At 27.7% G+C, this 59,924-nt stretch overlaps 3 protein-coding genes across 4 annotated transcripts in view; 1 reads left to right on the forward strand and 2 right to left on the reverse strand.

Annotated features, from left to right (window-relative positions):
- The window catches only part of LOC100212974 (snRNA-activating protein complex subunit 3), a 35,441-nt gene extending 15,617 nt beyond the window's left edge, over positions 1-19,824 (reverse strand). Inside the window, exons 1-6 of one of the 2 annotated variants that reach the window (XM_065816362.1) lie at positions 19,254-19,824; positions 15,726-15,811; positions 15,432-15,492; positions 9,729-9,815; positions 8,661-8,699; positions 6,933-7,034 (exon numbers count right to left, since the gene is read on the reverse strand). In XM_065816362.1, coding sequence (XP_065672434.1) covers positions 6,933-7,034; positions 8,661-8,699; positions 9,729-9,815; positions 15,432-15,492; positions 15,726-15,811; positions 19,254-19,484 — 606 coding nt within the window. In that variant the 5' untranslated portion in view covers positions 19,485-19,824. The remainder of the gene's footprint in view (positions 1-6,932; positions 7,035-8,660; positions 8,700-9,728; positions 9,816-15,431; positions 15,493-15,725; positions 15,812-19,253) is intronic. The other variant, XM_065816363.1, reaches the window with a different exon arrangement.
- A 24,832-nt stretch (positions 19,825-44,656) lies between these two features.
- LOC100198693 (BTB/POZ domain-containing protein 2) lies at positions 44,657-46,495 on the reverse strand. Its single transcript, XM_065816560.1, has 2 exons — positions 45,508-46,495; positions 44,657-45,435 (listed from the first exon to the last, which is right to left on the reverse strand). Exons 1-2 carry the CDS (start codon positions 46,305-46,307, stop codon positions 44,781-44,783), a joined length of 1,455 nt encoding a protein of 484 aa, XP_065672632.1. The 5' UTR covers positions 46,308-46,495; the 3' UTR covers positions 44,657-44,780.
- Positions 46,496-46,793: 298 nt separating this feature from the next.
- On the forward strand, positions 46,794-57,464 carry LOC136089654 (uncharacterized). Its single transcript, XM_065815706.1, has 11 exons — positions 46,794-46,866; positions 47,441-47,608; positions 48,470-48,633; positions 51,750-51,860; positions 52,210-52,356; positions 52,434-52,746; positions 53,686-53,927; positions 54,294-54,469; positions 54,683-56,377; positions 56,598-56,726; positions 57,428-57,464. The coding sequence occupies exons 1-11, from the start codon at positions 46,794-46,796 to the stop codon at positions 57,462-57,464; spliced, it is 3,255 nt and encodes a 1,084-aa protein (XP_065671778.1).
- Positions 57,465-59,924: the final 2,460 nt, after the last annotated feature.

The following is a 59,924-nucleotide window of genomic DNA, read 5'->3' on the forward strand; positions in this document are numbered from 1 at the left end:
AAAATGTTTGTAGCTAAATAATTATATGGAAAATAATGATAAAATAAATTCTAATTCACTGTCAACAAAGCTGCAAGAAACCACTAATGTGTTGGCAGTAACTAGAAAACAAAGAATTGAGTAAAAGAGTAAGGAAATGGTTGACAGAAGACTTGAAAAGTTGTTGGTTATGAGTCAAGAAAACAAAAAAATGTGAGAGTTTCGAAAATGCAAGGAAAATAACTAGAGTAACAAAGTTTTTAGAGCATGCAGGGACAGATAAAGTAAAAAGATGTGACTTTGCTGAACGACAAGCAGGAATGAGTTTTGGTTAATGGAACTAGAGATAATAGTTGTTTTGAGCAGCGACCATTATAGCTTTTATAGAAAAGAGAAAGAGATGCAACTTTATGACAATAAGAGGGAGACTCTATAAAGCAGGTCCAACTACAATTGCAATGCGTTTTTAGACCTAAAAAAAAAAACTAGAAACATCATTAGAAGAACCAGCCTAAATATACAGTATTCCATACAGGGATGTATGGAATACTGACATATCTCTACAAACCTACTGATTTGTAGAGATCTCTTCTAAGATTTGTAGAGTTTGTTCTCTACAAATCTACAGATTTGTAGAAAACAGTACAAACCTACAGATTTGTAGAGAACAGTAAAAATCTACAGATTTGTAGAGAAATGACTCACTTGAGAACAATACAAATCTACAGTTTTGTATTGTTACAGTACAAATCTACAGTTTACAGAGAACAATATAAATCTACAGATTTGTAGAGAACTGACTCACAAGTAAGATAATGAAGAGCAAAACTAAGTGAAGCAACTGCAATTGGAAATTTAGCAGATGCTAACTTTGCAATTGATTATATGATTCCCATGAGAGGTCAGTAGCAAATGATAATCCAAGAAAAAAAAAAAAAAAAAAGGACTCAGTTGAAGGGTTGCCATTCATCAATATTGGAATGTCGACAGTATTGCAATAGTTGTTTACAGTAAATAAATAAGTTAAAACCACAAACTACTGCAAGCCCCAATCTGTTACAGATGTGAGGTCAGATTCACCATTGGCTGTCTGTTCAAAGCGATCAAGAAGATGAGATTTTGTTGTCAAGACAGGAGTATAAAGTTGAGTCATTAGCAAAAAGACCTACCTTAGATGTATGTTTGTCAGTAAGATCATTAATTTTTATTTAGGAATATTTAAACTATAGCTTATGTGACATTTATTTAGTTGTAAAAAAAAATTTAACCGCAACTATAAATTTTTTGTTAAAGAAACCTAATATTTTATATAAATTTTTTTTTTAATTAAAGGACTTTGAATTAAATATAATTTTAAAAATGTTTTAATTACGTTTTAAAAAAAAGAAAAACAGTTAAAAGTAGAATGTAAAATTTCGCGAAGCTTAAAAAATCTAGTTTCATTTTTTGAGAGCTACAAACTAGACAATGTCTTATCCTGAATCAGTCTGGTTTTAACATAATATTTCTTATTTGAAGAATGAATATGAAAAATATTATCTATTGATTGTGGGAATAAGTAAATTTTCTTTTTTTAAATGTTTTTTTATTCATTCATATTTTTTTTGTTGTATAAGAGATGCCATTGCTAAAATAGTTTGAATTTATATTACTAATATTTATGACTAATATAAACCACTATCAATGTGGTAGTGGTATAGTGATAAAGTGCTCGCCTCGTAAGCGAAAAGTATTAAATTTCATTTGATCATGTCTCTGGTTGCTCAGTTTGTTTCTCTGGACAGTGATCTTGTTAGTTAAGGTTTTGAAATATTTCGAAATTAATGAGTTAAGAGAGGATAATCACAATTTAAAATTAAAAAAAAAAAGTAGTCTTTTTGACTGTAGTCAAAGAGACTACTTTTGGCATTTTGGAAGGCATCCTTGGCATTAGGGAGGCAAATATATACATATATATATATACAGGCTTTGGCAGGGATGGAGGACTATAGCCCCCGCCCGCCTCCACACACGTGCAAATCAGTTTACACTGGTGAAATAAAGCCTGTGCAAAATACAAATTTTTGGTAAAAATAAAGTTAAATATTTTTTGTTTTTATTTAGTTATTTCTTATAAAAATAGTTTTATTTCTTTTAAAAACTTCTCAAATTATGTAATTTTGTAAAACTGTTTGCTTTACTAGTTAAAAAACAAAATAATTTTATTCATGATATGCTAAAAAAATTACGAAAAAAATAATTGTTGAATATTCTGATGTAAAAATAAAAAAGTTATTATAAACAGATATAACTGTTCCGTATTATTCTGTGAAGTGTTCAAAGATAAATAATTAGTATGTTAAAAAGCAGGCAAAATATGCACGTGTTGCAAAAGAATTAAACATAATAGTCTGGATTTTCAGTATTCTTTGGAAATTTGTAAACTTATACAATAAGAACTGTTAGATAATAAAGACAATTTCCTTTTTGTATAATCACACATTTTGCTTAATTGATTGATAAACTAGTTTGTCTTCAAGTTGTTTAAAGTAGCGCATATTTCCCTATTCACTTCCGCGTTAACTTCCTGTTGTTTTTTTTAAAAAGGCGGCAGTTTATTTAATGCTAATTAATTTTTATAGTATAAATTGAGTGTCTGATATAAAGTTATCAAGTTATTCAGGTTAGGTTATTCAGGTATTTTTCACAAAAATGGCGAACAGCTATTTTCGATCCAATAATTCAACCTGCTACAATAGTAAATGATGAAAAAGACAACCTTGATTACGATAGTTTAAGCAGTAAAAGTGAATGGGAAACACCTGAATCGGGTGAAAGTGAGGAAACTGCATTCGGTTTTGAAATTGAAGATATTTTGGGCTAATTTATTTAAAATAAATAATCATAAATAAATTATAACTATGCATATTCCTTTTGTATGATAAAAATAATACTATATGATTTCTTCATATTTTATTTTCGTTTTCATACTTGCACTATATTTAATACATTTAAATATATTTTACAGCAATAAACTTGAAATACAAAATAATACTGCATTTAATACCCTTTCATTGGTTCTATTCATAAAAAAATGTAAAAAAGATTTGTTTGTTTTTTAATTCATATAATGCTTTTTTTTATACGCCTATATTATATAAGAAAAATATATTTAAGAAGTACATATACAAGAACCTTAAAAAATCTATTTGTACTAAGTCTCTTAGAAATTAAAAATTAGATTACCTCAAATTTTAACTAACACATCACATCAACATGACATAATTTCTCCTTATTTCCGAAAAGAATATAAAATCAATTACGAGATCATAAAAAAGTATGATAGTAAATTGAACGGAAACGATAGATAATTAAAAAAGTATGATAGTAAATTGAATGGAAACAATAAATTTTAATCTAAACAGTTGAAAAACAATTGAATTGGTGAGAAGAAGAACAGTACTAGTCCATTTTTTGTTATTTGCACTTATTTTCATAATTTTATTTAACTTATATCGATCTCTCTATGTACTAAAAAAATAATACTAGTCCATCTTTCTTTCATTATTTTTTGCCATAAAGCAGATTTATAAACTATAACTGTTTAAAACTTAAACATTGATTATCTCGAAATGAAAATATATGACTAGTACTGTTCTTCTTTTTACCAATTCAATTGTAAAATAATAGAACTCTTTGATTCAAGGTTTATTTAAAAAAAGATTACAATATAATTGCCACTATACCTTTATAGCTTAGACTTATCATGGTTAAATTTTTAAAATTTAATTTAATTTACAAAGCACAAGAAAAATGAATCAATGAAAGAAGCGCAATAAAAAATGTTATATTTTATTCCATTATTTTAATAAGACATATTAATACACAAATATTAATAAATAAGATATATTAATACACAAATAGATCTTGCAAAATTGCTACATTCATTGCAAAAATTTTGAAGCAAACGCCAAGATGCTTGAATAAAGAAATGTGATGGTTGCAAAGTTTGTTTTTCTGCCATTTTTTGTGTTAACTTCAAAAAACTATTATCTCAACTTTCCAAGTATCCAACTATTCGAAGAATCCAATTATCAAAGTCTTTTTAAATGATTTGTCACTTTCCTACTTATTAACAAAGTGATTGTACAAATTTTTATATACGATGACATTTTCATTCACAAAGAAGAAGAAAGAACAAAGAAATGAATGAAATTTTATACTAATATAATGAAGATCGTTCGTTTTTATAAAATTTATGATGTATAACAGTTCTATACATTCTTGTTTTCTTAGAACGATTGATTATATTTTAACACTTAAATATTGTTTTTTATTTGTTATCTAATTAATTACTAAATAAAAATTAAATATAAAAAAATATTTAAAAAAAAATTAGGTTTTTTTTTTTTGCGAGTTGTTTTTTTGCCTTTTTATCACTAAAAAAACATTTATTATCACAATTAAAATTTTTACAATACCTGGCATGAAGAATCAACAAAATAAAATTTTATCAAAATTAAAGTTATAACATTTTTTTTTTTAATCCTGCTGAAGCCTCTATATATATATATATATATATATATATATATATATATATATATATATATATATATATATATATATATATATATATATATATATATATATATATATATATATATATATATATATATATATATATATATATATATATATATATATATATATATATATATATATAGGGAGTGCTGCTACATCCACCCTCAGTCGATGTAGCAGCACTCCCTTGCAAGTCAGGCTATAAGATAGTCGATGTAGCAGCACTCTGTTGCGAGTCAGGCTATTTGTCAGTCGATGTAGCAGCACTCCGTTGCGAGTCAGGCTATTTGTCAGTCGATGTAGCAGCACTCCATTGCGAGTCAGGCCAAATATTACTGGTTCAAAAGAAACTGTGGACCGCGTTGCAGTGATTGTAACTGGAAATGATTTGGAGAAATTGCTAGCGGTTCCAAAAATTGGAAGAGGAGTAGAACAAGCTAGCGGTTCCAAAAATTGGAAGAGGAGTGGAACAAGCAGCAGCTTGCTTAAAGATCTTGGATGATTGGAAAATTCGAGACAAATTTCAGGGTTTAGTCTTTGACACAACATCATCCAACACAGGTATTCACAAAGGAGCATGTGTTCTGATCGAGGAAGCAGTTGGTCGTGAGCTTGTAAGTATTGGTTGCTGCCACCATGTTTTGGAGGTTGTTCTGAGCAATGTCTTTACAGCTCTCTTTGGTGGAACAGGGGGACCTGAGGTTGACTTGTTCATACAGTTTCAAAAGAAGTGGCCATATATTCAGCAAGCGAGAATCTCTCCAGCTAAAGATGAGCTCTTTATTGGAGATATGGAAGTCCTTCGAAAGGAAATGGTAGCATTCTACACCAAAGCCATCGACCTAAAGCAACCTAGGGAGGATTATCTTGAACTATCTAGGTTATGTCTGGTCTTCCTTGGGGGAGGCTCTGCTGGTGCTGAGATAACATTTCGCGTTCCAGGAGCAATGCATCATGCTCAATGGATGTCAAAGGCAATCTATGCTCTGAAAATGGTACTATTTCAAGATCAGCTTACTCTAACTGTTCAAGAGAAAAAAGATCTAGTAGAGCTTGCATTGCTTGTGGCATTAATTTAATGACTTTTTTGGCACGAAGCTCCTCTGGCTGCAAATGCTCCGTTTAATGATACTCAAATGATGAAACAGTTCCAAAAGTATTCAAACCGCACAATCGCCGTTGCAGCTTTTACTGCATTTTCTCAACACCTTTGGTTCTTCTCAGAACATCTTATAGGTCAGGAATTTTTGATAGCTTGGTTGATCGGGATGTGAAGAGGGCCATGCTAGTTAACCTCCAACTGCCCAAAACAACTCTAGCACTGAAGAGAGTAGATTCCAAGAATACCGACTTCAACAGACTAGAGACATTTGTGACTATGAGAACCTATAGTTTATTCAAGTTATTGAGCAGTACATGTAGAGAAGAGGCCAAAAACTTCATTTCAAAAGATCCTAAATATTAGGAAGACAATGAATCATATCAGAATTTGGCAGAGTCCAAAGAATGAAAGTTGTTAACGACAGCGCGGAACGTGGAATAGCATTAATTCGACAGTATAAGGAATCGATTACAAAGGATGAAGAACAAAATCAGTTCCTACTTCAATTTGTTCAACATCACCGCCAGCTATACCCTAATTCATCCAAGGCAGCCATGTTGGGGAAAGATGACAAAATTGTTCATTAATAAATATACATTTTTCAACATATTCACAATATTCTTGCTTGATATTACATTTTTGTTTAAAAATTATGAAACATTGAAATACTTTAATGAAAATTGATCAGATGATCTATATTCATTAGATACTTTGCAAGCATTCATATTTACCTGATTTAAATTATTAGTTTCTTTAATTTTTAAATTTGATATTAAATAGTAGTGAAAACTTAAATTTTTTGATTTTTTATCATTGTGTTCAAAAAGTCAAAATTTATAGCAACCCCTAAATGTTATCAGATTTGCTTCAAATTTGGCTACAACATTGCAAATATTAATAGGAACAAAGGTAGCCTTGTGGAGAAATGAATTTCAATAATTTATAATTTTGGACCATCCTAATATATATATATATATATATATATATATATATATATATATATATATATATATATAAATATAAATATATATATATATATATATACATATATATATATATATATATATATATATATATATATATATATATATATATATATATATATATATATATATATATATATATATATATATATATATATATATATATATATATATATATATATAATGTTGTTACAACATTGAAAAATATATTAAGGCAAGATTATAAATTTGTAAAAAAATATATGTATAAAATATATATTAACATAATTAATACAAAAAAAAAATGATTTTTAAATTTTAAAACATACCTTCACAGGTTTAGCACAACTGAGATCAGGGTTTTTACTAAAGTCTCCATAAATAATGTTGTCTGAAGTGCATACTATAACATCCCTTAAAGCTGTTAATTTCTGACAAAAGAAAAAAAAAATCATTTAACAATAGTAAGAAGAAAACTAGAAATTAAAAAAAGTGACAATACAATAAAATGAAGGCAAAATAGTTATGTCTATCATAAAAGCAAAATAGCATAAGTTGATTTTTACCAATAATATATACTTTTCTTATAAGCTAACTTAATATTAAGTAGCCTAACATTAGGCATAATGATGTATATCCAACTGACCTATAACCTTCTAGACTAGATACACCCATTATCTAGAATGTCTTTTTTGAAAAAAGCATATAAGTAAAAAAAAAAAAAAAAAAATAAAAAAAAAAAAACAGATCAAAAAACTTTTTAAAGCAACAAAGGAAAGTCTAATAATCTATATCTCAAACATGGGTTTGATCTTATTACCTCTTCTAAGGAAAAGGCTGAACTATTTGCAAAGAACTTTTTATGAACTTTTTTTTTTTGAACTAAATCATATCTTAAACCTAATGACCATACTATTCCATTTACTAATTTCAAGACAGCTTAATTAAATATTAGACTTTCAAATCAGTTCTGCTTTGGTTGCAAAAGTTAAACTCACTGAAACTCCTTTACATCTTCTGGTCTTTATATCTTTTTTATTTGTGGTATTATAACCATCTCATTGTACTGCTAACTTGTTAATTGTTACAACAGAAAGGTTATAATGTGCATTAGATTGAAGTGGTGAGAGAAGGGCTATTGCTATCCAAGACTTTAAATAAAACTTAGCATGCTGGTTTACTTCATAAACTCGCTTCATATAGTGTGTCTGGAAAAGTTTTTGAAATTCATTTCTTTCTTTAAAAATTTTAAGGTTATTCTTTTCTAATCGCAGCATTAATGTTGTCCTTGATAAACAACACTCTCTTTCATTCCTAGCAACATCTGTGGCACTACATGATTCTATTCTTGACCAATCTTCATTATTAATAACTTTCATGACAACCCCACCTCTTAAGTGGCTCAATTTACTGACAATACAATTACTCTTGACAAAAAAGTCATTACTTAGAACAGGTAGATCTTGAATATCTCTCTTCAAATGACAGCTTGGAGCTGGTGAACTTTGACCTAAACAAAATTCTGTTTTTTTACTGCTAATATTATTGTTTTTGTTATTCCTAATTTTATGAATGCCAACATTTTTGCTGAGACCCCAACTTTATGTCTTTTCGGATTATCATTCACAACTGACTTCTCATGGAAACCATATACACAATACACTGCAAAGTTTGCATAGAAGTTAGATAAAATTACTTTCCTTTATTGGGCTCATCATTTTCTTAATCCTGATTCGATTCTCTATGTTGATTGTTGTCCAACTTACAAGTCCAACCTGCAAGTCCAACCTACAAGTCTAAGTCCTTAAAGTAGTAAAAAAATAGAAGAAAACTACTAGTAACTAAAAGAAACTAAAAAAATGAGGAATCTTAATGGTATTGATAGAAGAATTTTACATTGTTGCTAAATTGACACTTAAAGTTGCACATTAAGAAAAATGCTTAAAATTTTTTCAAGCATAAAAAAAATTGTAAATTTATTTGATAGTGACTATTGCTATTAAAACACAGCAAAATAAAACCTAAAAAAAAAAAAAAAAACTTTAAAAAAAAATTACTTGATTTGGAAGCACATAAAATTCTTGGAAAACTTTTCTCTAAAAAGAAAAAAAAAATTTTTTAACAAATATTTTTAAAAAATCAAGAACTTATAAAAAAAAATCAGGAACATATAAACTTATAAACTCTAATAAAAAAAATAATTGTAACAATCGATTTAATTTTGAAACAAAAAGATTTTAAATTTAATCAAAAATAGTTACATCAAATCAATTGTTTATGTTTCATGTTCAATCAAACTACAGCTCTGAGCATGAAAATAGCAGTACTAAAACATTTGTATTTTCATTATTACTCTCCTTCTGTATAATATAGAAAGACTTTTTATGTGTATATACAAGAATGGGATAGTGGTTCGTTCTTCATGGAGGTACAGGCTCAAGACAATATGTAAGAGGTCCAGCTAATACAGAATTCCAGAAAAAATATAAAGTCTGTGAAATAGGGTGGAGATAAAGTCAAGGCAAGGGGCTTCTCTTCATATAATGATATTGACCCTATTTAATGGACTAATGTTTAGACTAATGTTTTTATGGACCAACATATATATGTCAACATCCTTGATAATGCTGCCCATTTTAATGAAGATATGCTGCTAATGCTGCCCTAATCTAATGAAAATATGCATCCTTGTTGAATAGCTCGTTGTCTTGTTGGATCTTCCAACAAGACAACGAGCTATTCAACAAGGATAGTACGCAATACCCACAGAAAAATGTCAATCCTTAGTTGACTCAATCCATTGGCTTTGCAAAGCTGTTATAAAAAAACAAAGGTTTCAAAACAAAATGTTAAGAGCAAATATTATATTATACTTAATTTTTAATTTTTTAAATATTTAAGACTAGAAAAATTAGTATTTTTCTCCATTTTCAGATACCACTGCTATTTCAATGACTGCAACCTTTTAATATTACTGCTTTGTTTCTGAAATTTTTACAGTAATTAGTAAAATAAAATTGCTTAATGGTATTCAAAAAATTTCAGGTACTGCTGTTTTTATGCTCATAACTATAAATGCACAGACCAAACCATTTAAATACCAAAAAAAGACTATAAATCCAAACCTTTTGTGAATGATAAACTGAAACTGCTAATAAGACTTCATCATTTGGTATTTTTTCACAAGTTTCTGGTTCTTTAGGTAAGTCTTCCTGATAAAAATATATTTTCAAAAACTAATTTTTTAATGATTAAAAATTATTTTCAAAAACTAATTGTAAGTTTAAATAATTGTAAATTTTTAAAAAACCTAAATAACTTTGCGTCAAAATTATCATTATTATTATCAATCAAATATCATGATTTGGGATGGCCCATAAATTATGCAACGATAAATTTCACTAATAAATAAAACAAAACAAAAATTTTCCCTTGCAGAGTCGTAAGTTAAATAAAAAATCAAAATAGCTCATAAAGTTTAATGAAAATCGCCACCTAAGAGAAATTAAGATATCCTTCTTTTTTGAAAATAAATTTATTATGTAAATTGTGGACAACCCCTTTACAAATAAAGCTTAAACTCTTACTTTTTAAAAAATTTTTCATCAAAGTTTTCAGTTTTATTTATTTATTATTATTGCAAACTGTATGTATGTGTGTGTATATATATATATATATATATATATATATATATATATATATATATATATATATATATATATATATATATATATATATATATATATATATATATATACATACATATATATATATATGTATATATATATATATATATATATATATATATATATATATATATATATATATATATATATATATATATATATATTAATGATTTCTTCAGTATTATATAAATTTACAATTAAAAGGTAAATTTAACTCGAAAACTGAAAGGGGATAATACCTAATGAAAGCGGTCTTACTTATTTCCTAATTTTTACAGTCGATATATTGTCTTAAAAAATGAAACAAAATTTTAAAATCGACATTCAGCACAACCAATATTGTGACATTTTGAAGCCATACTAAGAGCACAAAGATTTTTTTGCACTTAAAAGCAAATCTGTTTCTTTCAATCAATTAGCTTCAATTGCAATTTTGTTAATGGCTTGATTCGCCAACACGTAACTCTTAAAGTTAGGAAGGACTATTCTTTTGTTAACTCTGAAAGATTTATCAATTTTAACCCAGCTAAAATCATAAATTAAAGATGATGGTGCTAATCCAACACATATCTTCCATGCTTAGATTCTAATAGCCATTTGATACTCTTGATCTAACGATAACAGATTCTATTTTTTTAGGATTGGTCTTGTATGTATCTTGTTGGGACCGATAATCCGTAAAGCTTTATTTTGTAAACATTTGAGTTGCATAACTTTTTTTGATTTACTATTTCCCCAAATTTCAACACCATACATTAAATGGCTTCTAATTAAAGCGTTGCATTAAAAAACTTTAGATTTACTAGACAATAGTTTATTGAACTTTCTGAGTAGGTAGATGACTTTACTTATCTTTTTTGATATTTGTACTATATGGTGATTTCATTTTGTTGTCCCAAAAAATACCAAGAATGCTAACTCTTTTTTCTTTATATTTTTCTCCACATTGGGTAACCTTAAGCCCTTGTAACATTATTTCTATACTTTTTGTGCTACCAAATATTGTTATTTTTATTTTTTCAGGATGAAGTGATAGTTCATTCGCTAAAAACCAATTACTAATTTTTTTTAATGCCCTGCAATATATTTCCTGAAACTGTTCGATAGAGTCAACCTTCGCAATCATTGTTGGATCATCAGCAAAAAAGATAGTGTCTAATTCTGTTGCACCTGGCAGGTCATAAATATAAATTTTGAAAAGTAATAGACCCATACGTGTTCCTTGACCAACACCTAACTTTACTACACTTTCTTTTGATGTAGAACTTCCAATAACAACTGACTGCTTCTGTTTGTTAAATATGAAGAGATCAATTTTAAAGTTTTTTTCACAAATATTTTAAACTTGCTGTAAATAATACTATGGGCACAGCTATCAAAAGCTTTTTTTACATCAAGTAAAATGACTGCAACAATTTTATTTTGGCTTCTATAGTCCGTTATCATATTGAGAACTTTTAATTTAGTATGTATTGCATTGCATCCCTTTTTGAAGCCAAATTGATTAATCGGAATAACTCCATTACCATCAAAAATTTTCTCAATTTGATATATAACAGCTTTTTCAAATATTTTTAATAATGCTGGCAATATACTTATTGGCTTGTAATTCTTCATAACAGTTATATTTCCTTTTTTATAAACAGGTTTTATCATAGCTAGGTTATTTTCATAGACAAATTCTTTTAATAATTTAAAATTACTACTAAGACTGCATATATTTATACAATAGCATTTTAAATGAATTGGTTTATGACTTTGTTTTTATCAACCATCATTAAGGCAGTTGTGGTTGTTTATATTATTAACTATTTTGTGACTATTTTAAAAAAAACTTGAACTAGTCATTTTTATCAATTATAACTTTGATGATTTTCTCATCTTTAATGATGAATCGAAAAGGGCTGAAATTCGGATTTATTGTTCAATTTACTTCTCTCTGTAATTAATAATTTTCTGCTTTCCATTGTGCGAAGGTAAGGTCATAAGTTGATAAAAACTTTGTTTTTTATTTGTCAATTTTACTCAATTTGCAAGCTTCTTTAATTACTTCAAAAAATGATTAGAATAGTTGTTAATCATTCATTCTTTCCAAGGTTTCTATAGAGAAAGCATTTAGAATACTAGGCTCTTGGTCATTTGTCTAAGGTTTATCATCAGTAAAAAGAATGCTAAACAAAACTTTAGAACTTTGGCTATTTATTTTTCCATTTTCTAGTTCAGCAACATGCTTTTTTAGATGTTCATTCCACTTTAGCAAATCATGTATTAATATTTCAAGTGTTTCAAATTTCTTGTCTTGAAGTTCTTTATAAGCATTAAAATCAAAAATTTGAACATTAACCATTATTAAATCATTTTTAAGTTTTTGTACAAATTTAAGTATAGCAAATAAAAAACATCTTCAGGCTGAAAAGCAGCAGTCGAATGATATATATATACATACATATATGTGTATATATATATATATATATATATATATATATATATATATATATATATATATATATATATATATATATATATATATATATATATATATATATATATATATGTATATATATATATGTATATATATATATATATACACAACCCTTGGAATAAGGAAAAATGAGACTTGATACCGACCTCAAACTGTTAGAGGTCGGTATCAGGTCAGCAAAAAAGGTCAGCAATTTTTTGCCAACCTCAAACACTTTTAGGTTGGCAGTTAGGTGAGCATTGCCGAATGCCGACTCTAATTCCATGGGCTGTATATATATACATATACATACATACATATATATATATATATATATATATATATATATATATATATATATATATCATATATATATATATATATATATATAGAACTCTTATATGTTGTCCTAAAGTTTTTTCCATATTTTGTTGACAAAAAGTAAAAACTAAAATGCAAGACCGGAATTTTTTTTTTTTATTAATTGATAGACTGCCTGCCCCAACCAAACCTTTCGAGTCAGGCTATTTGTCAGTCGATATAGCAGCACTCCCTTGCGAGTCAGGCTATTTGTCAGTCGATGTAGCAGCACTCCCTTGCGCGTCAAGCTATAAGATAATCGATGTAGCAACACTCCGCGCATGATTTACAGTAAAAAAAATTAAAATAAAAACATTTTATTAAAAAAAATAAAAATAAAAACATTGTTTATATTGTTAAAAACATTCAGAATGTTTTTAAAATATTCGTATGTGTTGTATGTGTTGGCGTAAGAATCACTTTTTTCCTTCCGTGTTTCCCAAACGCAACAAACTATAGAACTATATATATATATATATATATATATATATATATATATATATATATATATATATATATATATATATATATATATATATCATATATATATATATATCATATATATATAATATATCATTAATGATAAGTAAACACCTAACATCAATAATAACAGAAATATCAACAAAATAACAATTGTTAATGATACAATATAAATAAAATAATAATGACAATAAATGTTTTTGTTTATATGAAAACCAAAGTTGTATATAAAAACAAATATTTTATTTTAAAATAAAGTTAGGCTAATTAGTACTAATACTCATTATTAATTACACTATTTGTGAACAACCTTAAAATGTTAAAACTATTTATTGAATTTTTTTTTTTTTAAATCAAATATAAAAAAATCTAAAGTACCAACAGTTTGACTTGACATAAAAATTAACTCTTTACACAAAAAAAGGTTCCAAGTCTATCCCGAGCAAGTTACTTAAAAAAAATAGTAAAAGATGGCCTTGTTTCTTACTTAAAAGTTAAAAATCAAACACTTAAGTGGTTTCTATCAAATGAATAATTAACCTTATTGAAGCTTTAGACATAATATCAACTAAAATGACTAAAGGCTGTGGTGTAGTGGTGTAGTGGTATAATGCTCACTTTTTAAGCCAAAAGTTCTGAGTTTAATCCCTACCACATCTCTGGTAGTAACGTGTTTAACCTATTACTTTATGCACCTGCTCAGTTCAATAGGGTTTGTGTTTCAGAGCTAAAGAGTTGAGAGAAAGTTGTTACCAATATAACAAAAAAGTAGCCTGCTCAACTGTAATGGTCTCCTCAACCATCGGCCCTGGGGAGGTGAATTTATATTTAAAAGAAAGAAGGTATATAGATAGCATAACCTTCACTATTGAAATTATTTTCAGTATCAACTCTGTATACTTAGACATTGAAAAATACCCATTAATGCCTCAACATGATTTACTAATTTAAAAAGTAAGCATGTATGGAATAACAGATAAACTGCAACTATGGGTCAAATCTTTTCTATCTAATAGATTACAAAGAGGATTTATGCGCCAATGATCAAATCGAAACATTTGATACATCGATTGGATTATTGATGCATAACTCAATGAATACAACTTTTTTCGTACATGTAGTACAGGACAAATAAAATTGAAAGTGACGGAGTATAAAAATGTAACAAATCCTTATTTAAAAACACAATAATATTAGTTTAAGTTGGGTTAACTATAAAGGAGCCATTAACACAAAAATTACTGTGACAAAATAAAACATTGATACCATTTGTTTTATAAATGTGTTTTTATTATGTTTTAAATAGAAGCTTTTTATAAATAAAATAAAAGTGTAAATATTATGACTACTATAATAGCTAACTTTACTAAAACTTGTGAAGAAAAAATGTAAAAATCTATACAAAAGTATTTATAATTAGCATGTTTAGCCTGTTTAGCAAGTTTAGATTATTTAAAAAAAAATATAAACTGTGTTTACTAATGCTGTAAGACTTATTTCTTGGCACAAATCTGAATGGATTAGAGTTACAAGTAGTGTACCTCAATGTTTTGGAGACAGTAATATTTTTACTATACATAAATAAAAAATAATAATAACAACACCAAAATATAAATATAAATAACTATAACAAAATTACTATAAAGCTTATTGATGCAAAAACAAATTAATAAATATTAAAAAACAGCCTAATACTTTAAAACAATATTGAAAAAATCACTATAAGGACCAATACTTGGAAGATGCAAAGTATGAAAATATACAAACCAATTTGATTGGACTAAAATATTGCACATAACTTACTTACGTACAAAAATGAAATAAAAAATAAAAAACATTACCTCTATAAAGTTTGGAACATAGACCAATTCTTCAAACTTTGTTTTTAACTGCTTTGTAAGCCTTAAAGTAATTTATACTATGCAGTGCAATTTTATGTAAATACTATTATAACTTGTTGTTTATTACATTATTTAACATTTTTTAAACTTAATAAATAATTTTAACACTTTTAAAACTTAATTTTGTCTGAATACAACATTACCATTGCCTTATAAGTAAAGCCTGCCTAAAATAAGCAGTTGATTAGCTTATAAAAAATAAATAAACATTAGAAAAAAAAGACACGTTAATACCTAACAATTTGTAGTTCACTATTATCAGGAAAATCTTCGTAACCTCTCACTTTTTTAGAATCAAAATTTTCTTTCTCAAAGGCACACTATTTTAAAAAAAAAGTAAAATTTTTTCACCTTTGAAATTTTTTATCCTTAATTAACTATTTTAAACATATATACAATCTTTTAAAAAAAAGTTTTTAAAGAAACTTAGATATGCTCAATAAACATTTATTTTATATTGTTTTAAAAATTGTTTTATATTGTTTTAAATATTAAAAAATGTAAATTCAAGTGTAATTACTTAACTAATTCTTTTTAATTTGAAAAAAAAAAAAAAGTCTTTTTGTGATTTAATTATAATCATGATAACAATGATACCCAATCAAAAAAACAATGAAAACCAAACCATGGTTTATTTAAAAATAAATAAATTTTAGGAATAATTTAACACATTATTTATGATAAAAACATTTTTTTATTTAATATAATTAACAATTATAAGTCCAATTTTTTATTTCTGTAATTGTTATTAGACTATGCGACTAATCCAGCTTTTCAACTATACATAGTTTATCTCAATTAAATATAACATACTAACAAAAATGAAGAATTCAATAATTCAATTTAAAAAAAGCATTTAATAATTAATTTTGAATGATTTTATTATTCTTTTAAATATTTTTTTTTCTCAAAACATGTTTTTTAAACATAAAAGTGAACTGAATGTTTCAAAATTTAAATTTTTTGTTAGTTTAAATAGAATCTGCTGATGAAAATATTCTTTCATAAGGTCAACCCTTAGAATTAAAAAAATTGAGGTCGGCAATAATTTGCCGACCTTTATCGTGATGTTTAATCTTTTTTAAAGTGTGATACAAAATATCCAGGGTTGTCTACCGTTTCTTTGAAAGAATCCGATTAAGGAAATTCTTCTTTGAACTCAATATATTTGTCAATTTGGTGATCTCTTCTCTTGTCCATCCACTTTTAAACTCTCTCAGCTATTATAAGACTTGCATCATTTTTACTCAATTCAGTAACAATAGTTTCAACTGGTGCAAGAACTTCAACATAGTTTTTTAGTGATAAAATATCATTTTCTGAAATAGGGTTAAAGCTCAGTTTAATTAAAAATTTGTTAATACTATCATATAGAATTAAAAATCGTTCTACCATTACTTGTACTTACGTTCTACATTACTTCTACATTACAATTACTTAATTATTACGTTCTACATTACTTCTACATTACAATTACTTAATTATTGAACTCAATTACAATTACTTCAATTACTTAATTATTGAACTCAATTACAATTACTTCAATTACTTAATTACTTCTACATTACAATTACTTAATTATTCCACTCAAGGAACTCTTTTTGTTTTTATGTCTAACTTAAACTTTTTTTTTTTTGCATTATTTTATTTTGTTGCAGAATAGAATGCTTTGACCAAGACATAGAGATAATTATGATAATTATGCTTTGAAGCTGATTTAAACATTCTTAGAACTCCTCTTAATTTGATAATTAAATATTTTTGTGATGATTGGAGCATCCTTATTTGACATAAGTATAAACATATTAATGTTTGGTGTTTCCTCCATGTCAGGAAGTTAGTTCAAACACCAAAAAATGGTGGATCCGCCCCTGTATATTTAATGTCATAGCATATTCATTTTCTTCAACAAATTCTGAATTGTTAAAGTACTAATCTTGTGTGAAATCCTTTTCTAGTTCCTTTCCCATATCATCATAAACAAAATCTTTAATATACTCAAACACTTCATTAATTATATAATTTTTTGGTATATAAAAACAATCCATCACAGCGATGATGGATTGTTTTTATATACCGAAATACAGCGTGTGATTATAGCAAAGTTAATTTAAAATAATTACCATATTCCTACATTTTCACAATTTTACAATATCATTAGAGATACTGCATTGTTAGTTGAGACAATAATAACAAAGTCTACAAATAATCTTAGCTTAAAACAAACGTTCAACTATTTCATTTGCGTGCAAAATTATTTCTGTCAAGCATGCATTAAATCTGTCAAACTACATTTGCCTGCCAAATTCAGTTTGACAGATTTAATCACATTGCATTTAATTGTATTTGAGTCTATTTCATGTACAAGAGCTGTTCATGTGAAATAGTGTTATCTGTCTATTTGCAATGTAATTGCAAAATTAAGCTTTGTATTTTTAATTTTGCAAAATTTCCTCAAAGATCAGAACATTTTTCTTTAAAAAAGCTGTTGATACACTTTGTCAAAAGTTTTGGTCTCATTATAAAAATATATTATAGGTATATTTTTAAATAGAAGAGAACATCCTAGATTGATTTTGATCATGCATGCATAAAGACCTTGAACTTTGCAGTGTACTTAAGCAAGATTATCTTTAGCAGGTTTGTGAAGCACATCCCTAATTTGTGAAAAGCCATCTGCATTATTGGCAAATAATATAGTTTGCAAAACCAGCACGTTAAAAAACTGTTTTTTTAGGTAGAAATGCTATCTTCTCCTTTCAAAACTTTGCACCACATCTCATCTGGTCAAATAAACAGCTCTTCAATAAAGTTAAAAAAACTTAAAGCAATCGAACAACTCTCAGCTGCAGCCACTCCAACCAAATTTAAAGAATGTCCAGCACAAGGAGCCAAAATGCTAGATTGTTCTGTTCTTTAACTTTTGTTTGCACACAATTTTACATTCCATATATTGTTGAGGCATTGTCATATGGCTGCCACATCAATACTTAATGTCGATTTTGTGTGAAATTAGAAATTCCAAAAGGTCATCAAATATATCTTGTGCTGTATATCCCTGATTGTCATGAATGTTACAAATCTTTTAATAGACGATCTCCTTTCCTTAAGTTCCTTACGCAAAAACAAGTCATTTACCAATCAGTGTTGAGATGCTAACATAACAATTAAGAAATTAAATTCCATTTTTGCATATTGCAAGTAAAAGTATTTCATTGTATAAAGTAATACTTCTTAATAGTTTGTTTTAATTTCTTTGAACGTTAAAAAAGAAAAAAGTTGTGAACTAGCTTCTTTTCCTTTCCTCACCATCCAAAAATGTAACTTTCAATTTTTGAACTCTCTGTTGAGATTATGTTTAATACAACTACAAGTTAAAAATAAATTTGAAACAAAAAGACATAAAAAATAAATTGCTTTTATAGGAAACATTAAAAATAATAACGACCCTTCATTTCCACCATGAGAAATAAAAAAATGGTCACATTCAAAATTTTGATGTTGCTACCTAAATATTTGTTGAATACATGTATGGGATTTCACATGTCTCTCTAATCTCTCCTAATAATCAGAAAAGAGATTTGTATTTGAATTCAAAAGAAGATTTTTACAACAGCATAAGATTTTATTTATATATAACTAATATTTTATGCTGTTGCAGATGACTATTATATAAGCCTAACTGCTTAATATAACACCAATTCAAATATCTTTAACTTTATAAAATACAAACAGCAAAAAATACATTAAAAAAATATACACCTTTAAGTTTTCAATACTGCAAACATCTTCAAGCTCTTCTATGGTCTGTTGATTACAATTTAGAAGCTCTTCTAATTTTTTATTAGATTCTTCATTGGACAAAATAATTGCCGGAAAAAAATCTTCACATACAAGTTCTTTAAACTGATTTTTGAAATCAGATATAGATATTAAAGGAGATGAAAAATGTTCTGCTTCCAATATAGGATTGCTTCTAAAAAAGCCCTCCATTTTATTTTTAGTAAATTAATCCTTTTTAGAAAGAAAAAAAGTTTAAAAAAATAAAACACTTAAAGAAATGAAAAAACTTAAAACTATTTTTCTAATAATACTTAACTAAACGGGCCAAATGTGTCAATTTTGCTTAATTCCGATATAAGCAAATGAGCAACCATTTTAGAGCTTTACAAAAGCCACTAGAAACGATATATCCAATTAGAGAGAAATATAAACTCGTATTCTATTTTATATATTCTAATTTTAGTCTACCAGTAAATAGATAGAGCCTAGGTAATAATTTTGATATACAAGCAATATAAATCAACACAATCTTTAAAAAACGCATTTTTTTTTTTCAAAAAAAAACCTTAAATATTATTTTGCGCAGTTTTGACGGCAAATTATACAAAAAAATAACAGCAAAATTTTATTTGAAAAATTTCTTTTTTCTAATTTTAATTTTTATTAGGTATTATTATTTTATTTTAGGTATATATAAACTTATTTCACAAAGAAAGGAAGGGTATATAAAAAAAGAAGGAATATTTAAAAAAAGGCTAGTTTATGGTATCCAGGAAAGAGGTGCAGGGCCGCCGAGGGCCATCACGCCACCTGGGAAAGCATCCATGATTGGCGCTCTTATTTATCGAAATTTTCCTTTATTATAGATAAAGAACCTTTTTTTAAGGCACCTTCTTTCCATTTGGTACCCCTTGGATATCTGCCGCCCGGGACAAATTGTCCCTTTCTCTTCCCCCCCCCCCCACCTCTCGGCGGCCCTGCAGAGGTGTAGCTACTGTGGAACAGTTGGAGCAAACAGGATCGTCCCGAGGAAGGGGGCGTAGAGGCTGTCTAATGTTACTAGTTGGCAAATCGGAAACTGGAGTCGGCAAAACGGGATCTATAGTTAGCAGTCGGCAAATGTTGGTCAACGAAGACATTTTTTTTTTTTTTAAATCGTCAAAAGAAATTTTATGGGTCTTAGAAATAATAAAATTACTTCCAACTGCGACGCTATTTTAGCCCACCTTTTAATGAAACCTAATTACTTGCGTCCGGACATACAAAACGAACTAATTAATTTGATTGCTGATGAAGAAATGTCCATATTAAGAGCGAATTAAAGGAGGCCGCTTTCGTAACAATAATAACAGATACAACGCAAGATCTATCAAAAATCAATCAGCTAAGCACCATATTATATTTTTATAAAAAAAAGATGAAAATGAAAAGCCAGTAGAGCTACAAATAAAGAAAATTTTTTGTGGATTTACTCAGGTAACTGATTAAGGTCACAAAGATTAGAAGTAAAAGTCTTTAAACTCAAAAAATTTTACCAATCTATAAAAAGTAGTAGTGGTCAAGGTTATGACGGAACTAAAATATGATTGGTAGCTACCAAGGTTTACAAGCATGAATTAGACAACGAACAATTTTCAATAATTATTTTGATAATAGTACAAACTAAATTACAAGAACCCATAATTATAGTCTCAAAAACGAATCAAGAACGACGTGAAGGTATAGAGAAATCCTTCGAGATGCTTTCATCTTTCATAACCCAATTCCTTACTTTGAAGAATAATAGAGAGTTTGTTAAAAGCAATGCTATTGCGTTATCATCTCTGTGCAATATTGAATAACCTTTTCCCAAAAAAACTATTTGATGAATTACAATAGATGAACGCATTGAAAAAAGCGAACAACGTTTCAAAATTAAGGTGTGTTATAAAGTAATAGATATAATATAATAATGGATATATAAAGAACTTTCTTGGTTGTAGAAAACAACGTGTTGTTTTTTAGGCAATTTTTTCTCTGAATGGACGGATATTCTGAGTGGTGCTCCTCAAGGATCGGTCATAGGACCTCTACTATTTTTGCTATTCATAAATGATATGCCAGAACTTGTTAAAAATACTTGCAAACTTTTTGCGGATGATAGCCAATTGGTTGCAAAAATAAAGTCAGTTATGGATTTGGCGTATGTTCAGGAGGACATTGATATTTTAGGTGATTGGTCAAGATTTTGGCGCATGGAATTCAGTATAAATAAATGCAAAGTTCTAAAGTTTCACGGTGGTTACTCAGAATTTGAAATCCTCGTGACAATGTTTTACGCAAATGGTAGTCGAATTCCTCTTGAAGTTTTATCTGTCGAAAGGACATTGGGTATCTAGTTAATAATAAACTTAAATGGTCAGAAAAGATTAGTCAAGCTACTCTTAAAGCAAACTATGCACTTGGGATACTCAAAAGAACTTTTAAAAAATGGAACCCAAGTATGTTCATCAAGCTTTATAGAGCGTATGTGCGGCCGATATTAGAGTACTTTGCACCAGTTTGGAGCCTTTTCTTACAAAAGGACATTAAAAAGTAAGAATCAGTTCAAGGTAGGGCAACTAAACTTGCTCCGCAATTGCGCAACATGAACTACAAATCACGTCTGGCAAATCTTGGTCTCAGTTCATTAGCTGAACGTAGATTAAGAGGTAATCTGGTTCAATTTTTTAAAATCTGTAAAAACTTCAATAAAGTCAACTGGCATCAAAAATGTAGACGAGCAACTTCTTTCACATGTGATGGTTCTGCAGGTAGTCTTCGTAGTGCAAAGCATAAAATTGAACGAGAAGTTACCAAAAACAGTTAAAGACACAATTTCTTCAAAAATCGAGTCGTGCCAACATGGAATGCTTTGCCTGCTTCAATGGTTGCTGCTAATTTGGTCAACAAGTTTAAAAATAATTATGACAAATGGACTCGTTCTCTTCCGAGTTGGTCTACTATAGCCGGTTGTCGTTAGACACTTGGGTCATTGAAGTTAAACTTTTATTGTAGAATATTACTACAATAATAATAATAATAATAATAATAATAATAATAATAATAATAATAATAATAATAACAATAATAACAATAATAATAATAATAATAATAATAATAATAATGATTAATCAGTTAACCCTTATATTTGAATCCATTTGACAATTATGTACAGTATTTAAGTGCCTTCCAACTACTTATCTTGAGGCGTTATCTGGTAAAGATGTTCTGAACGAATTAGAAGTGTCACAACTGATATTTTTATGCATTGACATTTGCTTCTTTAAGCCAAATTGCTGTTCTACTTTTAATTTGCACCGCAGTCCACATTATTGCAGCAAGCCTCATTATTTTAATTTTACCTTTAACGAGAGCTTCAGCAGAACGAAGTTTTTCGGAGCTGAAATTAATAAAAACATATTTAAGAAGCAGCATATCACAACATCCTCTTAGCTATTCGGCTACAATATTGATTGAAAAATCAAAAACTTATTTGTAATAAATTGATTAACTTATTTTCAAAGGAAAAGACAAGAAAAAAACAACATTAAACTATCAACTAACAATGTGCTAGAAATAAAAAATGCCTATAAATTTTGAATAAACTTATTTTGTAATAAATTGTTATTAAGTAGATTAAAATCATAAAACTTATATATAAATGGAGAAGTGAAACAACAATTGTTTGGTCCAGATTAGAAGAATGTAAACATATACGAAAACACCAATTTTTTCCAAAGAAATACATGCAACTTTGAATGATATTTTGAATCAGAATTGCTAACCTAATCCTTTAATTTATTTTCCTACTGGATTATTAGCATCAGAAATGCCAATGAACCATTTTGATATCTTTAAATTGAACATTTAGAGCATATAAGGCTTTTCTGTTCCATATTGTATATAACCTCTATGGTTTATACTTTTTTTACTTTTTCAACTAACTTTAAGAAAAGAGGGGGCGCAGCAATTTTACTTGCTTCAAACGCTAAATATGTAGCTACGCCATTCAGAAGCTCTCAAAATATAAAAAAGCTCATTTCCGCTACTGGAAAGAAAATTAAGACTTTTAGGATAGAGAAACAATCATAATATGATTGTTATTCAAAATGCAAAATATATGTTATATACAATTATTAATTAATAAAAAAATAATTATATTAGTACTGATCCTCATCTTCAGTTTTAAATAATTGTTAATTAACAAAAAAAATTTTAAAATGTTATTATATACAAAATATTATTTTGAACGCGACAACAGCGACAACAGCGACAATGCCGGAGTCATTGACTCAAGGCTGTAAAGCAATAAGTTCCAAGTCATTAAAGTTCATGAATTTTTTTCTTATAGCAGATCATAAGTAAACCAACATGTTTGGAGCTTCTGGACACCAAAGACCAGAAAAAAAATAAAGATGAACCAGTAGTCCTTTTCGGATTCTGCATCCCTAAAAAAAAGACCCAACCCCAATAAAAAAATACATGTAAACTCAAATTTGGTACATTTATCAAGAAATGTCTACAGTCACGATAAAAAAGTTCCATCAATTAGGTCACAGTGAGTCCATATTTGGGCATAAAACGGTGCACATTGAGTAATAATTCAAGTTTAATAAAAAAAAAATGCACTTCTAAATGCTTCTAATAGTTGTATAAAAACCATATTTTGAAAACTATTTCTTTTTAAGTTATATTTAAAAGTTTATTTATTTAATCTTGGCTTTTATATTGCTTTAATTATAAGCTATTTATTATTTATTAAAAGCCTATGCAGTAAAGTATAAAGTTATATGCAGTACAACACTATGCGGAACAAAATAAATGGAGTAAAACAATGCGCAGGAAATTGTATATTAAATTAAATCATCAAATAACTTGCTATCTATATTCTCATTGATAACTTCAAACAAGTTTTTCCTCTAGTAAGTAAAAACGTTATAGATTTTATAATAACTCTAAAATCATGCTCACTAAAGCAATCGAATGATTTATGCAGCACTTATTATATATAATAATAATGTATATATAAATAGTACAATAGTATTATTTATATATACGTTTTCATCATTGCATCCCTCTCCATGACAACCACCGCAAGAATCCATGCATACGTTTACAGCGATTTTTTTCACATTGATTTTTGAGAAACTTTTACATTACAACTAAAATATAAAAGTTTTTCAATTTTAAAGATAATTTAAGTCGTATAAAATCATATTTTGAAAACTAATTCTAAATATTATATTATAATAGTTTATTAGTATCATGATCAACATTGTAAACTAAAAAAAAATTCTTGGCTCCTGGGTCCCGTAACCATGAAAAACAGTTTTTCTGTTACCTTTAACAACAGCTGTCATGAATAAAAATCTCTCGTTTAAATCAATATTTTTAATGTGGATGTCATTCCTTTCAAAAAGATTTTGAAATTTAAGATTTTTTTTAGATTTTGAAAACTTTTTTTCAGTCTTTTTATTGTTTTAGTTTCCATGGTAACAGCACAAAAATAGCCTTTATACTTTTTTATAATTTTTATGCAAGTTACTCACCATAGAGTTCTTTTATATGTCTAATATAAGTTTTAATTCCTTTAAACGATTTTAATGGTTAATGTAGTTTTTGCATAAATTTAGCATACATTTTTGCAGAAATTTAGGCTTTTTTTTATTTTTTGTTAATATTCACCTCTAGGCGAAATTAGATTCCTGTCAGCATAAGCTGCAATCATTATAGATATTGACAACTTTAAACTACTTTTGAGACTTATTTCCTTTTTGGATCATCAGAGAGGTTTGTTTTAATGTTTCATTGACTATTATTTCAGTCGTCAGACTATATTTTCAGTTTTTTAATTATGATGTCCAGATTTTCCCATTATATACATTTAAACTTCAGAACTAGTTCTTTTTAGATTTGAAAATGATATACGTGGCGTTTGAAAATGATATACGTGGCGTTTGAAAATGATATACGTGGCGTTTAAAAAAACCAATTATAAAATTATTATTTTGCTTTTTTTTTCTTTCATTAATTCATTATTTGGTTAACATTTTATCTTGGTTTTTTCATATTTTATCTTGGTTTTTTCATATTTTATCTTGGTTTTTTATTATTTTCGCATAAAAGTGTATTATTATTATTTCACTACAGGCATTGTACTTTTATCAAAAGATAAACATTTATTGCAAAGAGCTTCATGAAAAGATCCTCATGATCTTCTGGAAGTACTGTTGTTAATAATACAAAAATATGCCTGGTTAATGTAAGGTTTTTAAACGGCAAATATATAAATTAAAAATTAAAAATAATAATAATACAAATCCTATTATTTTTTATTTTTTTCAAATGGTTGATTAATTTATACAAAATAAAAATCATTAAATGTCGATTAACATGAAATGTCGGCATATGCTTTATTTTCCCGTGGATCGCTGAAAATTTAACCTTATAAAACTATATAAAGTTTTTCTTTTGAATTTATTTTTGCAGGACAATTTTCGGTTGGAAATATAGTTGCATCAGTTAATGTGTTTAGGTAGCTCGTTTCGACAACTCTAACGATAATTTCGTATAGAGTACCCACCACAATTTGCTTTGTTGCAAAAAGAATCTTGCCGATAACTTCTCTAAAATAAAGATAAAATAGCTTTTTTTCTTTATTATAACTTTTTATAGCATGTTATCATAACAACAAGATATTCACTTCTTTAAAAATTCCGTCCATGACACAAAACTAATTAAACATACCGATATCGCGAATTGTTATCGATAAGTTCTTTAATTGCTTTAATTAAACCAGAAGTGAAAGCGCCATTATTAGTTAAAGTTCTTGGATTGCTTCTTCTGAAAGTTCAACCTTACTACCTACAATGGGAACTCCTTTTACCATTGATAACCCAAGCAGAGCTATTAAAACAAAAACAGAATTCATTTTGAATGTCACTACTTGTTAAAATTTAAGATTTTATAAAGAAATCTGTGGCGTCGAACTAAGTTAAAGATTAAACTAAAATTATCATTTAAACTGATAATGCGCAGGTCGAGACAAAACTATCAAAAATATAAATAGATAATGCGTAGGTCGAGACAAGATTAATACTACATTAGTGTAATTGTTATTATTCAGCTCAAAAATTATTGCTTTGATTAAAACCAATTATTTAAATCAGTCACTTTTACATGTTTCGTAATAAGTTAAATTTTATTAAGTTTACAAAATTGCGGGTAAAATCCGTAAAAGAATGCCTTAAAAAATTATTTTCTTTATAAATCATTAATTAAAAAAAAAAAGTTGTAATATTTTAAGCTAATTGGCAAAGCTTGTATCGGCAACGGCATATAGCTTTTATTCCGACACAAAAGCAATTGTTTGTGAGCATAAGCAAAACTTTATTCACACATTTTTGAGCAATTGCTATTTTTTTTATTGCAATTGCAGCGAGCATTTGCTTTTAGCTTTTACTTTTACTTAGAGCAATTGCTTGTGAGCAATGCTCTTTTTTATTCACCCGGCCTATTGGCTCGGTTAAAAATTTGAATTCTTTGGGCAATGCGGTGGCATACAACAATTGAGCCATTACTCCGGGTGTTTATTAATATTTTGAAGGCATTTTTCAAATATTTGTATGTTTTATTGCTAAGAATTTATTTTATTGCTAAGAAAGCAACTCTTACGTTTTTCTCAATTCTCTATTTACCCGATCATTAAATTCAGTATATTATTACTTTCGTAACAAAATCTGCATTATTTTTAAATTGCGATTTTATGAACTTTAATGATAAAAATCTGAAGATTATTGCTGCGGCGAGTGTTAAATCACCTGTTGTCATTACAAAAGAATTTTAGGTTTTAGAATTTAGAATTTTTTTTTAATAAAGTTGATTTTATAGAGAAATAAATAAAGCTTAACTAGAGCTTTTGAATGTCCAACTTTTACGAAGAACACAGCTTCTTGGTTATAGAACAATCAAGACTTTTACTCTGCCAACCATATCATTTTTATTATTAAAGTTGAACAAAAATAATTCTTAAAAATTATTGAATAAAAAATAATTACTTAATTTGGTTTAAAGGGTGTTTATCAAACATAAATCAGTACATACAATATGAAACAGTTAAAATAACATAAAAAGTAATTGCAAGTGGTGTTCCTCAAGGCTCGAATTAGTACCATTATTTTATTTGTGATTTTTCTTTCTTTATAAATGATTTACTTTTTACCTCAAACTTAAATACTATTATATTTGCGGATCACTTCAACCTGTTTGTTTTTTCATAAGAATATTTAAACCCACTTTAATATAGTCAATGAAGAGTTAGACAAAATAAAAAAATGGTTTGTATGTAACAAACTCTCGCTTGGTAATAAAATAACAGTTTACTTAATTTCGTATACCAGCTTAAACAAAAAGTCTTCTTCTTAAATTGCCTAATCTGAAAGTAACAAAACAATTATTACAAGACAAACATCTGTAAACTTCTTCGGTATTATTTTTAATGAAAGTTTATTGTGAAGGTCTCAATAAGCACTCTAGAATAAACACGAACAATTTATGTTACGTATATTATTGGGGAAGTAGCTATTATACTAAGTTAAAATCACTTTTTTCTAAACAAAATCTAGCTTGCATATTTGTATTTAGAGCTTTAAGAAGTGTACCATGCAAGTTACTTCTAAGTAAACTTTGAGAGTTAAATATTAACAAAGTAATCATATACCTAGTTATACAGTTTGTGAATATAAAAAAAATATGGACTTCAATATTTAAACAATATTTTAAAATATTTTTGGACTATTTAATATTTAAACATTATTTTAATGAAGTAAGCCATTAATACCTAACCAAATTTACAGAAAACAGTTTTGTTACTCCTAAATATAACCTAAAATTAAGTTCATTCTCTATCTAATATTGTGAACCAATTTTGCGGGATCAATAGTTAATATTAAAGAAAAAACACTTCCGCAATTTAAAGCTTTTTAAAATTTTCCAGGATTTAAAAAGGAAAACAAATATCTAAAGGCTTACCATTTTCTCAAATTTTTTTTGTTTTTTTTTTCAATTTCTCAAGAACATTTATTGAAGTACACGAGAACATAAAATTAAAGATTTTAGGCAAAAAAAAAAAAAAAAAACTTAGAAAAAAAATTTTTTTTCGTTTCTCTGCGTAATCTTTTATTTTTCTTAGTTATTACAAAAGTCTATCATTAGAAATATTTTTTTTATTAGAAGCTGGCATTTATATCAATATGCATACTGTTATAGTTTATATGTTTCTAATCAAAAATATATTAAATACGAGTTATAGAGATATAATATTTCACTTGAAAAACTCACAAGCCATTTATTTTTATAAAAATAGTTACATGAAATTGAAAAGTTCGCAACTTCCGTGAGTGACCATACGCGAACGGCATTTAAACGATTGCTGTGATTCGATGATACATAGTGCAATTCTGTAACATTCTGGAAAACTTTAATAATATCTAAAATATTATTTAAAAAAAAAGTATACTGCTGAAACTTATATTTTCTGAGGAATTAAAGTTTATTTATCTTATAACTAAAATTTGCGTTTTTCTGTTCCGCGAGTGTTTCCGCTTCGAACTTAATTTAATATTTGATAACATTACTAAAGTATACCATTCTTTGTTTACAAAATATTTATATAGATTAGAACTAAATAAGAGTTAATTTGACATTTTTAGTTTTATTTTTATGAAAATAATCGCAAAACTTATACAAACTTTTGTGCCTAATTTTTGCCCAGATGAAAATGCCCAGATGAAATGCCCAGATGAAAATACACATAAGCCAAACTTAAATTTAAAAGATAAAATTGCAGACATTAAAAGTGTAATGATTTTTCAAAAAACTGAAATGTTTGAAAAAGCTAGAAAAGAATCAAATGTTTGAAAAAGCGAGGATAGAATCAAATGATTTTAAAGGAAAATATTAAACACAACCCAAAAAAAATCAAAAAAGTTTTACATGATAAAAAAATTTCAAAATAAACTTCCGGAAATGGAAATTTTAAAGAGAAATGGAAATAGTTTTAAGAGAAAGAAAATCAAACTCATAATTCAAGTTTTATTCGAATATAAGCGATAATATTCGAATATTATCGATAATATTCGAATATAAGCTTGGCATATTTAACAAAATTTTTATCGAAAGGGAACACGGAACTATTAAAAAGAATGAAGTTGGAGCGAAAAAATATTGAAGAGCTGATGCAAAATTTTTAAACTACAAAGCGTTTTAATAAACACCGACAACTCAAGTAATAAAAGCAAAATTCTTAGAGGAAGATTTTAGCGAAAGAACGAACGAAAAACGGAAACTTCTATTTGCATAAGTTAAAGATATTTGAGTTAAAATCTGTTGCTTTTTAATTATCATAAATCACATTTTTTAAACTTGTGATATTTTACTGAACAGTAAGAATGTCCCTGGCCTAGTTTATTTTAGTGGATCTGACTCTCTAAAAAATAAATGTCCAAAATTAAAGAAATTTCTTGAACATGATAAATTTAATTTAAAAGAATACTTAAAATTATAATTCAAGTTTGACTTGAGTTTATCTGATTACAATAAAGTTTTATCAAGTGAATTAACAGTTTGATAAATGCTTTTATCGTCCACCTTCGGGAGTAATTAAAAACTTTAGTTTATGGGAGATCGGGGCTAGTTGGCCGCAGGGGTTAATTGACGAACTGCGTTTATCTTTAGAGCCTTTCATCAGAAAGTGACAAAAATTACTCAGAAACTTCCTTATTGACCATTTCATCATTCACTGTAGTATTGTAAGGATTTGCGCATGCGCATGGGAGATATTGAGATTAATGCGTTTTTTGGAAAAAAACGTAACTTTAAGAACATTGCTTCCTTTTTACTTTACAAAGAAAATATTTAGTCGTATGAAAAAAAAATTATTGTAAAAGTTTCAGTCACAATTGGTTTACTATATCCAGTCAGACTTTTTTTTCAAAGCTGCCGTTTTTCAGGATCTATAGACTGTTTATTAAAAAAAAAAGCTTTCGGGGTAAGTTGACAAATTTTTCACGGGATAAGTTGGCTCATAGCATTTACTATGGAAAAAAATATTTATTTTTATAAAATTATTTTTTTTTTTTGAATTTTTAACAACATTGAAAATATTTATTCTTACAAAAAAATTAAAAAAAAAAATTTTTTAGTTTTTTTTTCCACAGATAAAAGGTGGGTTACTGTTTGGCTTTTATACGGACTAATATTTGGTACCAGCTTAAAGTAATATTAAATTTTGGAATAAAATTGTTGCAAAAATTAATTTAAAAAAAATTTCTATTAATTTTGCACTTAATAGTGTATTAATAATTATTTTTATAGTTTGCGCCAACTTACCCCCACCACGGGGTAAGTTGGCGCAATTTTTTTTTTTTTTTGAGGGTCCGGAAAGGCCCCAAGAAATTTTTTTTGTAAATGAATGCAAATTTTATAAAATACCCTAATCCATACTCTTTAAGACTACACTTTAATATTTTTAAAAAAATGTATTGTTAAAACCGTAAAAAATTGTTAAAAAGTAAAAACCGAGCCAACTAGCCCCGGTCTCTCCTATATCAAATTAAACTACTAAGTAAAATACTTTAATTAGATCGACCAGAAATGCTTAACCCACATCTTCCCTGAATGATGATATAATAAAAACAGATTTATTTAACAAATCATATATAAAGGACATATTTAAAAGTGAAATTTTTGATCGCTTCACTGTTTTCTTTTCCATCGATATTAATTATAATCGATATTAAAAAATATGTAAAATAGGGCAGGTCATACTTTTTTTTTTAGAGTTGCTAACCTGGCTATGGTCTAAAAAGTTGCTCTAGGTGCTACTTATTGTAAAAAGGCCAAAAACATTTAAAACAACAGGTGTCTTGTACTTGCAACTTTACCGCAAAGATTTACCCTTTAAAGGCTTACATCTAAAAAGTTAAGAAATTCATCAAGCACTTAAAATGATACACCCCAAAAAAATACTTCTTGCGCTAGCCATATTTATGGCTAGCGCAAAGAAGTATTTTTTTGGGGGTGTTATAAGCATTTTTTGCTTACTATAAAAAAAACAAAAAAAACATGCACCCCCTAATTTTCGGCCCTGCCAATAATAGAGGGGTGTTATCGACGTCAAAGCATAAAATTCACTTAAATGGTAAAGTTCTAGATATTATTAGTTCAATGAAACAGTATAATGAAACGTAATTTACAAAAATTCTGATTTACAGCTAACACTAGGTAGTTTTGTTCTTAATGCTAGGTTCATGTCCAAAAACGGTTGAGCTTGCTGCAGAAATATCTTGGATAGCACGCTAAACTGCCTGAGAGTGACAGGGTATACCAAAAATGAAATCAAACTGACAGTGTTTCATTCTCAATAGCTGCTAGCAATGATGGTGGTGTAAGAGTAGCTGTAGTCCAATCAATCATATCAACGTAAGTCAAAGTAATGACGTTTAGCTTGATACTTGACTTATGAAAACACGCACAGAAGAACTACACAAATTACTTCTCAAATTAATTATTTTTACAGCAGAAATATCGCACAGAATCATCATTGTCACAAACACTAGAAAGAAGAATGTTTTCGGAGTGGGCAAAGTAGTTGTTGTTCTGCAACATAGGCTCTAATATTTTCCAATCTTCTGCTCCAAGCTCATGATACTGCTTCAGCAAGTAAAACAAGTTATTTGCAACATCAGCGCAAGAAGGATGACTCTTGATATAGAACCATGAAGGAGCGTAAACATTTACTATAAAGCGTACAATTTTGTATAGTGATGGGGAACAGACTTCTTTTGACATATACAATCTCAAAATTCTGTTTTCCTTTGTCAGCCATCTAGCATGGTTTTTTTTGGCAAATTTCCTGGCATTGCGTTCTGTAAAGACCTAATTTCATTACTATTCGTATAACCTTGCTGCACTGCTAAGCATGCTCCAAGAAGATATTTTTGATCTGTACTTAGATTGTTCTTAACCTCATCATTAATCTCAACCACTTTTCCTAATATAGGTTTAAACTCTGAAATTGGTAAATCCTTGGGATCAAAGTCTAGCGCACTCATAATTACACCACTAGAACTACTAGGACCTCTTGTACATCCTCCATCAATAGCAGAAATGTATTTCCGAAATGGTAGTTTATTAGCATGCAACAGGCAAACAAGCCATTGCAGTTTTGCAACGCCTTTCTCTAATTTTCAAATCACACCATTTCGCTTGCCTGTGTTGGTTACTGTACCGTCACAAACAACTGCTTGTAACGTACTTGCTGAATTTGTATTTGCAATTATCGATAGTATCTCATTTGCAACATCAGCTGTTTTACCTGTTTCTGACATTACATGATCAATGTAGTTATTGTTTGGAAATGATACAATAACATAATGTTCTTCCTTTATGCTTCTACGTATACCAGACTTCTCAACAAAAGTTAAGTCTTTCTTCCCATTAAATCCAATACAAATTAATTTTTGCATCTCAGCAGCATGCTTAGAAACTTGTTTCTGCCGCCAAAGACCTCTCTGGCGTCTAAGTTTTGCAGGATCAATTGCAATTTCTGCTGACAATAGCTTCATATCTTTTAGCACTGCATTCACTAAAAGACAAGCATCTCTGTTTCTAATCTTGCATCTGTCCAAAACTTTGCACAACTCCGAATATTGTTTTATGTTTCTGGGTGCTGCAACACCATCATCAGTCTCACCACTGGAAATTTCATGATCAAGAGCTTCATCACCCATGTTTAGTTGAAGTTCTACGTCCTCACCACCATCATTATCTGCATCATCACTCATGCTGTTGTAGATATAATTTATTTTTGTCTCATATTTTATTTTCTGATTGCGCTCAAATTTCAAACGTTTGACTGCTCTCATTTCTTTCTTCTGCAACATACCTGTAGCTTTTATATCTATAGCACCTATATGCATTTTCCTTTTAGTCTTTTGGTCCTTCAAATACCTCCAACCAGAAAGACCATTTTGTTGGAGGTATTTTATGTGACAGTGGACAAATACATTGCGAATTCTCTTGTTTACCATTGTCAACACATTTACAAGTACATATATCATATACGGTTTGTAATGATTTCAAACAGTCTTGGTAGTTGATGGATGTCTTCTTAGAACTAGGATATTTAGCAAGACCCTAAACTTTATCAATCAATTTCTTTATACGGTTGACTACACTCTTTGTGTCAATTACTGGGATACTCGCAGTGTTGTAGATACTTTCAACTTCATGTGCTACAGCTGTCACTCTCTTCTGCATACAATCATATTTATTGCGCTTTAAGTAGTAGTAATACATTCTGTAAACATCACTAGATGTAGGAAGTTGATTTTTTTTTATAACTGCAGACTGGCCCAGAACTGAGTGTTTAATTCAAAGTCTTGTGCTGACGGACGCCATTTATTACTACTCAATACAATGGAAACCAACTTGTCCAAACAGTATCAGGTGGCAATTAGAAAAGATTGATTTTAAACAACTGATTGAAATAAACCCTGTTGTAGCAAGAATCAATAATCACTTTTTATAAACAACCTAAAATATAAAACAGAACATGTTAAACACATATACTACCGTAATACAGGGTTTGACGAGGGTAAATTTACGATATGCTAGGATTACTTTGGGTTGAGTTAAGGTTATGTATGATTAATTTATGGTTACTTAGACTTATCTAATATCATTTCATGTACCAGCGAATGTAACATAAACTAAACGTAGTGAACACTAATAAGAATATACCTTTATAAAATTGATATGCGTTTTCACATTATTTCCTCATTTTCAACACAAGTTGCAAGTACTTGCTGAGCTTAAAATTTAAAAAATCTTATGATCCCTAGATTTTGGACCAATAGAACAACTTTTTATGCTATAGCCAAAAAAAAAAGTATGACGATCTCCTGCCGTAAAAAGCAAACGCTCTAATCACTGCGCCACGGCCGCACTAACTAGATAACCTTATATTAAATAAATTTTTTTTAAACGAATTTAAAAAATAAAATGGAAACATTTAAAACGCAGTTGTCTCTTTTTCATGGGGCCCATTTTAGATGATGCCAAACTGGCATACAAGACTTTTTTTTAACTTTATTTGATATATTTTATACTAGTTTACCAAAAACCAAGTTTATCAGAATTGTGTCGAAAACAAAAATAAGGAGTAGTGTCGCAAATGAATTTAATGAATAGTGTTGAAAATAGAAAAAGGAATAATGTTGTAAAGAAGTTTAATGAATAGTGTCGAAAACAAAAAAAATAACAACTATAAATGCGTGTTTAGATAACATGTCTGATATTATACTCAAATAGCTGCTGCCGGACGATTCAGTACATGCACCAACTATCTTACAGTCTGCTGCCGCAAAGGAGTGGCGCAAAATCGACTGAGGGTCTGGGCTTGAGTAGCAACTTTATCTTTCATTATTTTTCTTTTTTTTCCTGTAAAAGCCGCATTCTATAAAGATAAGCAAAACGAATAAGCAATTGCTGATTTATATACGCTGTAGTAGATATATAAAGAGTACACGGGAAAAAACGGCAAAGTCACATTTAAAAAGTTTCGAGAAAGTATATATTAATCATTTATAAAAGTCTTGTTGAAAAAAATTTTTTTTAATAAAAGTTACAAATATTTTATTAAAAATGTAAACTTCAGATAAATTAATCAAGAAATAATTTTTTTGAAATTTACTTGCTATGCTTTATATAAAAACTTTTATAAATGATTAATATATACTTTCTCAAAACTTTTTAAATGTGAATCTGCCGTTTTTTCCCATGTACACTTATATATATTCACATATATTCATATATTAACTATTAGCAATTCTATTCCAATTTTACTATTTGCAATACATTCCGTTTTTGCTAATTGAGACACTATTCCAAAATTATAGACGCGGTGGTTGGAGCCAAATTTTTTTTGCGTTATATTTGTCACTTAGTGGCAAAAATTAAAAAAACAAACGACGAATATGATTTTATTTAAATTTTTTCTTATATGATTTTATTTTAATTTTTTAGGAATATTCCTTTTATTAAAAATATATAGAATATATTTTTATGGGATATATTCTAATGAAGACTAAATATAGTAATTGCTATGTTATTTCTTTAAAACTATTTATTTATTACTATTGTAATAAATACAAACTCTTATTTGTTAAATATATTTACCAGTTTTATATCCTTTTGTGCAATTGTATCCACCATAATAATATTAATCAAAAAATGTAAGATAAATGCAAAAGAAAACTCGACTTAAAAAAGTTTTTTTGCCACTAACTGACATTACTGTACAAAATTTTTTTTTGTAGGCCTTGCTACAGCTGCGTCTGTAGTTTTTAATAGTTGCCAGCAAACACGGAGACTTACAAAAAACATACAATGATTGTTCAGATGGAACGTCTTGAACGCATTCTAAACTGATTCTACATTAGACGCTCAAAGACGTCCTTTCAGGACGTTCTAAAGACGTCGTAAAAAGACTTAAATAAGACTTTCCGGTTAAGTACAGTTTGACAAAATTGATCTAGAAAATACGTCTTTTAAACGTTCAAAAGACGTTTGTTAGGCAATAAGGGTATTTTAGCAACTGCAAAATTTGTAGGGTTTAGGGGACAGAAATTTGATAAAACGTAACAGAAAATTTGTTTTAACTAGTAAGTGTGACTTACTAGTTAAAACAAATAAAACACAAAATTAAAACTATACACAAGATTAAAACATATTTCAAATTACAGATCTAAAAAATATCAAAAAAACTGTTGTCGTGGTTTAGTTTTTGCGTTGGAGATATCCTCATAGCACCGGATAAATAAGGCGTCACCAACGCCTTATTTACCCGGCGCTATTAGGATATCTCCAACGCAATTTCCTAGTTTATTATCGGCATACTTGGGCATGGTCTCTGCAAAATAAAAAAAAATATATGTAATATTTATAGAATATAAAATAAAGAATAAAATAAAGATTCAATCAAGTTAGCTTATACAAATGCGAAGGCTAACTGAACTATGATTATGTTATAAGTAATTATACTTTAACAACTTATTATTATGCATAATATAATAGTTTGATCGTAAACTCAATAATAGCTAATAAAAAATTCTTAAAAAATAAAACTTATCAAAACGAAAAAAATATAAAATTTACAAAAACCTGTTTAAAAACCTAAACAGAAAAGCTAAAAAAAAATTATTTCTCAAAGTCACTACAAAATAATATTGGTAATAACAAAAAAACTTGGGATATAATAAAGGAAGTGGTAGGAAAAAATAAACAAGATCACGGTAATACTTTACCAAAATATGTATACACTGAAGATGAAAGAACAGTAATTAATGAGCGAAAAGTTATTGGAGAAAGTTTTAATAATTTTTTTATAAACGTTGGTAAAAACCTAGCAAATAAAATAACTCCCGGAAATAAAAATTTTAAATCATATATGAAAGAAGAGGACTGTGTGATAGATGAGCTTGAAATATCTCGTGATGAACTTCGGTTTGCTTTTAGTATGTTAAGACCAAACAAAAGCTCAGGTTTTGATGACATTAGCCCTAGGGTTGTTGAAGAAGTTTTCGATATTATTGAAAACTTCTTACTAATTATTTTTAATCTTTCATTTAATAATGGAGTTTTTCCTGACCTTTTAAAACCAGCAAGAGTAGTTCCAATTTTTTAAGACGGTGATATTTCTAAATAATCTTATTATAGACCTCTCAATACTCAATACTTCTATGTTTTTCTAAAATTCTAGAGAAAATAATGCATAATAGGCTATACAACTATTTTATAAAACATAAATTGCCCAATAATAATTAGTACGGATTTAGAAAAGGGCACTCGACAGAACATGCAGTAAATAAATTAGTTAAAGAAATTTTAAACAGATTTGAAAACAACCAATACTTCGATACTGTGGACCATAATATTCTTCTTTACAAACTTATAAATTATGGAGTCAAAAATAATAATTATAAATGGTTTTTTTCCTATCTTAATAATCGCAAACAATGTGTATCTTATGACAAAACCTGTACTAAACTAAAAAACATTTTTTGCGGAGTTCCACAGGAATCTATTCTAGGGCCTTTATTATTTATTATCTATATAAACAATATTTACTTATCTTCTAGTATATTAAACTTCAATCTTTTTGCTGACGAGACTCTTATACCCTCTCAAACATAGAGTCAATCTTTATCACTATGAATCGAGAGCTTGACAACCTCTATGAATGGTTGAAAGCCAACAAACTATCTCTAAACAAAACTAAAAGCAAACATATTCATTTTTTTCTAAATCCTCCAAATCTCAAACTTTGTCCCTAAAACTCCCAAATATTTCAATAGAAAAAACTAACTTACAACGGACGTTCTGGATTAAGTTCTCAGGCGTTTTACTTGACGAACAAATAAGTTGGAAAGACCACATTAATTTAATAAAAAATAAAATTTCAAAGAGTATTGAAATTATGTACAAGACAAGACATATTAATATTAGTAACTTAAGTTACTAATACTAATTAGTAATTAGTAACTTTTACTGTCATTTTTTGTGTAAAGCATCTCATCTGTTGCAGGCAACAACGTTAAACGCCAAAGAATGAGAAAGTTATAGTAACTTCGGGACTGCATTTTCATTTTGCAGTTTCGTTAGATTAGTAAGTTTAAATTTTGTTCAATGTATTTATCCATGCTATTTTTAAAAGAGTTTGTGCTTTACTGCACAACAACATCATCTGGTAGTGTATTCCAAATCGAAGCAACTCTATTGTCAAAGAAATTAAACCGTTGAGCACAGTTCTTTATGATTTCTCTTCGGTATTGTAAACGTTGGTCAGCTCGTTGAGAGAACATCATAGGTTCTAGGCCAGATTACTTTATTTTTAATAAATTCTCTAGTTTGTATTTTTGATTTAGATCTCCCCGTTGGCGTCTCTTTTCTAGCGATGAGCATTTAATTGCTGAACAGCGAATAGAGTAATTAAGGTTATGATGATTGTGTGGTATCTTTGAAGCACGTTTTTGAATTTTCTCTAAAATTTTAATATTTTTTTTAAATAAAGCGACCATATTGACACTGCGTACTCTAAATGTGGTCGCACATAAACTTTATAAAGTTTACTTCATGTAGTAACATTTCTGGATATAAATGTATTTTTTAGAATTCCAAGCATTCGATTAGCTTTATATGATGCTTTTGTGACTTGATCATTAAATTTAAAATCAGATGACAAAACTATACCTAAATCTTGTTCAGTTGTTGTTACTTCAAGCTTAATTCTTTGGTGTGTGCTAAGGTCATTTATATAGTAATCAAATTTTTGTAAATTAGATCTCCCTAGAATATGCATTACTTTACACTTGTTTTCGTTGAGTTGCATTTGCCACATTCTTGTCCATTCTGTAATCCAACTAATTTCAATTGTGGCAAGTATCTTTGTGTCATCAGCGTGCATTTTACAAACGTTGTTTATCTTATCAGGCAGATCATTAACGTATATAATAAACAAAGTAGGTCCTAAAACAGAACCCTGAGGAACACCGCTAGTGACAGGAACCCAATCAGATATTGTTTCTCCTAAAATAACACGTTGTCGACAATTTGAAAGAAAAGTGTTTATCCAAGAAGAAAGTTTACCAACAATTCCGTATTTTTCCAGTTTAAATAATAAAGGTTTATGTGGTACTTTATCAAGCTATATAACATCTGTCGATTTTTTATTTGATTTTGCAAAGGTTATAAAATCCATAGTTTCCAAAAGATTTGTGACACTTGATTTATTTGTGACAAATCCGTGTTGACAGGTAGATATAAGATTATTATGAGATAAATGTTCTGTGATTTTATCTCTAATTATTTTCTAAAGAATTTTCTAAGTAACAGAAATGAGGGAGACTGGTCGATAATTTGCTGGATCTGTTTTGCAGCCTTTCTTATATAATGGAGTAACATTGGCTTCTAACCAGGACTCTGGTAATTCAGATTGATCAATTGAATGTTGAAATATAAGCGATAATGGTTTGGCTAATGATTTTGCACACTTTTATAGAACTGATGGACTTACGCAGTCAGTGCCAAACGATTTTTTTTGGATCTTATTTGAGTAAATGTGATTCTACTAGAGATTGATCTATTTTTAATGAACTAATTGTGTTTGATGTTCTGTTTGGGAAATGCGGTAGTGTGTGCACATTTCCGGTTGTGAAAACGGATTGAAATTGCAAATTTTATACATTTGCTATATCCACTTTCTTTATGCTAATATCTGATTCAGTGACCAATGCATTAATAGGGCTTGATGATGAACGTTTAGAATTAATATAGTTAAAAAGCCTTTTTTGGATTGCATTTATCGTTATAAAGATTAACTAGATATGGAACTTTCCACTTTGTATTTTTATTTTTGTACCATAGTTGTTTTTTTGCTTTGCTTAACTTAATAATGTCAATTGTGATCCAAGGTTGATGCTTTTTTTGTTTGTGTTTTGATATAGGAGGTATGAATTTAGCACATAGCTTATGATATATATCTGTCCATTTTTTGTAGGAATTATTGATACTTAAATTTTTAAACATACCAATCTAATCATAACTATTAAAAGCTTCATTTAGTTTTGCATAGTTACCTTTTTTATAACATAATTTTGAGAAAATAAATGGGGTTGAGTAATTTGATTTTTCAATGATGAGATTCCATTTGAGCAGTAAGTGACCTTGTGTTGCACATCCAAGAGGCGGATCAAAGGCTATTTTACTTATTTTGTCTGGAGAGTCTGTTATAACAAGATCCAATGTGTTAATGCATTTATTTTTCTTAAGTATAAATGTTGGTGAGTGTATGTATTGATACAAAAACAAATTATTAAGTGTGTCAATAAAATTTGCTTCAATTGGTTTGCTTGGTCCTTTGAAGTTTGCTGAATAGTCATCATTTCAAACAATGTTAGAATAATTAAAATCGCCTGTGAGTAATAGTCCCGAAAAACGGTTCCTATCAATAGATTTTTTAGCTAAAGTTATACAATAGTTAATTTCTTTAGCAGTTTTCTCCATCATTTTTGGTGGGCGAATATACAACCAATCAGCAACTTATTACTTTTACTGATTGGGAGTGAAAGCCATAGTTGTTCAGAATGTTTAAAAGTAAAGCAAGAATAAATTTAAGAAAAGCTTAACTTAATTACGTTTAGGCAAGTTCTTGAATAAATAGCAACTCCTCCTCCATGATAATTTCTGTCATGTCTGAAAAGATCATAATATTTTATACTCGGTATGATATTTCATTAAACCATGTTTCGGTAATAAATATAATGTCAATAAATGTTAAAAGAGCAATATCAGATAGTTCAAGTAACTTTTCTTTGTTTAAAGATGTAAAATTGGTATAAAGACATTTAAGCTTGAGCGAGTGATTATCATTTAGGATGTTATTATTATTATTGATAGAATTTATAAAAGGTTGCTTTTTATTGTTTACTGTAGAATTTTTGCTAAAAGTTTTGTAGTTGTTGAAGTTTTTGAGCATTAGCTGCTGTTTTGGTATCAATGAATGGATGTTTTTCTTTTCCGTTAAATAAACGGGTCTGTGAGACATCAACGCAGCGGACAGGGTCATTGCGGATGACTAATCTAAAGGGCTGATCAAGAATACCATTTTTGTGTAGCTCTTTATTAGCCTCCTGTCTTTCTTTGAATAACTTAACAAACTCAGCTTGTTCAGCTATAGTTCTTTCAGGTCAAATGTGAATGTTTTTATATATACCTTTACAAAGGTATTTAGTAGCTGCAATTACTTGGTTGCGTACACTGTTATTTTCAAATTCAACTATAACTGTTGGTTGCGACTGTGTTTGAACTAAATACTTTGACATTGGCATTGAGACTTAGTGAATGCAAAATATCTTGAACTGTCTTAGTTTCTTCTTCTTTTTTTTAAGTAGAATTTTTCAAGTCAAAGTTTCAAGTCAAAGTTTTTCAAGTACTTTTGTTTTATAAGATGCCAATTAATATGGTTTTTTTGGACTTATTTTCGCTAATTTTTGAGTTTTCTGATACTGCTTTTATAATTGCAAAATTTTGGGGGGAACCATGTTTGGTAAATGATGAGGCAATATCCAGATATAAGGGTTGTGTTGATTGAGTGGTACATTTTGTTGTTAAACTTTCTAGTTTGGAAACTTTATCATTTAGTTCGCTTATAATATTATCCTTCTTTGCATTTTCACTACGAAGACATTCAACCTCAGATTTAAGTTCAACCACACATTGCTTTAATTCAAAAAACCATTCATCCAAAAGTTTGATGGAAACATTTTCCATGTTTCTGGCTGGATCAACTGATGGACCATTAACCATTTTTAGATCCACCAGGATGCTTTATATATATTATTTATATATCTTATTAAACAGGGACTTATTAAAACAAATATAAAACTGTTAGTTTTTGTGTGTTTTTTTTCGTGTGGATGTTGGATTAAAACTGTTTAAAACTTATCTACTTTTCATTTATCCATAGCTATATCAGTTATTGTAATATTGCATGGGCCAGCACTTGAATAAACAAAAACAAGCAAGCCGCCTTATATAATATGCTAATAAATGCACCAGCGCCAATCCACTATTTAGAAAGCTTGGAGTGCTTAATGTTTATTAGTTAAATTTTTACTGTATTATTTTATTCATGTTTAGATTAAAATATCGTATGTTGCCAAATATTTTTGACGACCTTTCTGTTATTATAAATCATAAATATCAAACAAAGCATTCATTACATAACTATCAGGTACCAAAAACCTTGTTAAAACAATCTAATTTCTCAATAACATACCGAGGGCCACATTAGTGGAACTCATTCCTTCAAATTGAAAGTAAAACTATAATTTCACTTCAAACTTTCAAAATTACTTTAAAAAAACAGTTACTTGATTATGACATATCTCAAATTCTATTTTATTTTTAATATCTTCTTTTTTTTTTAATTCTTAACTTTTCTTACGTTTGCTAAAAAGCAAAACATATTTTTTTGCTTGTTTATTTAAATTTGTATTTATTTCCTTTTACATATTTATATATTTATGTGTGTAAAATTTTTTTTTTTATGTATAAAAAAAGAAAAATGTTTATTTAAAAGTATTTATATTATTTTACTGATATTGTAAAATTTAATGATAGATTTATAATAGTGTAAACGATACAACGGGACTAGATGATAAGACTTTTGTCTTCTGCCTGCTCCGGTCATATCTTAAATCAAAATATTTTGTAAATAACTTATTATGAAAATGATGAAATAAATAAAAAAACAATTCAAGAATATACAAAATTTTGAGTTTTTCCCACATTTAAACATCAATTAATTTTATTGACAGATTTTTAAAATATATATATATATGTATATATATATATATATATATATATATATATATATATATATATATATATATATATATATATATATATATATATATATATATATGTATATATATATATATACATATATATATATATATATATATATATATATATATATATATATATATATATATACATATATATATATATACATATATATATATATGTATATATATATATATATGTATATATATATATATATATATATATATATATATATATATATATATATATATATATATATATATATATATATATATATATATACCTATATACAATCACTGATTGAGTCTGCATCAGTTTAAAAATATGAAGTTCTACAAACATTCATTTGAGATAATATTTGTCAGTCATCTGTGGTACATACTTCTTCTTAATTTGAATCTATTTTCGAATCCTTTATATATATATATATATATATATATATATATATATATATATATATATATATATATATATATATATATATATATATATATCAGAGCCTATGCTAGGAAAAATATTTGGGCGGTAGTACCCCCTTGTTCCGGCGAACTTTAGCGGAAAATCAGCGTTTTTTCGCAAAAAACAAAAACAATATTTGCCATAAAAAGCTGAATAATTCTGAATAATTATTTTTCATTTATTAAATGTTTTGTTATGCGATGGGTAGTTTTTGAGATTTTTTATTTGCCCAACTTGCATACAACATACTCAACTAGTCCTACCCTTACACATACATACCAACTAAGAAAAACAGCAATTTTTATTTCACCAAAAATTGAAAAAGTGCCCATGTATCTCACACAACCGACTGTTGTCCAACAACCATTTTTTTAATATATATATATATATTTATATATATATATATATATATATATATATATATATATAAATAAATATATATGTATATATATACATACACACAAACACATAAATATTATATAGATACACTTGTAGTATCACTTACGGGGACAGATTTTACAAAAAAAAACAAAAAAAAAACGAACACTTACGGGGACATCAGTGTACCCGTTAATTTTTTGTCCCCGTAAGCATCGTTTTTTTGTAAAAAAAAAAGTCCCCGTAAGCAACTTTTATAGAGAAAGCAAGCTCCCTACATTTATATGTTTATACTTAAGTCAAATAAGGATGCTTTACGAAAAATTGCAATGATTGGAGTCTGAGAACAAAAAACCCTTAAAATTTTGGCCACATCGGCCCAAACGAGAGAACAACAAGTTGATAAAAAATTTTATGACTATTCTTAAATAAATTTATATTCATCTATAAATCAAAATTTCATAAAATAATATCTTAGTGTTCAGAAATTATGACCTTATAAAACTTACAAGCCCTTCAAATATCGAGGGGGTTATAAGTTTTGTAAGGTCATAATTTAAATAATTATAGGTCATAATTTAATAATTATAAGGTCATAATTTAAATTTAAGTAACATAGAACCCCCTCAAAAATTGAGGGGTTCTATGTCACTTCCAATCAAGCACTATAAATCAAGGCAAAAATAAAAGAAATACTTCTATACCTTTCTATCTTTTAATTTAAAATTTACCAAACCCAAATCCTTAGTTGATGTGTGCCTATAGCTTTATCAGTGAATGTATACTTGCATAAATTAAAAAAAAAAATTAATAAAAGAAAGATAGAAAATAAAAACTAAAAAAAAAATAATTCAAATACAAAAACAAACCCTATCTATCTAGAAATATAATAGATTAACAATTAAAGTTTTATTTTAAGAAATGAATTTTTAAGAAATGATAAAATTTAATGTATTTCAACAACTTAACATTTAAGTGTTATTTAAAGCGCTTAAAAGTTGAGGAAGCAAAACTTTCATCATGAAACTTTATGATTACTTTTACTTTTTTGATGACAGTTTTGTTACTTTAGACTTTATTTTACCATAAAAACATACTTTCCAAAGAATATGCACATGCTTATGCACATTGCCTATTCTTTATAAACATGAAAATATCATCAAAATAAAATTTTTAAAGCTATCAGGTATAAAAAATTATTTCTGGTATTTGTCCATCTTGTACAGAAGTTCCATTATTATTTCCTGCCGCATATGAAAACTTAAACTCCACTTTCTCATGATTTGGCAATTCAATAATAACTTTTTTCATTCCTTTAGATCCATAATAAGAGTCAAGCCCTCGTAATGTTCCACATGCTGTATAACTAATATTAGGCAGGATTTCTATTGGCTCCTTAAACATTACACGATTTAATGAATCAGTACCATCACAACTAAACTTTGTATCGGTATAACCAACAACAGCAGTTGTTTCTGAGTTAATAATTTGTATGTTAACATCATAGTCTGTTGGAACATTGATCGATCCATACAAACCAAGACCAACAACATAAATTCTACGATTAACCATAAATTTAATTCTGTCACTAGTTCCACTGTAACCCCACCTTGCTTCAGTTTTAGCAAAACGAATTACAGATTTCTCTTTACCGGTTAAGCATCTTCGTGGGCGATCTGGAAACTTTACATTAGGCTTTGGATTAACAGTAAAATGAAGAAATAAATCAACAATTTCCTTATCTGTTAACATACCAGATTGTGCAGCATTGTTTGCAAACTCCTCAAGTGTCATCAGTGGAAAGCGTATTAAATATAATAAATCGCCCAGGGCAATTCTTTAATAAAAATAATATATTAATTATATTTCTATTTATTTTACTAAAATAAAAATGAAAAATAAATAAAACCTTTTGTTTTCATTAGTTTTTTCAATATTTCTTCTTCTACACTCCACTTCAGACCATCTTACAACAGCATCAAATATTTGATTTTCACGAGCACTGAGAGAATCTCTTAGCAAAACAATTTTAAGGGTATCAGCATCAATATCTGTAAATCCTTCTGCATTTAGGGATGCCACTGTGTACTTATCAATGCAATTTAAACACATTTCAGCAAGCTGAGGCTCATCAAAAAGTCTAGCTTGAGAAAGCAATGTCAGTGCATTGTCAGGCCCTAGTTTACTTTTTAAATATTCAACACTTTTCTGCTCAAGGATTGGTACAGCATATTTTTTTGCAGCATACAAAGTACTCATAACTGTATCAGGACAAATAGTTATATCATCAGTGTATAAAAATTTCAAAAGTAGTAAAAACGAAGCAGGCTCAATATCAGGTATTTCAATCTCATTGCTGGTTTTTGAAGCAAACCCACCATTAAACATAGCATCAAAAACAACACTGCTTATCGAAAGAACAAACTTGTGTGCTGGAATTCTTCGTTGGACAGCGGTTCCCTTCCCTAAAATAAAATAAATGTCACTAAGTGTTTCGTTGTTAAACAAAAAAGCAATTCTTTCTTTGATTGATGGTCGTGTACTTTGCCAATTGTAACTTCCATTTGCAGAAGGATCTTCTAAAGAGTCTAAATAAGCTTCAAAATTAACGTTGGGAAAAGCTGCTCCAACAGGAGAGGTTCGACCATTTTGCGGTGGATTGTTATGTTGTTGTCTATTTAAGTTATGAGGACCTTCTTGATTTTCCATTTTTCACAAGATTAGAGTTTACTATAGATATTTTTTTTATTTGCCATTTTTTAGGGATTACATTACATCACTATTTTCTATTATTATTAAATGTGATCGGTCAACAGACTTTAACATAACTCAAAAGTAGTTTTATATTTTCGGTTGCCGTTTCAACAATATACGGTTTTCGAAACTCAACTCTTGTTATGAAAAATATATACCGTAATTTTGGGTAACTTTGCACAACCGTGGGTAACATTGCACGGTAAGCGTTCTTTAGCATGCACCAAAAGGAGGTGCCATAGATTTTAAAATTTGCAGACTACGGAAAAATTTATTGAAATCAAATATGACGCGAAGATCGTCTCAACACCATCCGAAAAAATTTTCACCATGCTTTTGAAATCAAAAATTTCGTACGAAGCTTGTTCTTTGGATATTTACCAATATTTGTTTATTGATATTTATATTGTATTTATCAAAAAAATTTAAAAGTTAATTAAAATGGACGAGAATATTTTGGGAGATTGTAATGTTTGTGATATTGTTTCTTCATTAGATCTTGAAGATTTTGTTGGTAAGATTTTATATTTAATGTAAATATATTTGAACAAATATATTAATAATATTAATATAATATGGCATCAATTGATGGCATCAATTTATTTACATTGATAATATACATTAATCAATGTCATTAAGTGTATTTAAGCCTAATAAGCACTAAAATAAAGTTAAACTACTTAAAAAAGAAAGTTAAAATGTTATTAACTTTGTTAAAATGTTTACTAAGTATCAAGAATTGATACTTTCTGATAATATATCTAATGTATATCTTTAAAAGTTAATATATTTTGTTTTTTGCTTTTATATAAAATTAATGCAGGCTTTAAGTATAACTTAAACTTGAAACTTTGCTCTAAGTTACATTCTTTTTGCATTTGATTTATGACATGAACTAATGAATTTTTTTATTTATATTTTACATATGGCAAATATTAAGTAGAAAAATAATTATAAAAACAATTAATAATAATTATGAAGTTAATTTTTTAGTATAATAAACAATTTTAAATTTTTTTTCAATTTTGAAAAATAGTTATTATTCAAAATTTTTTATTTCATCATTTTCATTTATTCACTATGTGCAGAACCAGGATCAATAACAGTACCTTTAGATCCCCTTGAAGAAACTCTTGAAGAACGACACATTCTCAATACATATAGAGACGTTTGTTTAAAAATAAAAGAACATCAAATATTGCACACAGTGCATTATGTTTCAGCATTCTCAAGAGGAATGGAAAAGGAATTAAAAGGTTTGCAAATTTAAAACATTTTTACAATCCAACAATGTAAATAGAAGTATATGTATACATACCTGTAAAATAATAGATGTATGTATAGATGTAATTTGAATGTTAGTTACTTGTATTTCCATTTAAAATGCATTGATTTTATTTAAAATTATATATTTTTTTAAGGAATACAAATTCTTTAATTTTCAAGCATTATTCATTATTTTTGTGTATGTAAAATTAAGATAAAAATTAAACAAATAAAAAAATAAAAATTTTGGCCGTCCAATAAAAAACAATTGACCATCAATTCCATGTGTTAGCAGTTTAAATTGACTGCTCGCCTTCAATTTTATATATTCTATGCTGCTGTTGAATATTCTCCAGAAGTCACAAGAGTCTAATTTTTGAGATGAAGTACGAGATTTCATGGCCTGAGAATAGTGGGCTTCTCGTCAGACAAAACCTTTTTACAATGATTTCTAGCCATAGTAAACAGAAGTCTGTTTTCTGGAGAAATGTTTTGCTGATAGATATGAAAGTAATGTAAAGTAAAAAGGTAGAAAAGTAAAAAGTAAATATCAATATTGATCTTTTCTATTACTTTTATATTTTATTTTATACTTCTAGAGTCTATTTTATTAAGTTAAACAATTTTAACGTAATTATTTGTAGTTTTAAGAACCAAAGTAATTTTTGAAATATTTACTTTTTTTTAAATAATTTTTTAAAAATAAAAAAACTAAAACAAAAATAAAATAATAGATTAATACCCTTAAATTCTACAATCTTCGTTTATAAATATATTTTAAATTATATTTTTATTTCATTTTCTGAAATAAGTTGTTGTAGATATAATGGCAATATTTATTTGTTTTATAGAATTGACAAAAAAAAATCATAAAGTTTTTTTTGAAGATAAAGAACTTTCCTATTCTGGAGTTCCTTTTATTATATCTTCACAGTCTACTCTTGACTGTCAACAAGGGAAAGACCGCAATGTTAAAGTAAAGGCTGAGTACAGAGAGAAAAAAAATGATGAAGCGGTAAGTTACACAACAGTTAAGTTCATGCAAAAAAAAAAATTCTTTATTATTTTTTGATTACTGTTTTATTCTATTTTAATTGTTATCAATATAAATTATCTTTAACATTTAATACATATTGATAAAACTGTTTTTTTCAATGAGATCTTTTAGTTTTTTCTTCAAGGCAATAAGATTATTCAATTTAGTAAGTTCTATATTTTGTGGTATTTTGATGTATAAGGAGAGGCCATGGTATACAATTGAAAATCTCGATTCTTCATTTCTTCTTCTAAATAATCTTGATGAAGTTTAAATTTTAAATCCAATTTTGCTTTTTCATTATTAAATACATTATTCAACTCAGTAATTCTTCTAAAATTTTGTTGATCAAGGTTTGCTTCAGTATATTCAAGAAGCTTAACTTGATCTGACACTAAATTATTTTTTACTTCTGCATCAGCCAATTTTTTTAAGATGTTATTTCCGCTGTCTTTTTATTCAATTTAATACCAGTCTCCTCGCTGATAACTTTGGTTAAATCCTGCAGTGTAACCTTAATAATAATATTAACAGGTAAAACCTCAAAGGTAACATTTACCTGTCATGGTATTATATCTTTTACAACCTCAAGTGTTGTGGTTTGAAATTTTTTCAATGCTTCTTGCATTTGCGCATCTCACTCTCTTATGTTGTTTTCTATCAAAAATATTTACATCACTAACCTCTTCAAAGGTAAAGGGATTCATTTCAAAATCACCCTAGTTAAAACTATTCCTATTCGATTCTCCACCTTCTTCGCCCCAATCCACATTACCTCTATCAATTGGTTAAACATTCAGCCTCTCATTGTTTCTTTCTAAACAATATATTATATAGTACCTCTGCCTCTAATTATAACACACAAAAATGGCTTTGAGTCTTTCATCAAGCTATGGGACTTTGCTAAATCCAAACTGTTATCTTATTACAAGGCATGAATCCTGGTATCGCATATGCAAATTATAACAGTTAATTTTAACCCTTCAACTATCGCATCACCATCTGGTACTACTTTATTAGTTTGTTTTCCTTCTTTATCCCAAAACATAGTCGTTGTCATAAATCATCAAGAAAGGTGTGTCCTGAGACTATCAGGGTGGTGCCAAAGTCGCCTTTTACATCGACTGCTCCTTGTTAATTGTTTTATTTTCTGGTTCATCTAAGCCAGACCTTAAATTCATAAAATTGTAGTAATTGAATAATTGTCATCAGAGGTGCTTTCATACTGTTGTTGAGGACAAACCCCTTATGACATTTAATCATGATTTTATCTAGCAAAAAATTAATCAATCGTAATTAAATTGCGTTGCTAAAATTTAATAATTCCCAAAGAAGTGTTACAACTTCAACGAATTTATAACTAATAAATTAATAAAACTAACTAATAAAACTAACTAATTTTTAATAACTAATATTTTTTTAAATTCATTTGATTTACCACTGATATTATTAAGTATGGGAGTTAAAATCAAGGAATGGTGCCAAGCTCAGCATAATTCAATTATTGACTTGTGCAAGCAGTAAAACATTCAAGTCGATAAATAAAGTGACTGGAATGGCATTAGGAACCATCAGTGATCTGATTAAAAAGTATAATATGTTTGGATATGTGCAAAATCAGCCATAATCCGTAGCAAAGTGTAAAACAACATCAAGATTAGATCAACAAATTGTCAAGATGGTGCAAAAAATCTATCAGCACCAAAAGTGTCAAGCCTCCTTGAGAAAGATTTTGGGTTGCAAGTAAGCTCATGTACTATTCGAAATCGATTGAAAGAAATTAGATTCAAAGCAAGAGTTCCGCGCAAGAAACCATTCTTTTCAAAAATCCATTGAAAATGAAGACTTGCATTTGCTAAAGTCTTATGGACGGGCGAGGTTTATTGATGGAATTATGGACTCTAATGTTTATGTTAATATTCTCAATAAAAATCTTCTTGCTTCAACTAAAAAACAATGATTAGGAAAACATTTGATCTTCCAACAAGACAATGACTCTAAACATACGTCAAAGAAAGCTAAAGATTTTTTTATCCAAAAGCAAATTGAGTTACTTGAATGGCCAGCGCAAAGTCCAGATCTTAATCCTAGTAAACATCTCAGTGCTATTCTGGATAAAAAATTTGGCACACGATGTCTAAAAAGAAAACAAGAGCTAAAGATCATGCTCCGAGAAGCTTGGGCTGATAACGACTCAGATGCGATTAGTAAATAGTTGAAGCGATGCCATGTCGACTTGTAGAAGTCATAAAAGCTAAAGGCAGTCCAACTCAATATTAAAAAGTCATAAAAATAATTACATGGAGAAGCGTTAATCTTTAAGCCTTAATCTTTATAATTTTGTTTGGATATTTATTTTTTATCAATTAAATATTATTATTAATTTTTTTCTTTTTACCATATCAGAACATAAATAACAGAGAGCTTCTTTGGTTTACTTACTTTTCTTCATTATTATATGTTTAGAATTAAGGGATTAAAATTAATATGCTTGCAGTTCATTTTAAACTATTTTGCAATATACAATACATTAATTACAATATATAAATATATATAGATATATATATATATATATATATATATATATATATATATATATATATATATATATATATATATATATATATATATATATATATATATATATTTACATACATACAAATACATACATACAAATACATACATACAAATACATACATACATATGTACGTACATGCATTCATGCATCCATACATATATATATATATATATATATATATATAAATATATATATATATATATATATATTTATATATATATATATATATATATATATATTCATATATATATATATATAATCATGTATATATGAATATATATATATATATATTCATGTATATATATATATATATATATATTCATATATATATATATATATATATATATTCATATATATATATATATACATATATATATATATATATATATATATATATATATATATATATATTTATATATATATATATTTATATATATATATATATATATATATATATATATATATATATATATATATATATATATATATATATGTATATGTATATATATATATATAGGCAAAAGACCATTCTTGTAGAAAACATAAAAATATTGTGCAGATTACAAAGAAATTTGATTGCCCTGCAAAGGTTCATATTAAAGAAATACTAGAATTTCCGGAGTTTAAGGTTTAGTACTTTTTTTTTTAACAAGCCAAGATGATAGCATTATATATATTTTTAAATCTATAACTAGAGTAACTCATAATTTATAATATGATAACATTTAATAAAATTCCTGATTAAAGTAACAAGTTTTAGTTACAAAAAGAGAGTTGACTCTCTTTTTGTTAATAGATTGGGCAATCTGTCTAAAGTAGTTTGCCATCTGTCCATGTAAATCTGATCAATATATTAAACTTTACTAGAACCCTTTTATAAAATGTCCAATCAACATAAAATTAATAATTTTTCTATAATTTATTATCACATAATCTTATATGTGTTATTAAACATTTATTTACACATTTTCTTAAAGCTTGATAGAGATTCTGAATGGCTCAGGAAAGACACATCAAAAAAACTCCGTTTAGCTTTGACTGGAAACAAAAATATGATTGTGTCAAGAAAGTATGTCTTGATTATACCAGATATTTCTGTGCACAGAAACCATTTAATTGGTGATGTAAGTTTTATTACATTTTTTTTAACAATATTTTGTGTTGTTTACTTCTTTTTAACAATTAACTATACTTTTTAAAGGCAGCCGGTCTCATTCAACCTATTTCAGATGAGCTTATTATCAAAATTGGAGAACTAGTTAAAGTTGGAGTTAATACTGTAACAGAGATGAGACGGCATCTGGAGAACTTTGTTCGCATCAATTTTAGTTCAAGAAGTATGCCCAATAAATCAAACAAACGCTTTTTCCCACTGAATGAAACTATCCGCAACCATATGCTAAAAGCTAGAAAAAAATTTTGTCACTCCCTGATAGACCAAGAGTGTTTAAATATAAAGGTAGCAGAATGGGCAAAAAATTATAAAGAAGCTTTTATAAAGTTTCGTCAGAAAGGTGAAAACAATTCAGAGGACAACAATCAAGACCTTCAAAAGTCCTTGTTGTTCATTTTTCAAGATAAATGGCAAAGAAGGTTACTTGTGCGTTATGGCAATGAGCTATCATTTCTTGATGCAACATACCGAACTACTAAGTGCATATCGATGCACTTCCTCTCTTCTTCCTAGTTGTAAAAACAAATGTTGATCATCAAATAGTTGCCATTTTTGTATGCGAAAATGAAACAACGGAAGCCATTAAAGAAGCACTAACGTTTATTAAAAAATGGAATCCTTCATTCCAACCTAAATACTTCATGACAGACTATTCAAACGAAGAGATAAATTCACTTGAATCAGTGTTTCCCGGTAAAAATTGCTGTTATAAAAGATATTTTATTTAAGTCTCAATATTTATTTTATTCGGAAAAGTCAACCATTGTGTTATGAAAAATTGTTCTTGGTTAAAGAAATTATTAATAAAAAGTATTTATTCCAACAAACTGTTTTGTTTATAAGACTTTGTAATTAAAATGTTTACCTCGTGATATTTGCACCACTATCATCTCATTGATAATAATATATTTGTATATAATAAAAGTATAAGAGCTTTTATAAAATTTAAAGTCAAGTAGAAGAAAAAAAATCGCTCTGCATGTTTTTTTATTCTCATTTAAAAAAAAGTTGTAGTACCTAAAATAGATAGAAAATTGGTTAATGACTAATTACTACATTTACAACAGAAACTGTTTTTTGTTTGCTTCAAACAAAAACAGTTTCTGTTGTAAATGTAGTAATAAGTTATTCAAAAACCAAAAAAAGTAGTAAAATGTGTTGACTAAAGAAAGAAATTATTCATTTTATCATATTAATTACTTCTTATTGTTCATCAATAATGAATGAATATTTTCTTTAAACAAGTTTTTTATGGAGTATTGTTGTCTTTTTTATGTAGAATGTAGTGTATTTATATGCGATTTTCATCGTGAGCAAGCTTGGGAGCGTTGGCTATCAAAATCTAGTAATGGGTGTTTAATTGTCAAGGAAGATGTCAAGGTTAAGTTACGTCGAATAGCTCATTCAAAAACAATTGAGATTTGTAAAGAAGCTGTAAAAGCATTAAAAGATTCATCTGAATATAATAATCATCCAAAACTAAAAGAGTATTTAAAAAATACTTGGTTGTGTATCAAAAAGGTTCGTATTAATGTTTTTGAGAATATAAAAAAGTTTAGTTTTCCTAAAACATGCAACTAACCATGTTGTGAATTCCAGTTGATTAATTTATTTTTACAAATTTTTTTTAACGACTTCATTCTCTTTTTGAGTTTTTAATGGAGGAACAAGAAATATATTAAGTTGAGGTAAAATATAAGGTGGATGGATGTTATGTTATTATTATAGTATATATTTATCAAAATAAATTAAGTTTATGCTAAGGTGGTAAGCAACTTTATTAGCATAAAAATTGTAAAAACTACAAAACATATTTTGCAACTTTAATATTTATGTCATGATCTGTCAAAATTATTTTTCTGTTATCCTTAACTTGCTTAATTTTAGAGATGGGTATCCGCGTACAGACAAGATAGACTCTTGCTGAATGTGAATACCAACAACGGAATTGAGCGTCAAAAGCAAAGTTTTAAATACCGTTTCTTAGAAAAAAGAAAAAATTCTTCCCTTACCGCTATGCTTAGCATATGCATTGAAGAATTCCTTCCGCACAAGTATGACAGGTTAGTCAGTTATTGTCAATTCTATAGATACTACAAATAATTTCAATAATAATAATACTAACAGTAAACAATGGTAACAATAAATAATATTCTCGTAAATATAATAGATATTGTGAGATTTCAAAAATTATTTTTAAGTCTAACTGTCTTTTTATGCCTTTTGGAGGTTCAAGAATTCTATATACTGTACTGTAAAAAGCAATCATATTTTAGTTATGCCAATGAAAACACAAGGGCAAATTCATCATACAGAAAATACCATGAGAAAGTACCAACATATTTAACTAATCGTCCACGCCCTTTGGTTAATCATTGCATGCGAATGATTGACAAATTGCATGGTGTAGATCTTACAGGAATTAATGCTGTGACAGATAAGTTATACAATGTTGCGTCATTGAAGTCTAACAGTCGGGTAATATATCAGTGTTATCTAGGTGATGATGAACGTTTACCAACTTGTTCTTGTCTATCATGGTTTAATTCTGCTTATCCATGCAAGCATTTTTTTGCTATATTCTTAAAAGAAAATTTATCTTGGTCTGCTTTTGGTATGGCTTATCAGAATTCTCCTTATTTTGTTTTGGATTTATTGTCCGAAAAAAGTAGTGTAACAAATACTGTATATTGTCCAGGTTCCGTTTATTCTGTAGACGATTCCACAAATGTCATCAATGACAATGCAGCACCACAGACAATAGTGGATTCAAAGCAAATTAGGCAAACATTACCAATTAATAATAATCAACCATTTAAAACTACTTACCACACTGCGGCAGAATGTAGAGAATTATTGAATGAAATTAGTCAGTTGTCATATTTATGTGACTCACAAAAAATAGATACTTTATTTGAAGAACTGTTAAAAGTTAAAAAATGCTTGTCTGAAAGTCTTCCAACCGAAACAGGGATTCTTCTTCGTCCTGTAGTTAAACCAGAAACTTGGAGCAAGTCTGAAACAAAGTTGCCAAAACTTATTAACATCCCAGTTACACGAAAAAGAAAAATGATGAAACGAGTTGGTGCTAGATATGACTTATGTAAAGCTGCCAAAGAAATTTGTGTAAAAGTGGAAAAGTCAGAATCTTGTTATTCTGAGATTGTTACTGATTACTCGATTGAAGAAAATTGCAAAGTCTTTACAATTAGTCATGAGTCAATTAAAGAAACTACATCTATTGAAAATAACAAACACCTTCAAACCACCTTGAGCCAAGTTAATAATGATGTTCAATTTCAAACCAAGTTTCAATGTATTCAAAGTCTCAAATCGTCCTTGATTGGTGAAGCTGAACTATTTGAAATTGAAAAATGTCAAATGCTTAATGACAAAATTATTCATTTTAGCCAGCAAATGATGGCGATTCAATTAAAAATTAATGTTGGTTTACAGGATCCGATTAAAGGTCAAATCAATGCTTTTAACACACATGAATCTACTCCTTTTGTTCAAGTTCTTCATGATGGGAATCTTCACTGGCTTTGTGTGAGCACATACAATTGTAAGCCAGGTGAGATTTATATGTTTGACAGCCTTTTCCATGGCTCTATATCTGTCGAGACGAAAAAGCAAATATGTTCTATTTTACATTGCAAGAAAAAGTATATATTAGTTAAAGTATTACCTGTTCAACAACAAACTAATTTTTTGGATTGCGGATTGTATGCCATTGCCTGGGCTCGACAAATCCTAGAAAATAAAAGTATACCATCAACTTCCATTATGTTTGAACAAGGGCAAATGAGAAATCATCTCCTAAGCTGTATGCAAAAGAACCAGTTAGATGTATTTCCAGTCACTGAAAATCCCTCACTTTTTAAAAAATGTTTAGCAAAGAACTTCCGCATCCCTCTGCATTGCTCGTGTCGTATGTTTTGGACAAATGAAGATGAACAAATCTTTAACAGGTATATTATCAAATTAACATTACTCTAAAATTTGAAATTTAATTTTAATAAATCATAAGTTGTAAAGATTATTGTAACATAAACATTATCTTTAGTATTTAAGTGTATCTGCAAAGATTTTTTGTTAGCATTCTTTATTTTACATTAAAGCAATGACTTTATATTGCTTGTTCATTGATTTAAATTTATTGAAACAATTAATAAGTACAAATTTTTTAAGGCAAATGGCTCAATGTTTTAATTGCAAAAATTGGTTTCATCGTGAATGCGAAAGAATTCCTCAAAGTGCATTTGAAAAAAAAGATGAGCTTTGGAGTTGTCATGATTGCTTCAAAGAATGTACAATCAAGTAATATTTAAAAAAATTTATACCAATGCAAAAACATTTTAAATGCAGTACTTGAATACTTTTTGGGAAAAGATGTCACAAAAAAGACAGCTTTTAATCACTATATGTTTCTGGTAAACAAGAGCTCTAAAATAAATTGAGAGGCTACATTAAAAGAAAATAATACCGAATTGTTTAAAGAAAATAATACCGAATGTTTTAAAACTGAGCATTTTTTACTCCAGGTTAAAAATTGGTCTTTTCTGTGGCTTAAATGTTGAAATTTTCTATATATATAGACTTTTAGAGTTTGTTGGCACCAAAGTCCAGCAATAGATAGTGATTATTAACTTTTGAAAGCGTCATTTTTGGTACTTCCTATCCCTGCTAGTCAAGCTATATCTAATACATATCCAAGTATATTTTATTTAATAATTGTTTTATAGCAAAGAAAGAAATTAATATTAAGAAATATAAAGAATAAATAAAGATAAAAAAGAAAATATGTGTTAGATTTTGTAAATATTTGTTTTTCCTGTTTCATAATTATGTAGTACCAAGATTGTAATCATTAATTTAGAACTATAAAATAGGTTTGCAAGGATGATTGGTTATAATGCAGTATGATATAACAAATAGTCTTTATTTTGTGGGTCATTACTTTATTGAAGATTTGCAAATAATAAGTTGTTACATTAAACAATTTTCTATTTTGTTTATAGAAAGGAAACCAATAAAGCTTCATCTGAACCTGCTTAGCACAAATGGTAAAAGCATCACTTCTAAAACGGTTATTTTCATAGCCACATAGATTTTTAAAAACATTAAAGCATCAGAGCATTAAAATCTTTTCCTATAAAATCAGATTCTTCAGAAAATCCTTGCTACATCAACTTCATGCTATTAGCAATGATTTTGATAGTTAAACTTCAGGAACTGATGTTTAACTTTCATTCATAAACTAAAAGCTGATATATATTAAAAACCTAAAGGTATTTCTAAATCTATAACAAAGAAAAGTAACTAAAGGGTAAGTTTTCTATTTAAGTTTTTGTTTATTATTTTTAAAATGTTTCTTTTACTATTGCTCTATTTTTAATCATTTTATCTATAATTTTTTATTTGTAATGAAAAACTTTTTTGTGTTCTAATTGGGTCAATATTTAAGTATACGTATCAAAAATGTGCTAAAATAATTTCACCTCATGGTTTTCATGTTAAATATACATCGAACTAGATTCTGAAGATTTGAAGCTCTAAAATGTTTGTAAATTTCAAAAGAAAAATAATAAGACTTTCAGGGTTTTAAAACCTAATAATTTCAACCTCATGTGAATTGCATAGTAGTTTGTGTTTAAAAAAAGATTCCAGGCCTCTTATTTGCCAAAAAATGTCTTAATTTAATTAAAAGCTATTAATTTGCCAGAAAGTTTTCAAACAGAATTAAGAAGCAGCCTCATTTCATAATACAAGATTTGGCCTACTATCTGTTGATCAGTTGACTCTCAACACTAACTTGTGAAAAAGCAACCCATAAAGTCTTCAATATACATCATAATGTCCATGAAGTGTCAGAGCAAGGGTAACACTAAACTATGGTAACCAATTTAGGAAACATGATAATGGTAAGAGAAAAGTCATATTTTTAATCTGGAATTAATTTCTATTTTCTGTGCTATGTTAATATGTGAAATATTATTAATTAATTATATTAAATGATCAAATGTATGTTGTTCATTGTAAAAATGACTCATCTGGTATTTAACAAATATCACTCGCCAGCACAGGCAGTGTTAATCTTATAAAAAAAGTCATTTGAATTCGTTTAAAATCTAATATGGCTGCATGTCTTATATCTTTTTAGTTTCAAACAAAGTAAGTAAATACTGCTATAAATGATTAAAAATTTTATCTTATTGTTCACAATATTGTAAAAATGAATAAATTAAACCCTTTTTCTAAGAAATTTTTTGAATTAGTAAGTTTGTTCAGGAAATTGTTAATATTACAAGTAACTATCTTTGATTGTAAGACATAATTAGAAATATATGGTTGATGAATATCAACTATAATTTTGTGGACACAGGTGGTGCAAAAGTAAAAACTGTTTATAAAAAGCTTTCTTGATGATTACAAAAAACGTGTAACATCTTATTACTGTGAAATATTGTTTCTTTGAACAGTGGGGTAACTTTGGAAAAAAAACTTTGAGTAAAACTCTTTTTAGTAGAGTTTTTTGTCCAAAGTTACCCTACTCTTCAAAGTAACAACATTTGATGGTAGTCTTGAAAAAATAAAACTACCTGGAGTCATTAATCAAAGTTGTCAGTGATGAAAAACAACGATACATGATCCTAATTTACCATCAAAATTAAAATTCTTTGAAATGGTATCAGGAATTAAACACCTTTCTAAAAGGGTTTCAAACAGATAAACTTTTGGTACCATTTATGGTACCAAAAGTTTATCTGTGATATAGTCAAATTCTTGGTAATATAGTCAAAGACAAAAAATGATGCACTTTATTTTCAAACTTGATATAAAAGACTTCAATTGACATAAAAGCATTAAAATTGGCAAAGAGATGCAGCATCATGCAAGAGAAGCAATCAGTTGCTACTGTTAAAACTTACAAAAAAAAAAATTAAAAAAGAAAATGTGGCTTTAAAGCAAAAAATTGTTTGCAGAGTTGTTCAAAGTTAAATTGATTTCTTATCAAATAAGTCTGACAAGGTTGCCACTAATGCAGAAAAGTAAAGTGACTTTTCAAAGAGTAACTAAAAACTACACTTTTAAAAGAGTTTGATAAAAAAAATAGTGATGTTAAAAAAAGTTAAAGCAAAATAGGAAGATATTGAGTTTGAATTGATTGAAAAAAAGCTAAACAAGGAGTAGACATTATTTTAAATGTGACATTTTCCTTTGATGATATTTTATTGTCATGTTAATAAAGCCAAATTTTAGATTTTCAGTACTTAAAAAAGCAATTATTAATAAAGTTAATTTTTAAGAAATATTTTATGACTTAGGCTTTGTAGAAAGGTAAAATCCTCAAACATAGTTATTAGATTTTTGTTTTAGAGTTTAAAGTTAAATTATTTTTTCAAACCTTTTCAAATAGTTTTTTTCATTTAAAAAAATGCATAGTTATTAGATTTTTGTTATAGAGTTTTAAGTTAAATTATTATTTCAAACCTTTTCAAATAGTTTTTTTCATTT

Source organism: Hydra vulgaris, chromosome 13 (assembly GCF_038396675.1).
Source record: "Hydra vulgaris chromosome 13, alternate assembly HydraT2T_AEP".
NCBI lineage: Eukaryota > Metazoa > Cnidaria > Hydrozoa > Anthoathecata > Hydridae > Hydra > Hydra vulgaris.

What these genes read in the sequence shown, in the direction of transcription:
- LOC136089654 (XM_065815706.1), top strand. Translation starts at nt 46,794, where the DNA reads ATGGACGAGAATATTTTGGGAGATTGTAATGTTTGTGATATTGTTTCT. An exon ending in AGATCTTGAAGATTTTGTTG is followed by an intron (nt 46,867 to 47,440) that starts GTAAGATTTTAT and finishes CACTATGTGCAG; the next exon opens with AACCAGGATCAATAACAGTA. An exon ending in TAGAATTTCCGGAGTTTAAG is followed by an intron (nt 51,861 to 52,209) that starts GTTTAGTACTTT and finishes ATTTTCTTAAAG; the next exon opens with CTTGATAGAGATTCTGAATG.
- LOC100198693 (XM_065816560.1), bottom strand. Translation starts at nt 46,307, where the DNA reads ATGGAAAATCAAGAAGGTCCTCATAACTTAAATAGACAACAACATAAC. An exon ending in AAAACTAATGAAAACAAAAG is followed by an intron (nt 45,436 to 45,507) that starts GTTTTATTTATT and finishes TTTTTATTAAAG; the next exon opens with AATTGCCCTGGGCGATTTAT.